This window comes from Bubalus bubalis, chromosome 9, assembly GCF_019923935.1.
Source record: "Bubalus bubalis isolate 160015118507 breed Murrah chromosome 9, NDDB_SH_1, whole genome shotgun sequence".
Lineage (NCBI taxonomy): Eukaryota > Metazoa > Chordata > Mammalia > Artiodactyla > Bovidae > Bubalus > Bubalus bubalis.
In genome coordinates this window covers 5,853,768-5,925,856 of record NC_059165.1, presented here as the reverse complement: position 1 = coordinate 5,925,856, position 72,089 = coordinate 5,853,768, and positions in this window count along the sequence as shown.

Here is a 72,089-nt window from a genome sequence, read left to right as displayed (position 1 = left end):
TTCAGTTATATAACACCTTAGACAAATTTGTCCTTTGGAATATTAAAAAATAAGTAAACTTTATGTTTATAAATTTCAGTAAGGTCTTTATTTTTAGACCACTTGCCATTGATAGGCTTGTCAGGTTATTTTGTGAAAACTTTAAAGAGTACTACATTGAATATTACTGTGGTAAGACTTAAATATTCAAAGATAAATCATCCAGTCTAACTGCTTCATATACACCTCTGTCTTCACGATAGACTCAGAGATGTATCTGAAATTATTTAGTTCATCTATATACAAATATACATGGACAATCTTTCTAGTATATCACAACAAGAAAGCAATTGAAATGATACAAAATGATTTTACTCATTCAAAGCTTTGGTTCAAAGAAATAGGTGTTGATTTTTTATGTAAAAATATTAACACTTTTTGAATCTGAGTAAAATGATTTATAAGCAGGCAGTTTATATAAAATGAATAATGTGTCACTCACTAAATACATTATGTTTTGTCAAGATCCATTGCATAAACTATAAATTAAAATATGCATTATATCTTTAATAATTTTGTCCTTGCTCTGACACTGAAAATCTCACAAAATATTATCAATACAGAAAGAGTAGACAGCTTGTGGTTATAAATATTATATTCTAGCACCGCTGCATTTGGTTCTTTTTAACAGTGAGACTAAGGTAGGAATGAGTGATACTAAATTATTTCAATAATTTTAGGTGGTCAGTCTTGTAGAACTGACAGTAAGTTATTCATGTTCAGTTCAGTCATTCAGTCATGTCCGACTCTTTGTGACCCCATGGACTGCAATGCAGCAGGTTTCCCTGTGCAACACCAACTCCGTGACCTTACTCAAACTCATGTCCATCAAGTCGGTGATGCCATCCAACCATCTCATCCTCTGTCGTCCCCTTCTCCTCCCGCCTTTAATCTTTCCCAGCATCAGGGTCTTTTCCAACGAGTTAGTTCATTGCATCAGGTGGCCAAAGTATTGGAGTTTCAGCTTCAGCATCAGTCCTCCAATGAATCTTCAGTTATTCATGTTACAACATCTATTAATACATAGTTGCTGCTAAAAAGATGCTGTCCATTCAGAGTGTGTTTTCCAGTCCTATCTCATTCCTATGTCCTTTGATGTAGGTAAAACTATGCAAGTAGTTCCCTGGAAAAAGAATGGGATTGGAAGTGACGAGCAGCACTGAAGCCCACCTTCAGGAACACTGAATAGCACTTCCGGTGTCACTAAAGCTACCATCTTGTAGGAAGTCCTAATAAATGGCATACAGCACAAGGATTCTGGATCCCTGACTTAATATACAGAGAAAAACTTCATGCTGAACAAAGAAAACCATATTTAATTACTGTGAGAGTGAAACATAAACCTCTACTGTGTAAATCAACTGAAATGCTAAAGTTTGTTTTATGCAGCACGGATATATTTTTAAAAATCACATACATATTTCTACCACTGCAATATCCATAAAGTTCAATAAAGCACAAAATTAATTTAGAATGTTATGAATAGTTATTGAACAAACTCTTGCATGGGGTACTGATAAACTGAGAAAACAAGTATGACCCTCTTAAATTAACAACTAAATAGTGAAAATTTAGAGGCATCCACATAATCACCAAGCATGATAATTCATATTATCTCAATATTACATAAAATTACTCTGGAAATACAGACAATTTAGTAATATAAAAATGGAATTATAGCATTCAGTCATTACAAGAATACAGACATATCATTCTGTCTTGATGATACGAATTAATAACAATAAAAAAAGAAATGACTAATTACAACCATCATAGGATATATTGAATGCTCTGTATATTGAACAGAAATAGCAAATATTAAAAAGAAAAGAGATTTAATAGACAAGAAACAATAAATAAATAACAAAGTAAAAATAATTGTTTTATGGAATATTAATAACATGTAGACAGGCTATACAAATATAATCATAAAATTATCCTTAATTTTTTGAAAAATATACCAAAAGTCACAAGCTCAATTTGGAGATACAAGATTTGAAATGAATGAAGCTGTTTGCTATATACATAGGATGATATATATTTTTTGCAGTATTGTATTTAATTTATGATTGAATTCATTAATCTAATTTATGACTTAATGATATTCCTTATATGACTATAAAATTCCTTATGTAAATTATATTATAATATATTTTGCATTGCATTTTCTTGTATCTATTGGTAAGTAAGATTTTCTTATAGAATTGTTTTCTGTGACAGAAAACTGTTAGGCTTTAGTATTAGTATTAAATATCCTTCATAAAATAAAAAGTGTACCTCATTATATATTGTTTAAAATAAAAATAAAATGTCACTTAAAGTTTTAAATGATTCACTAGTTCATGTGTGTTCAGAGGGTGTTTGAGATCATTTGTTTCCTTTATTTTTTTCCTTAATTAATTGCTTATTGATGTGAGAATTGGGTAAAATGTTTTATTTACATTTTAAATATATTTCACAATCTCTTTGACTTGCATGAGTTTAATATTCTCGTATAATGTACTAAACTGTATACTTATGGTCATTTTCCTTTATAATGATGATTTATTTTGATAATAGGTCATTTAGGCATGAGTTCAAGACTGTGATGACTGTTATATACTTCTTGATTATTTCAATTATTCAGTTCCCCCAATTCTATTTCATCTGCTCTTAATATACCAAAACCATATACTGCTACATTTGATTTTACATTAAATATTTACATTTTAATGTATAAGTTGTTCTGACTTATATAATCATTTTATTTTCATTAGTAATTTTGTATTAATATAGATATTGTTTTGGAAGTCCTAGCCATGGCAATCAGAGAAGAAAAAAATAATAGGGAATCCATATTGGGAAAGAAGTAAAATTGCTACTGTTTGCAGATGACATGATACTATGCATAAGACATCCTAAACCTGCTACTAGAAAACTACTAGAGCTAATCAATGGATTTGGTAAAGTCGCAGGATATAAAATACTTTAAGTACACAGAAATCTGTTGCATTTCTACACACTAACAATGAAAGGTCAGAAAAAGAAATTAAGGAAACAATCCCATTTACCACCACATCCAAAAGAACAAAATGCATATAAATAAATATACTTAAGGAGGCATAAGATCTGTACTCTGAAAACTCTAAGAAATTGATGAAGGAAATCAAAATTGACACAGATAGATGGAAAGAAATATCATGTTCTTTGACTGAAAGAATTAGTATTGTCAAAATGACTGTACTACTCAAGGCAATCTATGATTTGATGCAATCCAATATAACCAATGGTATTACTCACAGAACTAGAGCCAAAATCTTAAAATTTATAATGAGACACAAAATATCCTGAATAGCCAATGCAATCTTGAGAAAGAAAAATGGAGCTGGAGGAATCAAGCTGACTCCAGACTACATTACAAAGCTATAGTCATACAAGAAGTATGGTATTGACACAAAGACTTACAAATTCTGAAAGAGGCTAGAAAGCCCAGACATAAGCCCATGTGCATATGGTCAATAAAACCACAACAAAGGAGGCAAGAGTATACAGTGGAGAAAAAACTGTCTCTTCAACAAATGGTGCTGGGAAAACTGGACAGTTTTATAAAAACAAAATGAAATTAGAACATTCTTAAAACCATATAAAAAAAATGAACTGAAGATGAATTAAAGACCTAAATTCAAGATCAAGTACTATAAAATTCTTAAAGGAGAATGTAGCCAAACACTCTTCAACATAAATCTCAGCTAGAAATGGGATTAAATACAAAAATATTTGTATTTAATGGAATAAAATTTCTAATGGAAATAAAAATAAAAATTAATAGTTGTGACCTAATTAAACTGAAAATCTTTTGCAAAGCAATCATAAACAAAATGAAAATCATAAACAAAATGAAAAGATACTCTACAGAATGGGAAAAAATATTGGCAAATGAGGCAAATGGCAAGGGATAATTCTCCAAAATTTACAAACAGCTCACACAGCTCAATTAAAAAGAAAGAAAGAAAACAACCCAATCAAAAATGGACAAAAGACCTAAATAGACATTTCTCTAAAGAAGACACACAGATGCCCAAGAAGCAGATGAAAATGTACTTAATATCACTAGTTACTAAGGAAATGCAAATTAAAATTACAATGAGATATCTCTTCACACCTTTCAGAAGGAACATCATCAAAAAGTCTACAAACAAAAATGCTGGAGAGAGTATGGAGAAAGGTAACAATCCTTCTATTTGGTATGGTCCTAACAGAAACAAAAGATATTAAGAAGAGGTGGCAAGAATGCACAAAGAACCATACAAAAAAAGATCTTCAAGACCCAGATAATCACGATGGAGTGATTACTCACCTAGAGCCAGACATCCTGGAATGTGAAGTCAAGTGGGCCTTAGGAAGCATTATTATGAACAAAGCTCGTGGAGGTGATGGAATTCCAGTTACGCTATTTCAAATCCTAAAGGATGATGCTGTGAAAGTGCTGCACTCAATATGCCAGCAAATTTGGAAAACTCAGCAGTGGCCACAGGACTGGAAAAGGTCAGTTTTTGTTCCAATCCCAAAGAAAGGCAATGCAAAAGAATGCTCAGACTACCGCACAATTGCATTCATCTCACTCTAGCAAAGTGATGCTCAAAATTCTCCAAGTCAGGCTTCAACAGTACCTAAACTGTGAACTTCCAGATGTTCAAGCTGGTTTTAGAAAAGGCATAGGAACCAGAGATCAAATTGCCAACATCCACTGGATCATCGAAAAGGCAAGAGTTCCAGAAAAACATCTATTTCTGCTTTATTGACTATGCCAAAGACTTTGAGTGTGTGGATTGAAACAAACTGGAAAATTCTTAAAGAAATGGGAATACCAGACCACCTGACCTGCCTCTTGAAAAATCTGTATGTAGGTCAGGAAGCAACAGTTAGAACTGGACATGGAACAACAGACTGGTTCTAAATCTAGAAAGGAATATGTGAAGGTTGTATATTGTCACCCTGCTTATTTAACTTATATGCAGAGTACATAATGAGAAATGCTCAGCTGGATGAAGCTCAAGCTGGAATCAAGATTGCTGGGAGAAATATCAATAACCTCAGATATGTGGATGACACCACCCTTATAGCAGAAAGCAAAGATGAACTAAAGAGCCTCTTGATGGAAGTGAAAGAGGAGAGTGAAAAAGTTGACTTAAAACTGAACATTCAGAAAACTAAGATCATGGCATCTGATTCCATCACTTCATGGCAAAAAGATGGGGAAACAATGGTAAAAGTGACAGACTTTATTTTGGGGGGGCTCCAAAATCACTGCACATGGTGACTGCAGCCATGAAATTAAAAGATGCTTGCTCCTTGGAAGAAAAATTGTGACCAACCTAGACAGCTTATTGTAAAGCAGATACATTATTTTGCCATCAAAGGTCCATCTAGTTAAAGCTATGGTTTATCCAGTAGTCATGTATGGATATGAGAGTTGGACCATAAAGAAAGCTGAGCACCAAAGAATTAATGCTTTTGAACTGTGGTGTTGGAGAAGACTCTTGAGAGTTCCTTGGACTGCAAGGAGATCCACCAGTCCATCCTAAAGGAGATCAGTCCTGATTGTTCATTGGAAGGACTGATGTTGAAGCAGAAACTCCAATACTTTGGCCACCTGATGCAAAGAGGTGACTCATTTGAAAAGACCTTGATGCTGGGAAAGATTGAGGGCAGGAGGAGAAGGGGATGACAGATGATGAGATGGTTGCATGGCATCACCAACTCAATGGACATGAGTTTGAGTAAACTCCAGGAGTTGCTGTTGGACAGGGAAGCCTGGTGTTCTGCAGTCCTGCTGCTGCTGCTGCTGCTGCCAAGTCGCTTCAGTCATGTCCGACTCTGTGCTACCCCATAGATGGCAGCCCAGAAGGCTCCCCTATCCATGGGATTTTCCAGGCAAGTGTACTTGAGTGGGGTGCCATTGCCTTCTCCAGTTCTGCAGTCCATGGGGTTGCAAATAGCTGGACACAACTGAGCGATTGAATTGAACACTCCTACAGTGTTGGTGGGGATATAAATTGGTACAGTTACTGTAGAGAATTGTATGAGAGTTTCTTGACAACTAAAAATAGAGATATCATTTGATCCAGAAATCTCATACCTAGGCATATATCTGGAGAAAAATATGATTTGAGAGTGTACATGCACAGCAATGTTCACTGAAGCACTTTTTACAACAGCCAAGATATGGAATTAACCTTAATATCCATCAACAGATGAATGGGTTCAGAATATGTGCTACGTACATACAATGGATTATTACTCAATCATTATTCAATGCACAATACTGGATGCTTGGGACTGGTGCACTGGGATGACCCAGAGGAATGGTACGGGGAAGGATGAGGGAGGAGGGTTCAGGATGGGGAACACGTGTATACCTGTGGTGGGTTCATGTTGATATATGGCAAAACCAAAACAATATTGTAAAGTTAAAAATAAAATAAAAATTAAAAAAATAAAAGAACAAAATTATGCCATTTACAGTCAATCTGGAGATTGTCATACTAAGTGAAGTAACTCAGACAGAGAAAGACAAATATCATAGGATATTGTTTGTATGTGGAATCTAAAAAGTATGATACAAATAAACTTATTTATTAAACAGAAATGAACTCAAAAACTTAGAGACTGCCTTTATAGTTACCAAGGGGGAAGGATGTGGGGACAAGATAGAGAGTTTGAGATTAATGCAGTATTTTAAAATATTTATATTTTAATATTTAAATGTTAATATTTAATATTTGTAAAATATTTTAATATTTAACATTTAAATATCAGTATTTTAAATACTGTTGTAGCAAATGAAGCAACTGACAAACAATTAATCTCAAAAATATACAAGCAATTCCTGCAGCTCAATTCCAGAAAAATAAATGGCCCAATCAAAAAATGGGCCAAAGAACTAAATAGACATTTCTCCAAAGAAGACATACAGATGGCTAACAAACACATGAAAAGATGCTCAACATCACTCATTATCAGAGAAATGCAAATCAAAACCACTATGAGGTACCATTTCACGCCAGTCAGAATGGCTATGATCCAAAAGTCTACAAGTAATAAATGCTGGAGAGGGTGTGGAGAAAAGGGAACCCTCTTACACTGTTGGTGGGAATGCAAACTAGTACAGCCACTATGGAGAACAGTGTGGAGATTCTTTAAAAAACTGGAAATAGAACTGCCTTGTGATCCAGCAATCCCACTGCTGGGCATACACACTGAGGAAACCAGAAGGGAAAGAGACACGAGTACCCCAATGGTCATCACAGCACTGTTTATAGTAGCCAGGACATGGAAGCAACCTAGATGTCCATCAGCAGATGAATGGATAAGAAAGCTGTGGTACATATACACAATGGAGTATTACTCAGCCATTAAAAAGAATACATTTGAATCAGTTCTAATGAGGTGGATGAAACTGGAGCCTATTATACAGAATGAAGTAAGCCAGAAAGAAAAACACCAATACAGTATACTAATGCATATATACAGAATTTAGAAAGATGGTAACAATAACCCTGTATACGAGACAGCAAAAGAGACACAGATATATAGAACAGTCTTTTGGACTCTGTGGGAGAGGGAGAGGGTGGGAAGATTTGGGAGAATGGCATTGAAACGTGTATAATATCATATATGAAATGAGTCGCCAGTCCAGGTTCGATGCATGATACTGGATGCTTGGGGCTGGTGCACTGGGACGACCCATAGGGATGGTATGGGGAGGGAGGAGGGAGGAGGGTTCAGGATGGGGAACGCATGTATACCTGTGGCGGATTCATTTTGATATATGGCAAAACCAATAAAATATTGTAAAGTTAAAAAATAAAATAAAAAGTAAAAAAATAAATAAATACTGTTATATTTAAAATAGGTATCCGACTAGGATCTGCCACAAAGAACAGGGAATTCTGCAATAATCTAAATGGGAAAAGAATTTGAAAGAGAATAGATATGTGTGTATGCATGCATATGTATTACTATATCTGAACTACTCTGCTGCACACCTGAAACTAACGCAGCATTGTAAATCAATTATGTTCCAATATAAAACTTAAAAAAGCATAAAACATACAGCTAACCATTGTAAACTGAACAATTCAGCAGCGTACAGTATATTCACAACATTATCTATTTTAAAACTTTTCTTCACCTCAGAAAAACACCCTGTACCTATTAAGTAATCACTTCTCATTTCTCTTTCCACCCATCCCTTAGTAATCTCTAATCTGCTTTCAGTCTTTATGGTGTGTCTATTCTGAATATACTACATAAAAGAATAATGCAACATGTGACATTTATGTCTGATTCTTTCACTTAACCGAGTGCTTTTGTGTTTCCCTCTTGTAGAATATATCAATACTTTGACTTTTGTAATGGCTACATGATATTCCATTGTCTGAACACACAGATGTATACCACAATGCATTTTCCAGCCATAGACTGATGAATATTGTTTCCACTTTTTGGTTATCAACCATAAAACTTTTGTAAAGATTTCAGTACAAGTTTCAGTGTATTTATAGACACATATTTTCACTTCCCTTGGGTATATATCTTGGAATGGTATTGCTGTCTTATGCTATTTCTATGCTTAACTGTTTGAGATGCCTCCAAGTGGATGCTCCATTTTTACTATCCCCATAGCAAAGTATTGTGATTGCTTTACATTCATGCTAATACTTGTTATTTTATTTTTTTCATTAAAGTTATACCAGAGGGTGTAAAGTGATACATAATGATAAAGTCATTATGATTTTAATTTGCATTTCCATAGTGTCCAATTAGCCATCAAGTAGGGATTGAGAGTTTGACTGTGAATTAATCTTATGCATAAAAGACCAATCCAAATCTGTTTGACTATGTAGCATCTTAAAAAGAAAAAAAATTAAACACTCAAATTAAAAGATCTATTGTCATTTTGTCATTTTTGCTATATGGATAGTGGGACTTAATAATTTTGTCTTTATTTTGTCATTGGAAGATTGATTTAAAACTGAGCCCTATTGATGAGAAATAAATATGTTTACACCCCAAGAAAATGTAAACATATTTATTCTTGACAAAACAATACATTGAGAAACAATTGAAACAATGACAGACTTTATTTTCTTGGGCTCCAAAATTACTGCAGATGGTGACTGCAGCCATGAAAATAAAAGATGCTCCTTGGAAGAAAAGCTGTGACAAGCCTCAGTTCAGTTCAGTTGCTAAGTCATGTATGATTCTTTGCGACTCCATGGACTGCAGCACACCAGGCTTCCCTGTCCATCACCACTCCTGAAGCTTGCTCAAACTCATGTCCATTGAGTTGGTGATGCCATCCAACCATCTCATCCTCTGTCATTCCTTTCTTCTCCTGCCTTCAATCTTTCCCAGCATCAGGGTCTTTCCAAGGAGTCAGTTCTTCAGATCACATGGTCAAACTATTGGAGTTTCAGCTTCAACATTAGTCCTTCCAATGAATATTCAGGACTCATTTCCTTTAGGATGGACTGGTTGGATCTCCTTGCAATCCAAGGGACTCTCAAGAGTCTTCTCCAACACGACAGCTCAAAAGCATCAGCTTTCTCTGGCACTTCTTTGGTGCTCAGCTTTCTTTACAGTCTAACTTTCAACTCCATACATGACTACTGGAAAAACCATAGTTTTGACTAGACAGACCTTTGCTGGCAAAGTAACGTCTCTGCTTTTTCATATGCTGTCTAAGTTGGTCATAACTTTTCTTCCAAGGAGCAAGTATCTTTTAATTTCATGGATGCAGTCACCATCTGCAGTGATTTTGGAGCCCAAAAACTAAAGTCTCTCAACCATTTCCATTGTTTCCCCATCTATTTGCCATGAAGTGATGGAACCAGATGTCATGGTCTTAATTTTTTGTATGTTGAATTTTAAATGAACTTTTCACTCTCCACTTTCACTTTCATCATGAGGCTTTTTAGTTCTTTGTTTTCTGCCATAAGGGTGGTGTCATCTGTGTATCTGAGATTATTGATATTTCTCCAGCATAATGTTATTACAGCTTATTCTTCATCTAGTCCAGCATTTCACATGCTATACTCTGCATATAAGTTAAATAAACAGGGTGACAATATACAACCTTGATGCACTCCTTTCCCTGACAAACATATACAGCACATTAAAAAGCAGAGACATTACTTTTCTGACCAAGGTCCGTATCATCAAAGCTATGGTTTTTCCAGTAGTCATGTATAGATGTGAGAGCTGGATAATAAAAAAGGCTGAGCACTGAAGATTTGATGCTTTAGAACTGTGGTGCTGGAGAAGACTCAAGCATCCCTAGGACAATGAGGAGGTCAGTCCAGTCCATCCTAAAGGAAATCAACCCTGAATATTCATTGGAAGGACTGATGCTGAAGCTTCAATATTTTGGCCACCTGATGTGAATAAGCAACTCACTGGAGAAGACCCTGTTCCTGGGAAAGTTTGAAGGCAGGAGGAGAAGGGGATGACAGAGGATGAGATGGCTGGATGGTATCACTGACTCAATGCCCATGAGTTTGAAGCAAACTTCAGGAAATTGTGAAGGACTGGGAACCCTGGCATGCTGTGGGGTCACAAAGAGTTTGACACAACTGAGTGACTGAACAATAACACAACATCCAAAGGACCCACAGTAAATGTTGAATTGACGTAGTTCTCCACTGCACACCCATTGCATGAGGCTGTCGAAGGCCAGCCAGCAGTTTTAAGTGAGTCCCCAGTATCTATTGTGTGTGGACGCGGGTACATAAGAAAGGGGGAGAAGAGACTGAGCTGGGGAGCATGTGCCTTCTGCCATTTTCTGTAGTTGTAAGAGTTGGAGCAAGTCACTCTTTAGGTGGCTTCTAATGCTTCATGTCCTTGAAAGTAGAGTGATTAGGAGGGCCTCAAATAGTGCCTGGGCCTTCCCAGGTATCGCAGCAGTAAAGAACATGTCTATCAATGCAGGAGCCACAGGAAATGCCGGTCCCATTCCTGGATCAGGGAAGATCTCCTGGAGGTTGAAATGGAAATTCACAGTATTCTTGCTGGGATAATCTCATGAGTAGAGAAGCCTGGTGGGCTAGAGTCCATGAGGTTGCAAAGAGTTTGACACAACTGTGCATCTGAGCACACTCACACACTATCCAATGATGTTAAAGACTTGTTCAAGCTCTTTACCATATCTTTACTTCCATATCTTCTTTGAAGAAATATCTGTCCAAGTCCTTTATACATTTTTTAATAGAAGTGTCTTTTTTTTTTTTCTTTTTTGACAATTTGTAAGAGCTCTTTGGGCTTTCCTGGTGGCTCAGCTGATAAAGAACCCACCTGCAATATTGGAGACACCGATTTGATCCCTGGGTTGGGAAGATCCCCTGGAGAAGAGAAAGGCTACCCACTCCAGTATTCTGGCCTGGAGAATTCCATGAACTGTAATAAATGTATCCCTCAAAAAAAAAAAAATTATCCCTTGTTTCTTCTAATAGTTTGTTAAAATTTTAACCTATATTTTGTTGTGATTTATTTTGAGGTGTGTGTGTGTGTGTGTGTGTGTCTGTGTGTGTGTGTGTGTGTGTCTGTGTGTGTCTGTGTGTGTGTGTGTGTGTGTTCGTGTATGGAATGAGATTAAGGTCCATGTTCTTTCCTTTTCAATTATTATTCACTTCTTCCAGCACTACTGGCAATGCATGCTGGTATTCTTGCCTGGGAAACCTCATGCACAGAGGAACCTGGTGAGCTACAGTCTATGGGGTCACAAAGAGCTGCGCACAATTTACTGACTAAATAACAAGAAAATTTTCTTTTGGATGCTGTTATAAATGAATTTTTTAATCTTTATTTCCTTTTCAGCTTTTCATTGACAGTGTATAGGCAACTTTGCTGAATTTGATGATTAGTTCTAATAGTTCAGGTATATGCCTGGGTGTTTGTTGGTAGGTGTAGGGGAAGGGGTTCTATAAGTTTTTCTATGTATAGAATTGTGTCATCTTGAGAATAAAAATGCCTTTATTTTTCTCTTTCCTCTGTGGACCTCCTTTCTCTTAGTTGATTATTTGGTTTTGCTAAAACTTCCAGTACAATGTGTAATAGGTGAAAATGGCCATCCTTTTCTTGTTCATAATGTTAGGGGGAAGAGTACAGTTTTTCCAAATGCGATGTCAGTTATGTGTTCTTGGTAAATGCTCTTTATCATGTTGAGGATAAACTATTCCTGGTTTCTTTAGTGCTTTTTAAAACAAAGGAGTGCTGAATTGTGAAAAATTATTTTTATTCATTTGTTGAGATGATCATGTGATCTTCCCCCCTTATCTATTAATGTGATGTGTTAAATTGACTGAATTTCCTATATTCAATGGGCTTTGTGAACCTTGGGTAAATCATAATTGTTTAGGATGTATCGCCCTTTTAATATACTGTTGAATTTTATTTTTAATTACTTTCTTGAAGACTTGGGTACTTACATTAATAACAAGTATGATTTCAGTTTTATTACTTTGTGTATCAGAGAAATTCTAGCATCATAGAATGTGTTAGGAATGTTTCCTCTTCTTTTATTTTTTGGAAGGAGTTTGAGCAGGATTGGGGTTAAGTCTTCCTTTGATCTTTATTCAATGAGTAGTGAATTCTACTCACTGGAGCCTCTTGGTCTTGGACTTTTCTTTTTAGATTTTTAATTACTTAATCTCTTTACTTAACATAATGTGCTAAGATTTTTTTTTTTTTTGAGTCCGATTTGGTACTTTGCATGTTTCTAAGTACTTTTTCTATCATCTAGATGATCTATTTTTAAAAAAAAATCCTGTAGGGTCATAGTAATGTTTCTGCATTCATTTCTGTTTTTAGTTTTTTATATATTCTCCTTTTTCCAGTTTTACTAGCAGCTTATCAATTTTATTTAAAAATCATTTGGTTTCATGTTTTATTTTTGTTTCTTTTATATTTTTCCTTTTGCCTACTCTGATTTTTATTATCTCCTTCCTTCAACTTGTTTGGGGTTTACTTTGCTATTATTTTTCTAGCTCCTTAAGATAAAAAAAAATAGGTTACTGATTTAGAATGTTTATTTTATAATGCAAGCCTTTATAGCTATACATTTCTGTCTGAATACTGTTTTTGTTGCATCCCATAAATTTTGTTGTATTGTGATTTTATTTTCATGCATATAAAAATATTTTCTAACTTTTCCAGTGATTTCTTCTTTGACCCATTGTTTTTAAAATGGTGTTTCTTAATTATCCCATATTTCCCAGTTTTCCTTCTGCTATTAATTTCTACTTTCATTCCATTGTGGTCATAAAATATACTTTGTAAGATTTCAATCTTTTAAGACACATTGAGAATTGTTTTATTGTCTACCATATGGTCTATCCTGTAAAATGTTGCATGTGCACTTGAGATGAAGATGTATTTTTCAATTGCTATGTGAGTGTTCTGTGCGTCTATTATGTATAGTTGGTTTATAGTGTTGATCAAGCCCCCAATTTCCTTTTGATGTTCTGTGTAAATGTTCTATTCATTATCGGAAGTCTGATATTGAAATCTACAACTGTTGTGTTGAATGGTCTATTTCTCTCTTCAGTTCTGCCACTGATTGCTTCAGTGTCCATAATAAGGTTTTATTGGAACACAGCCATCCTCATTTACCATACTGTCTGTGCCTGCTTTTGTACTGGAACAACTGACTTGAGAAATTGAGACAAGGATTTTATGAGCCTCAGAGTTTAAAATAGTCCCTATCTGGGTCTTTACTGAGCATTTTTACTGAAAGAGAATGGCAGAACAAATAGAAAGACAAGATCAACAAAGGATTTTCCACACAATTTCTCCTTTTGACTACTACATTTTGAGTTGATCATGAAAAAGTCCAGATATTTAATATAAGAAAGTATTATCTATGTTTAGGGGATCATTTCAAATGGAAGAATGTAAAGTCATGTTTCCTGGTCATACTATCAATGATAAAATTATGGTTAAAAAAAAGAAAGACAAGAACTATTAGGAATGAGTAGAATTGATCCCATGATTGCATAAATGACTTAAAATGGTAAATTTGAGTTTGTGAGTAATTTATGTCAACCAATTAAATTAGTTTTAAAAATTTCTAAAAGGTATCATTTTTTAATCCAAAAACTCTTTCATGACAATGTGCATTAATACACTAAAACCACAAGAGAACTTCTTTAAAAGATAAAGGATATTTTCTATAATGTATCCAAGCATCATATTAATAGTAAAACAGATAGTATTCCTTTAAAAAAGGTAACAAAATATGCATTCACATTTGCTTGAACTATTGTATTCAGTATGTGTAAGAATTATGGGTAGTAAAATAAAGCAGGATAAATAAAAGATATTTAAAGGCTGAAAGAAAGAAATTTTCATTTTTCAGTCATCAGATAACTAAACAAACAAACAAACAAAAAAGAATTTGATTCCTACACAGAGTTCAATAGCATTACATATAATAGAAACATAAAGCAGCAAACATAAATTTTAAAATATCATCTAAACTAGCAATATAAATTAAGATACATATGCATGTGTATGCATATATGTATAATATTTATGAAGAAAAAGCTTTGACAAAGTTCAACAGCCAGAAAATGGGTAAAGAAAGAACCTACCTCCACATAGGTCTTCCCTTGAAGCTCATTCGGTAAAGAATCTGCCTGCAATGCAGGAGACCTGGGTTTGATTCCTGGGTTGGGAAGTTCCCCTGGAGAAGGAAATGACAACCCACTCCAGTATTCTTGCCCATCCATCTTCCACATCCATGGGGTTGCAAGAATCAGACACAACCAAACGATGATGACAACGACCTCAACATACCATATATGACAAACCCACAGTAAATATTATTCTCGATGGTGAAAAATGGAAGGCATTTCCTTGGTGAAAAATGGAAAGCATTTGCTCTAAGATCAGGAATAAGACAAGGCTCTCCACTCTCACCAGTAATATTCAATAGTGGTTTTGTTTTTTTTTTAAAGTCCTAGCCATGGCAATCATAGAAGAAAAAGAAATGCAAGGAATTTAGATTGAAAAAGAAGTAAAACTCACTGTTTGCAGATGACATGATATTATACACGTGTGCTGTCCTAAGTCGCTTCAGTTATGTCCAACTCTTTGCAATGCTATGGACTGTAGCCCACCAGATTTCTCTGGCCATGGGATTCTCCAGGCAAGGATACTGGAGTGGGTTGCCATTTTCTATTCCAGGGGATCTTCCCAACCCAGGGATCAAACCCACATCTCTTATGTCTGCTGCTTTGGCAGCAGGGTTCTTTACCACTAGCATCACCTGGGGAGCCTCAATACTACACATAGAAAGCCCTAAAGATGCCACCAGAAAATTACTTGAGTAAATCAGTTAATATAGTAAAGTTGCAAGATACATAATTAATACAAAGAAATCCCTTGCATTCCTATCAGTTCAGTTCAGTCCCTCAGTTGTATCCAGCTCTTTGAGACCCCATGAATTGCAGCACACCAGGCCTCCCTGTTCATCACCAACACCCAGAGTTCACCCAAAATCATGTGCATTCAGTCAGTGATGCCATCAAGCCATCTCATCCTCCGTCATCCTCTTCTCCTCCTGCCCCTAATAACTCCCAGCATCAGGGTCTTCTCCAATGAGTCAAAACTGTGCATGAGGTGGCCAAAGAATTGGAGTTTCAGCCTCAGCATCAGTCCTTCCAATGAACACCCAGGACTGGTTTCCTTTAGAATGGACTGGTTGGATCTCCTTGCAGTCCAAGGGACTCTCAAGAGTCTTCTCCAATACCACAGTTCAAAAGCATCAATTCTTCGGCACTCAGCTTTCTTCACAGACCAACTCTCACATCAATACATTGCTACTGGAAAAACCATGCCTTGACCAGATTGACTTTTGTTGGCAAAGTAATATCTCTGCTTTTTAATATGATATCTAGGTTGCTCATAACTTTCCTTCCAAGTAGTAAGCGTCTTTTCATTTCATGGCTGCAATCACCATCTGCAGTGATTTTGGAGCCCCAGAAAATAAAGTCTGACACTGTTTCCACTGTTTCCCCATCTATTTCTCATGGAGTGATGAGACCAGATGCCATGATCTTCGTTTTCTGAATGTTGAGCTTTAAGCCAACATTTTCAGTCTCCTCTTTCACTTTCATCAAGAGGCTTTTGAGTTCCTCTTCACTTTCTGCCATAAGGGTGGTGTCATTTGCATATCTGAGTTACTGATATTTCTCCTGGCAATCTTGATTCCAGCTTTTGCTTCTTCCAGCCCAGCATTTCTCATGATGTATTCTGCATATAAATTAAATAAGCAGGGTGACAATATACAGCCTTGATGTATTCCTTTTCCTATTTTGAACCAGTCTGTTGTTCCATGTCCAGTTCTAACTGTTGGTTCCTGACCTGGATATAGGTTTCTCAAGAGGTAGGTCAGGTGGTCTGGTATTTCCATCTCTTGAAGAATTTTCCACAGTTTATTGTGATCCACAGAGTCAAAGGCTCTGGCATAGTCAATAAAGCAGAAATAGATGGAACTCTCTTACTTTTTCCATGATCCAGAAGATGTTGGCAATTTGATCTCTGGATCCTCTGCCTTTTCTAAAACCAGCTTGAACATCTGGAAGTTCATGGTTCACATATTGCTGAAGCCTGGTTTGGAGAATTTTGAGCATTACTTTACTAGCATGTGAGATGAGAGCAATTGTGCTGTAGTTTGAGCATTCCTTGGCATTGCCTTTCATTGGGTTTGGAATGAAAACTGACCTTTTCCAGTCCTGTGCCCACTGCAGAGTTTTCCAAATTTGATGGCATATTGAGTGCTGCACTTTCACACCATCATCTTTCAGGATTTGGAATAGCTCAACTGGAATTCCATCACCTCTACTAGCTTTGTTCGTAGTGATGCTTTCTAAGGCCCACTTGACTTCACATTCCAGGATGTCTGGCTCTAGGTGAGTGATCACACCATCGTGATTATCTGGGTCATGAAGATCTTTTTCATACAGTTCTTTTGTGTACTCTTGCCACCTCTTCTTAATATCTTCTGCTTCTGTTGCTGCTGCTAAGTCACTTCAGTTGTGTCCGACTCTGTGTGACCCAATGGACTGCAGCCTACCAGGCTCCTCCGTCTATGGGATTTTCCAGGCAAGAGTACTGGAGTGAGTTGTCATTGCCTTTTCCTATTTCTGTTAGGTCCATAAAATTTCTGTCCTTTATTGAGACCATCTTAGCATCAAATATTCCCTTGGTATCTCTAATTTTCTTGAGGAGATCTCTAGTCTTTCCCATTCTGTGTTTTCCTCTATTTCTTTGCATTGATCTCTGAGGAAGGCTTTCTTTTCTCTCCTTGCAATTCTTTGGAACTCTGCATTCAAAAGGGAATATCTTTCCTTTTCTCCTTTGCTTTTCGCTTCTCTTCTTTTCACAGCTAATTGTAAGGCCTCCTCAGACAGCCATTTTTTTTTTTTTTTTTGCATTTTTTTTCCATGGGGAAGGTCTTGATCCCTGTCTCCTGTACAATGTCATGAACCTCATTCCATAGTTCATCTGATAGGCACTCCGTCTATCAGATCTTGTCCCTTAAATCTATTTCTTACTTCCACTGTATAATCATAAGGGATTTGATTTAGGTCATACCTGAATGGTCTAGTGGTTTTCCCTACTTTCTTCAATTTAAGTCTGAATTTGGCAATAAGAAGTTCATGATCTGAGCCACAGTCAGCTCCCAGTCTTGTTTTTGCTGACTGTATAGAGCTTCTCCATCTTTGGCTACAAAGAATATAATCAATCTGATTTCGGTGTTGACCATCTGGTGATGTCCATGTGTAGAGTCTTCTCTTGTGTTGTTGGAAGAGGGTGTTTGCTATGACCAGTGCGTTCTCTTGGCAAAACTCTATTAGCCTTTTCCCTGCTTCATTCAGTACTCCAAGGCCAAATTTGCCTGTTAGCCCAGGTGTTTCTTGAATTCCTACTTTTGCATTCCAGTCCCCTATAATGAAAGGAAATATTTTGGGGGTATTAGTTCTAACAGGTCTTGTAGATCTTCCTAGAACCATTCAACTTCAGCTTCTTCAGCGTTACTGGTTGAGGCATAGGCTAGGATCACCGTGATATTGAATGGTTTGCCTTGCAAACAAACAGAGATCATTCTGTCATTTTTGAGATTGCATCCAAGTACTGCATTTAGGGGAGAAGACAATGGCACCTGACTCCAGTACTCTTGCCTGGAAAATCCATGGATGGAGGAGCCTAATGGGCTGCTGTCTATGGGGTCGCACAGAGTTTGACATGACTGAAGCGACTTAGCAGCAACAACTGCATTTCGGACTCTTTTGTTGACCATGATGGCTACTCCATTTCTTCTAAGGGATCCCTGCCCACAGTAGTAGATATAATGGTCATCTGGATTAAATTCACCCATTCCAGTCCATTTTAGTTCGCTGATTCCTAGAATGTTGACGTTCATTCTTGCCATCTCCTGTTTGACCACTTCCGATTTGCCTTGATTCATGGACCTGACATTCCAGGTTCCTATGCAATATTGCTCGTTACAGCATCAGACCTTGCTTCTATTACCAGTCACATCCACAACTGGGTACTGTTTTGCTTTGGCTCCATCCCTTCATTTTCTCTGGAGTATTTCTCCACTGATCTCCAGTAGCATGTTGGGCACCTACCAACCTGGGGAGTTCCTCTTTCAGTTTCCTATGATTTTTCCTTTTCGTACTGTTTCTGGGGTTCTCAAGGCAAGAATACTGAAATGGTTTGCCATTCCCTTCTCCAGTGGACCACACTCTGCCAGACCTCTCCACATGACCTGTCAGTCTTGGGTGGCCCCACAGGGCATGGCTTAGTTTCATTGAGTTAGACAAGGCTGTGGTCCATGTGATCAGATTGGCTAGTTTTCTGTGATTATAGTTTCAGTGTTTTTGCCCTCCAGCAAAGCGCAGCCGCTGCTCCTTACCTTGGACGAGGTCGCTCCTCCTGACCTTGAATGTGGAGTTGCTCCTCTTGGCCTTCCTGCACCCGTGCAGCCAGCAGGCTTTCCTCCACATTAATAATAAACATTCAGAAAGAAAAATTAATGAAAAAATCCCATTCACCATTGCAACAAAAATAAAATGCCTAGGAATAAACCCTCCCCCAATGTGGGAGAGTTCTTTAAAGGTATAAGAATCTCATGCCTAGGCTTACTGTTTTTTACTTATGTTCACTCAGAGAATAGGAGCACATGGTATTTGATATTATTTTAAAATAAAATGCTAAAACTTGACATTTCAAATGCAATCACCACAAGGATGAACTAAAATATGTAAATTTTAAATGGAATAAAGCAAATTTGTAATACCTGAATAAACTTAAATAAAATTTAAGAAGAATATTATTAATAATTTGAGCTGTGGAAAAATGAGGTCTTTTAAGTTATAGAATAATCTTATCTAATTGTTTGGATATGACGATTTTGAGTGATAGAATAATCTTATCTGTTTGGATATGATGACCTTATCTTAGATTATACTTCTTATCTTTGTCTATTAAAAAAACAAAAACATAATCCTCCAAACCATCATTTTGTGACTTCTTTAACATATACTTTTAAATCAGATATTTTCCTCTGTAATATATAAGCCAACCCATTTCTTTAGTTTTATCTACTCCCATTTCTGTTTCTAAATATGATAATAATTTGAAATGAAATAAAAGAATAATTTTTTCCCTATAAGAATATACTCAGGATAATGATAGTTCTAAAGCCCAGTGATATCTTTATTTAAAAGAAGAGATTTATAAGTTTAATTTGCAACAGACTAAAATATAATTCAACATGAAAATATTGCTTAGCTCATTGATTATTCTACATAATCATAGTACTTTGAAATTGTCCTACATATACTCAAATCAATAAATTTTAATATTTTATTCAACCACTTCAAGTTTTGAATAATATCTAATAACTAATTTAATAGCAATATTCATGTTTCACATGTTGCTTCCCATCCCCAGGAAACAAAATATTTATGTGCCTTTTATTTAGTATGTTAGCAGCATAAGCATTCATGGTATAACATTCTTAACTTTCCCATGAAAATAACCATAAAATATTTTTTTTAATAAAATGTTATCACCTTCATTCCAATGGAAAAATATCTGGAAATTATAGCCCATGAGTGGAGACTTCTCAGAATTCCATCATTAAGACTGAAGCCCTTTCTAAAGCATTCTCTCATGTTCTTCCTCCCCTAAAGCAAAATTGAATCATCTCAAAGGAAGGAACATTTTATATCATATTCACTGTATGCCAGGGTCCAGTCCCAGTGGATCAAGGGAATTCGAAGTGTGGATGGCGTCGGCGATCAGGATATGATAGAATTAAAGATATAAAGAGTGGTTAAATAAGGATAGCTCAGTAGGAAAATTCAGTGGAGAAAAGAGGCTGAATAACTTGGTTTATGTGGAAAACCAATAAAACCCTAAGACAAGGAGTTTGCATCACCTACATAGGCCGCAGGCGTCCTTCCATTCTCCCGAAGGAGAGGAGACACTAAGCCCTCCCGGTCAGATCTTAGAAGCCCAGGCATAATTAGTAGGCTTGATGAGCCTCCACGTACCAGATGGGAATTCAGCCAGAAGGTGAGAGAAAGAACGACATGGGGAGACAAGTCTTTCCAGGAACTGATCCCATTCTTTATTTTCCAGGGTCCGCTTTTATACACAGAGATGTAATACAAAAGTCACGCAGGGTCAGCAGTCCTGACTTTTATCAAAATCAGGTGCTTCATACAAATTTATACAAAGGCCTTAGGGGTGTTACCTCATCTTCTGGCCAGGGGGCCTGCTAACAATTTATGACCATCTCCTTGTGACAGCGGTCAGTCAACCAGAATACTTATTTCTCCAGGAGTGATTATTCTTAAAACAGACGCCACCTTTCGAAGGCACCAGATAAAGTTACATTCGTATAGGGTGAGGGTGCAGTGGGTTTTAATTAAGGAAAGAATCTGTTTAGCCTAAAGTCTAACATGATTAATATCAAAGGTTAATACTTATTTCTTCTATATATTCATTAATGTGTATAAGGGCAGGGGATGTGGAGACTTAGAGCAAACATTGGCTCAGCAAATGAAAAACCCTTCACCAATACAATTTCTAATCAGCCCACTATACTACACTAATAATTTCCTAACTTCTTAAAAGAATCTGTTTTTAGAAAGTTTAGAGCATCTCGTGCCTCTCACAGTTGGGAGGCTGTGAGCAATCACATGTGGCCGGACAAGCCTGTCAGGCAGGCTAGAGAACCTTCAGAGGAGTTTGTAGGTTGAAACACTCCTGTCACGCCCAGGAATTATTATTAACTGGAGCTCTAAGTTAACTCCTTCTCTGAAAGAGTTGGTGGGGGATAGCCCCCTGTAAAGTCAGAGGTATAGGTGAGAGCACAAGGCAGTACAGTAAGCAGACTTTAGTTATGGGGGTAGATGCTCGAGAATTTCCAGGGGCACTCCTGAGGCTCGATCCCACCTTTGCGTATGCCGAGCCTCCTTCCTCATGACCTTTCCCATGGGCAGAGTTCCTCACACTGGCTCCTTGCAACTGTAAGTATTTAGATAAAAAATCTAAGAGCTTAAAGTTTGTCTCCCAGCTATGAGAGCTATAGCCTTATGTGAGAAACATCATTCCTATCCCTTTCCCCTGCACACTAATCAGTTCCCTGCCCACTCCACCCATTCGGAGGGTACACCGCTAGGAGTCACATGTGACAATGAAGACGCAGGGGAATACGAGGAAGTCCTTTTATACTGACACCTCATGCCGGGTGGAGTGATGATCCTTCCGACAGTATGTTTTCCAGAAAGAACTTCAAACTCCATCAGATTCTCTAGGGAACCATGCATATATTTTTAACTGAATGAAAGATTCTTTAAATTCTATGGTGCTTTAAAATTTTCAAAGGTTTCACACACATGATTTCATATAATCCCATAACAGTCCTGTTTTTTGTTTCTTTTTTTTAATCTCCTATTCCTATACGGTACCTACCCACTTCCCTCTCCAACTGGTTGGATATTGAATATTTAGCAACTGTATGTACAAGCCTAGCTTTAGAAGGAGTATATGAGTATTCACATTTTATATTGGTGATGAACAAAACTGAAGAAATGACAATAGAATATTTGGATGAAAACTCAGTCCCATCCTTACCTGATCCCTATTGCTCACTCTAGACCAGTGACTGTATCAGAAATTGAAAAGTTGATCCTCAAATTTATACAGAACCAAAGGGGTCTGGATAGCCAACCAATATTAAAAAAATGATAAAAAATACTGGAAGATATTCATATCCAATATTAAATCTTACTATTAAGCTTCAGTAATCAAAATGATGTGATATTAGTATAAGATACACATATGAATCAATAGAGTAAAATTCAGAGTCCAGGAAAATATCTAAACATATATGATTAATTGATTTAAGCTTCATTAACTTTCACAAGTGACAAAATATTGTTCCTTTAAACTATTTACAAATGCAAATATCATTCTTAACCTACACATGGTTAAAAAAAAAAAAAAAGTTGTCAAACTGTAGTTTGCCCATTTCAAAAGGTAGTCTTTTTCTTTCAAATTCACTTCATTCTCCAATTTGATAAAAGAAATATTCAGATGATTTTCTCTAGTTCAAATAGTTGATTCATCCTAGTTTTGATGAAAATTATATCCATAAATTACTACTCTTTTGAAAATTACTTATTAATTTGAACAGTATTTCCTTTGTGTTTTCCTAACTACCTGATTACTTCACCAACTCTATCTATCTCTCCATGCTCCATTTCCTATAGATTTTATATTCTTTTACCTATTTAGTGTTCCAGAGAATAGGAATTCCAGAATTCCTTATATAATTGCTTGCAGCAATGTAAAGAGACTAGGAAGATAGGAGTTATAAAAATGATTAATTCATATTATCTTTCCACTAATAGCTTTGTTAAAAAAAAAGAAAAGAAAAAGACTTTATTACCAATGGATTATTTTGTATTATAACAGTTAAAGAAAAGAGAAAGCCATCCAGGACTGAGACAACTAAGATAATTTTAGGTTTGATCATATATGTAACACCTACACATAGATATGACTCAAAATATCAAAATGTTTACTGTGATGACTACTTTGGTGGTGAGTTTGTTTTTGCAATTACAGATCCCAAATTCCAGAATAGGTGAGAAGAGATGTATTAATGAGAGGAAAATTTACTATTGACTTTTTTTTTAATTTTATTTTATTTTTAAACTTTACATAACTGTATTAGTTTTGCCAAATATCAAAATGAATCCGCCACAGGTATACATGTGTTCCCCATCCTGAACCCTCTATTGACTTTTAAAGAAACGTATTTATTAATTTGGGCTTTCCTGGTGGCTTAGTTGTTACAGAATCCACCTGCAGTGCAGGAGGCCCAGGTTCAATCTGTGGATCAGGAAGATTCCCTGGAGAAGGAAATGGCAACCCCCACCAGTATTCTTGTCTGGGAAATCCCATAGACAGAGGAGCCTGGCAGGCTACAGTCCATGGGGTCTCAAGAGTCGGGCATGACTTAGTGACTAAACAACAAAGTTCATTAATTTAAGAGTGAATAAGGAAAAAATACCTGAAGAGTACCCAGCTGTCTCTTATAGGCTCTGGCAGAAAGAGAATTAAAGACTATTAAGGGAAAATATAAAGTGTGATTGGGTTTGACTAGTTTAAGGTTTGTTTGTTCAAGAATAAAAGAAGGATTTTGTACAAAGTAGTCACTCAGCAAACATGAAAGCATATCTAAGAGGCCACTGTAGCCGGCGTAACCTCAGTGCCTAGGAGAGGAGTTACAGCGAGGTGTCTATTACAGGGAGGTAAACACAGCCACAGAGCTGCACACACTGCTTTTCTGCTGGTTGTTGTCTTCTGCTTTTTTCTTACCAGAGACATTCTTTGCAGAAAATGAGGGGTCATTAATTTACTGATCAATTAAAGACATTTATTTTCTCATTTTAGCAGAAACTTCACAGCACTCACAGAGGGACTATTTTTATGATAGCTGTGTTACTTCTTTTAATGAATAAATTGTGAAGTTATCAAAGAAAGTCATGCAGTATAACAGTAAAATAAAATATTTGAATTTTATACACTATTATTACCGATGCTCTATATTTAAGAATAGGGCCTTCGTATACTAACATCAGTGTAGAACATGATAAATTACAATGTTGCATACTCAGCTGCCAAAGTCCTGTCAGACTCTTTGAGACCCCATGTTTCCTTCTCTAGGGGATCTTCCCAACTCATGGATTCAACCCAGATCTCCTGCATTGCAGGCAGATTCTTTACCACTGGCCATGTGGGAAGCTGTGATTAATTATACAATTGTGGTTAAATCACTGATAGGGCAAACCACATATACCTGACCATCTTTAGAAAAACACTTGATTATATGTGCACCAAAGAGTCACATAATGAATAAAATGTTCTCCAGTGATTAGAGTACTGAAATCTTTTTTCATACTTGAATAGAAGACAATGTCCATGAAGGTAAATAACTGAGAGGTGGACAGAGTCTCCAAATAACTCTGATGTTTGACTAAATGTTGCTTATTACTAATTATAAAATAACTTTTATAATAATTATAACTTCAAAACTATAAATAAAATTTATAGCTAAAGGATGACCAGAATAAGTGTACACATCTAACCAGCTACTTGTCAAGTGAATTACATTTGATTTCATACTATTTTTGAATTTTACTTTTATGAAATTTTATAGGTAAGCATTTTACATGAAGTTTGGTAAAAAATGCTATAAAACTCACAGAAGAAAGTGAACACAAGTTAGGCCTATCTAAAAATAATGGAGAATTTTACTACTTTATTAATTTTAAGCATCACAGTAGTAATCAAACACAAATTCTAAAATTAAAAACAGCTATTATCAATTTGATATGCCTATAAATATATTAAGAAAATAAATATATGCACTATTGTTTTAAGAGAGTGACAAAGAGGAAATGCAAGTGTACAAATAATTCAGGCTATCTGTATACTGATGTGGTTTACCTGAAGACTAGAGAAGAATAGAGAACGATCAGGAAAAGAACAAGACTTATGAAACATGTAAATCAGCTGTGTTATATCCTTGAAACAAGGATATAACACTATACGATTGGGCAAGGTAAGAATACAGTTTTTTTAAACCACCCAATTCACTCTATCTTGTGAAGGAAGAAATACACAAGTCAATAAAACAACAGCATACATTTTCTAAATATGTCATCAGTTAGAGACCAAGGATGTATTGTCTTTAAGAAATAATGAAGAAAATGTATCAATAAAATAGATGAATAGTGATAGGAAGCATAACAAATTGGAGAGAGAACACATAAAGAAGACTGTCTAGCCTGTAAATAGGAGATAAATTATTAAAATTCCAGGTTACAATTGATATGTTAGTGAAACATGTTTTTCTTAAAAAGAAAAAAAAAGGCATTTTGAAGAGACTGGTTTATTAAAAGAAAAGGCACAATGTTAAATCAACAGTAGAGAATGTATAATCTTTCAGAATTGGTCCAGAAAGCCAATATAGGACAGATAAAAGATGAAACTAACTTAGCAATTTCTGACTTTGCTCAGTAATGAGAAAGATTCATTGATTACTAGGAAAATAGGTGAGTATTCGGAGAAGGCAATGGAACCCCACTCCAGTACTCTTGCCTGGAAAATCCCATGGATGGAGGAGCCTGGTGGACTGCAGTCCATGGAGTCGCTAAGAGTGGTACACGACTGAGTGACTTCACTTTCACTTTTTCACTTTCATGCATTGGAGAAGGAAATTGCAACCCACTCCAGTGTTCTTGCCTGGAGAATCCCAGGGACGGGGGAGCCTGGTGGGCTGACCTCTATGGGGTCGCACAGAGTCAAACACGACTGAAGTGACTTAGCAGCAAGCAGCAGGTGAGTATTGAGATGAAACTAAAAAGTGAAGTGAAAGTGAAGTCCCTTATTCGTGTCCAACTCTTTGGAATCCCATAGACTATAGCCTACCTAGCTTCCCTTGTGGCTCAGACGGTAAAGCATCTGCCTACAATGAGGGAGGCCCAGGTTCAATCCCTGGGTCGGGAAGTTCCCCTAGGAAAGGAAATGGCAACCCACTCCAGTATTCTTGCCTGGAAAATCCCATGGATGGAGAAGCCTGGTAGGCTACAGTCCACGGGGTTGCAAAGAGTTGGACACAACTGAGCAACTTCACTTCACTTCACTTCACTTCATTTCACTTCACTGTAGACTATAGCCTACAGGCTTCTCCCTCCATGGGATTTTCCAAGCAAGAGTACCAGAGTGGGTTGCCATTTCTTCCTCCAGGGGATCTTCCCAACCCAGGAATCAAACCCAGGTCTCCTGCATTGCAAGCAGACACTTTACCCTCTGAGCCACCAGGGAAACTAAAAAGTGAAAGGCAATTGGGAAGAATGTAGAAAATCAAAATGCTCTTCCCTTATTTGTCTATAAAGCTGAGAGCATCCTGACAGATCTGAGAGGGTGGGAAAATTACTGCCTTGATCGTTTTAATTATTCTGTTTCATATGTAAGTGGGGGAGATTGTCCAGAGAAAAAATGTAGGGGATAGTTCCTCAGTTTTGCTAGGAGGACATCCAAAAAACTGACAAATCAGTGCCAAGCATAGGAATCAGGTGCCAGTATTTGAACATGTGTTAGCAATGGCATCTTAATTCCCACCTCGGCTTACTCTTGTGTAGTGATCCAGAATAATAGTTTTCTGCTTATATTCTTATTTACTGCAATTACTCTATGTCATATTAACTAAAGACGCTATTCTGTCAACTCTCTGAAAGATAGATGTGCATGCGTGCTAAATCTCTTCAGTCACGTCTGACTCTTTGAAGACACTATGGATTGCAGCCTGCCAGGCTCCTCTGTCCATGGGATTCTTCAGGCAAGAATACTGGAGTGGGTTGCCATACCCTTCTCCAGGGAATCTTCTGGATCCAAGGATTGAATCCACCTCTCTTATGTCTCCTGCAATGGCAGGTGAGTTCTTTACCACTAGTACAACCTGGGAAGCCAGAAAAATAGACAGGCTCACCATGTAAAGAGCCATCCAATTAAGGAAAATATCTGATAATCAATGAAACAAGAACAATGGCAGATTGAGATATAGGGGGAATAAAGATCTAGGTGACAGGATTCTATTTTCCATTTCCCTTTCTTCCAGTTCTTCCAAAACTGGAGGAAAAAAAAAAAGAAGAAGAAGAGAAGAAAAACAGAGTCCCTACATTATCCCATTTATCCATATAACATGTTAATTAGATCAATGCCATGATGTGTATTTTATGCACACAGAAACTGGGACTAATAGAAACTAAAGGAACGTACCCAGTGTTTGCTAGTAAATGATAGGATTGGGCTTGAAATCCAGGATATTCTGCAAGTACTTGAGTAGATTAGGATGTTATTAAACCCAGAAGGACAACACCAAAGACTAATGATTAACAGCAATGTCTTTGAAGCCGTATTGCGTGGCTGTAACCCTGACCAGTGACAGCTGCAGGCAGTTCAGTCACTCACATGTGTCCCACTCTGTGTGCCGCCAAGGACTGCAGCACACCAAGCTTCCCTGCCCATCACCAACTCCCGGAGCTTGCTCAAACTCACGTCCTTGGAGTTGGTGATGCCATCCAACCATCTCATCCTCTGTCCACCCCTTCTCCCCCCACCCTCAATATTTCCCAGGATCAGGGGCTTTTCAAATGAGTCAATTCTTTACATCGGGTGGCCAAAGTATTGGAGTTCCGGCTTCAGCATCAGTCCTTCCAATGAATATTCACGACTGATTTCCTTTAGGATGGACTCGTTGGATCTCCTTGCAGTCCAAGGGACTCTCAAGAGTCTTCTCCAACACCACAGTTCAAAAGCATCAATTCTTTGACAGTCAGCTTTCTTTATAGTCCAACTCTCACATCCACACATGACTACTTGAAAAACCATAGCTTTGACTAGACAGAACTTTGTTGGCAAAGTAATATCTCTGCTTTTTAATGTGCTGTCTATGTTGCTCATAACTTTTCTTCCAAGGAGCAAGTGTCTTTTAATTTCATGGCTGCAAATCACCATCTGCAGTGATTTTGGAGCCCAGAAAAATAAAGTCTGTCACTGTTTCCGTTGTTTCCCCATCTATTTGCCATGAAGTGATGGGACCAGATGCCATGATCTTTGTTTTTGAATGTTCAGTTTCAATTCAACATTTTCATTCTTCTCTTTCACATTCATCAGGAGACTCTTCAGTTCCTCCTCACTTTCTGCTATAAGGGTGGTGTCATCTGCATATCTGAGAATATTGACATTTCTCCCAGCAATCTTGATTCCAGCTTGTGCTTCATCTAGCCTGACATTTTGCCTGATGAGCTCTGCATATGTTAAATAGACAGGGTGATAATATATAGCCCTGACATACTCCTTTCCCAATTTGGAACCAGTCCATTGTTCCATGTCTGGTTCCAACTGTTGCCTCTTGACCTGCATACAGGTTTCTCAGGAGGCAATTAAGGTGATCTGTCTGGTATTCCCACCTCTTTCAGAATTTTCCACAGTTTATTGTGATCCACACAGTCAAAGGCTTTGACATAGTCAATAAAGCAAACGTAATTTTTTTTTTTCTTGAACTCTTGCTTTTTCTATGATCCAACAGATATTGGCAATTTTATCTCTGGTTCCTCTGCCTACCAGCTTAAATTATACATAATGGCTCACCTCTGGGAACACTGCCTTCCAGGTAATGGGTATTAAGCTGAAATATGTTTGCTTAGATAAATCACCTTTGTTTTTGATGGTAACTGCAGCCATGACTCGTTGGAAAAGACTCTGATGCTGGGAGGGATTGGGAGCAGGAGGAGAAGGGGACAACAGAGGATGAGATGGCTGGATGGCATCACTGACTCGATGGACATGAGTCTCAGTGAACTCCGGGAGTTGGCGATGGACAGGGAGGCCTGGCATGCTGCGATTCATGGGGTCGCAAAGAGTCGGACACGACTGAGCGATTGATCTGATCTGATCTTCAGCCATGAAATTAAAAGATGCTTGCTCCTTGGAAGAAAAGCTATGATCAACCTAGGCAGCATATTAAAAAGCAGAAGCATTACTTTGCCAACAAAGATCCGTCTTAATCAAGGCCATGGTTTTTCCAGTGATCATGTATAGATGTGAGAGTTGGACGGTGAAGAAAGCTGAGCATAGAAGAATTGATGCTTTTAAAAATTCCAACATATGGAGGCTGAACAACACGCTGCTGAATAACCAACAAATCACAGAAGAAATGAAAAAAGAAATCAAAATTTGCATAGAAACGAATGAAAATGAAAACACAACAACCCAAAACCTGTGGGAAAAAGCAGTCCTCAGGGGAAAGTTCATAGCAATACAGGCATACCTCAAGAAACAAGAAAAAAGTCAAATAAATAACCTAACCCTACACCTAAAGCAACTAGAAAAGGAAGAAATGAAGAACCCCAGGGTTAGTAGAAGGAAAGAAATCTTAAACGTTAGGGAAGAAATAAATGCAAAAGAAACAAAAGATACCATAGCAAAAATCAACAAATCCAAAAGCTGGTTCTTTGAAAGGATAAATAAAGTTGCCAACCATTAGCCAGACTCATCAAGAAACAAAGGGAGAAAAATCAAACCAATAAAATTAGAAATGAAAACGGAGAGATCACAACAGACAACACAGAAATACAAAGGATCAAAAGAGACTACTATCAGCAATTATATGCCAATAAAATGGACAACGTGGAAGAAATGGACAAATTCTTAGAAAAGTACAACTTTCCAAAACTGAACGAGGAAGAAATAGAAAATCTTAACAGACCCATCACAAGCACGGAAATTGAAACTGTAATCAAAAATATTCCAGCAAACTAAAGCCCAGGTCCAGATGGCTTCACAGCTGAATTCTACCAAAAATTTAGAGAAGAGCTAACACCTATCCTGCTCAAACTCTTCCAGAAAATTGCAGAGGAAGGTAAACTTCCAAACTCATTCTATGAGGCCACCATCACGCTAAAAACAAAACCTGACAAAGATGTCACAAAAAAGAAAACTACAGGCCAATATCACTGATGAACACAGATGCAAAAATCCTTAACAAAATTCTAGCAATCAGAATCCAACAACACATTAAAAAGATCATACACCATGACCAAGTGGGCTTTATCCCAGGGATGCAAGGATTCTTCAGTATCTGCAAATCAATCAATGTAATACACCACATTAACAAATTGAAAAATAAAAACCATATGATTATCTCAATAGATGCAGAGAAAGCCTTTGACAAAATTCAACATCCATTTATGATAAAAACTCTCCAGAAAGCAGGAATAGAAGGAACATACCTCAACATAATAAAAGCTATATATGACAAACCCACAGCAAACATTATCCTCAATGGTGAAAAATTGAAAGCATTTCCTCTAAAGTCAGGAACAAGACAAGGGTGCCCACTTTCACCATTACTATTCAACATAGTTTTGGAAGTTTTGGCCACAACAATCAGAGGAGAAAAAGAAATAAAAGGAATCCAAATTGGAAAAGAAGAAATAAAACTCTTACTGTTTGAAGATGACATGATCCTCTACATAGAAAACCCTAAAGACTCCACCAGAAAATTACTAGAACTAATCAATGATTATAGTAAAGTTGCAGGATATAAAATCAACACCCAGAAATCCCTTGCATTCCTATACACTAATAATGAGAAAACAGAAAGAGAAATTAAGGAAACAATTCCATTTACCATTGCAATGGAAAAAATAAAATACTTAGGAATATATCTACCTGAAGAAACTAAAGACCTATGTATAGAAAACTATAAAACACTGGTGAAAGAAATCAAAGAGGACACTAATAGATGGAGAAATATACCATATTCATGGATTGGAAGAATCAAGATAGTGAAAATGAGTATACTACCCAAAGCAATTTATAGATTCAATGCAATCCCTATCAAGCTACCAATGGTATTCTTCACAGAGCTAGAACAAATAATTTCACAATTTGTATGGAAATACATAAAACCTCGAATAGCCAAAGCTATCTTGAGAAAGAAGAATGGAACTGGAGGAATCAACCTGCCTGACTTCAGGCTCTACTACAAAGCCACAATCATCAAGACAGTATGGTACTGGCACAAAGACAGAAATATAGATCAATGGAACAAAATAGAAAGCCCGGAGATTAATCCACGCACATATGAACACCTTATCTTTGACAAAGGAGGCAAGAATATACAATGGATTAAAGATAATCTCTTTAAAAAGTGGTGCTGGGAAAACTGGTCAACCACTTGTAAAAGAATGAAACTAGAGCACTTTCTAACACCATACACAAAAATAAACTCAAAATGGATTAAAGATCTAAATGTAAGACCAGAAACTATAAAACTTCTAGAGGAGAACATAGGCAAAACACTCTCTGACATACATCACAGCAGGATCCTCTATGACCCACCTCCCAGAATATTGGAAATAAAAGCAAAAATAAACAAATGGGACCTAATTAAACTTAAAAGCTTCTGCACAACAAAGGAAACTATAAGCAAGGCCTTCAGAATGGGAGAAAATAATAGCAAATGAAGCAACTGACAAACAACTAATCTCAAAAATATACAAGCAACTCCTGCAGCTCAATTCCAGAAAAATAAATGACCCAATCAAAAAATGGGCCAAAGAACTAAATAGACATTTCTCCAAAGAAGACATACAGATGGCTAACAAACACATGAAAAGATGCTCAAAACCATTCATTATCAGAGAAATGCAAATCAAAACCACTATGAGGTACCATTTCACGCCAGTCAGAATGGATGTGATTCAAAAGTCTACAAGCAATAGATGCTGGAGAGGGTGTGGAGAAAACGGAACCCTCTTACACTGTTGGTGGGCATGCAAACTAGTACAGCCACTATGGAGAACAGTGTGGAGATTCCTTAAAAAACTGGAAAGAGAACTGCCTTATGACCCAGCAATCCCACTGCTGGGCATACACACTGAGGAAACCAGAAGGGAAAGAGACACGTGTACCCCAATGTTCATCACAGCACTGTTTATAATAGCCAGGACATGGAAGCAACCTAGATGTCCATCAGCAGATGAATGGATAAGAAAGCTGGGGTACATATACACAATGGAGTATTACTCAGCCATTAAAAGGAATGCATTTGAATCAGTTCTAATGAGGTGGATGAAACTGGAGCCTATTATACAGGGTGAAGTAAGCCAGAAAGAAAAACACCAATACTGTATACTAACACATATATACGGAATTTAGAAAGATGGTAATGACAACCCTGTATGTGAGACAGCAAAAGAGACACGGATATATAGAACAGTCTTTTGGACTCTGTGGGAGAGGGAGAGGGTGGGATGATTTGAGAGAATGGCATTGAAATGTGTATAATATCATATATGAAACGAGTCGCCAGTCCAGGTTTGATGCACGATATTGGATGCTTGGGGCTGGTGCCCTGGGACAACCCAGAGGGATGGTATGGGAAGGGAGGAGGGAGGAGGGTTCAGGATGGGGAACACATGTATGCCCATGGAGGATTCATTTCGATATATGTCAGAACAAATACAATATTTTAAAGTTTAAAAATAAAATAAAATTAAAAAAAATAAAAATTAAAAAAAAAGCTTAAAAGCGTAAAAATAACTTAAAATAAAAATAAACTGTGGTGCTGGAAAGGGCTCTTGAGAGTCTCTTGGATCGCAAGGAGATCCAACCAGTCCATCCTAAAGGAAATCAGTCCTGAATATTTATTGGAAGGACTGATGCTGAAGCTGAAACTCCAATATTTTGGCCACTTGATGCAAAGAACTGGCTCACTGGAAAAGACTTTGATGCTGGGAAAGATTGAAGGCGGGAGGAGAGGGGACTACAGAGGATGAGATGATTAGATGGCATCACCGACTCAATGGACATCAGTTTGAGTATACTCCGGGAATTGGTAATGGACCGCAAAGCCTGGCATGTTGCAGTCCATGGGATTGCAAAGAGTCAGACAGGACTGAGCCACTGAACTGAATCCTGATCACTTCAGTTCATTTCATTTCAGTCGCTCAAGTGTGTCTGACCCTTTGCGACCCCATGAATCACAGCACGCCAGGCCTCCCTGTCCATCACCATCTCCCAGAGTTCACTCAAACTCAAGTCCATCGAGTGGGTGATGCCATCCAGCCATCTCATCCTCTGGTGTCCCCTTCTCCTCCTGCCCACAATCCCTCCCAGCATCAGAGTCTTCTCCAATGAGTCAACTCTTCTCATGAGGTGGCCAAAGTACTGGAGTTTCAGCTTTAGCATCATTCCTTCCAAAGAACACCCAGGACTGATCTCCTTTAGAATGGACTGGTTGGATCTCCTTGCAGTCCAAGGGACTCTCAAGAGTCTTCTCCAACACCACAGTTAAAAAGCATCATGCTTCGTTGCTCAGCTTTCTTCATTGTCCAACTCTTGGATCCATACATGACCATTGGAAAAAACATAGCCTTAACTAGATGGACCTTTGTTGGCAAAGTAATGTCTCTGCTTTTCCATATGTTATCTAGGTTGGTCATAACTTTCCTTCCAAGGAGTAAGCGTCTTTTAATTTCATGGCTGCAGTCACCATCTGCAGTGATTTTGGAGCCCAGAAAAATAAAGTCAGCCACTGTTTCTACTGTTTCTCCATCTATTTCCCATGAAGTGATGGGACCAGATACCATGATCTTTGTTTTTGAATGTTGAGTTTCAATTCAACATTTTCATTCTTCTCTTTCACATTCATCAGGAGATTCTTCAGTTCCTCTTCACTTTCTGCCATAAGGGTGGTGTCATCTGCATATCTGAGGTTATTTATATTTCTCCTGGCAATCTTGATTCCAGCTTGTGCTTCTTTCAGCCCAGCATTTCTCATGATGTATTCTGCATACACGTTAAATAAGCAGGCTGACAATATACAGCCTTGATGAACTGCTTTTCATATTTGGAACCAGTCTGTTGTTCCATGACCAGTTCTAACTGTTGCTTCCTGACCTGCATATAGGTTTCTCAAGAGGCAGGTCAGGTGGTCTGGCATTCACATCTCTTTCAGAATTTTACACAGTTCATTGTGATGCAAAGTCAAAGGCTTTGCAATAGTCAATAAAGCAGAAATAGATGTTTTTCTGGAACTATCTTCATTTTTCAATGATCCAGTGGATGTTGGCAATTTGATCTCTGGTTCCTCTGCCCTTTCTAAAACCAGCTTGAACATCTGGATGTTCACGGTTCGCATATTGCTGAAGCTTGGCTTGGAGAATTTTGAGCATTACTTTAATAACGTGTGAGATGAGTGCAATTGTGTTGGTAGTTTGAGCATTCTTTGGCATTGCCTTTCATTGGGTTTGGAATGAAAACTGACCTTTTCCAGTCCTGTGGTCACTGCTGAGTTTTCCAGATTTGCTGGCATATTGAGTGCAGCATTTTCACAGCATCACGTTTCCAGATTTGAAATAGCTCAACTGGAATTCCATCACCTCCACTAGCTTTGTTCATAGCAATGCTACCTAAGGCCCACTTGACTTCACATTCCAGGATGTCTGGCTCTAGGTGAGTGTTCGTACCATTGTGATTATCTTGGCCATGAAGATCTTTTTTTGTACAGTTCTTCTGTGTATTCCTGCCACCTCTTCTTAATATCTTCTGCTTCTATTAGGTCCATACCATTTCTGTCCTTTATCAAGCCCATCTTTGCATGAATGTTCTCTTGGTATTTCTAATTTTCTTGAAGAGATCTCTAGTCTTTGCATTCTATTGTTTCCTTCTATTTCTTTGCATTGATTGCTGAGGAAGACCTTCTTATATCTTCTTGCTATTCTTTTTTTTTTAATTTTATTTTGTTAAATATAAATTTATTTATTTTAATTGGAGGTTAATTACTTTACAGTATTGTATTGGTTTTGCCATACATCAACATGAATCCGCCACGGGTATACATGTGATCCCCATCCTGAACCCCCCTCCCTCCTCCCTCCCCATACTATCCCTCTGGGTCATCCCAGTGCACCAGTATCCAGTCATCCCAAGCATCCAGTATCAAGTATCGAACCTGGACTGGCGACTCATTTTATATATGCTATTATACATGTTTCAATACCATTCTCCCAAATCTTCCCACCCTCTCCCTCTCCCCCAGAGTCCAAAAGACTGTTCTATACATCTGTGTCTCTTCTGCTGTCTCACACACAGGGTTATCGTTACCATCTTTCTAAATTCTATATATATGCATTAGTATACTGTATTGGTCACTCTGCATTCAGATGCTTATATCTTTCCTTTTCTCCTTTGCTTTTCACTTCTCTTCTTTTCACAGCTATTTGTAAGGCCTCCCCAGACAGCCATTTTCCTTTTTTGCATTTCTTTTCCACGGGGATGGTCTTGACCCCTGTCTCCTGTACAACGTCATGAACCTCAGTCCATAGTTCATCAGATACTCTATCTATCAGATCTAGTCCCTTAAATCTATTTCTCACTTCCACTGTATAATCATAAGGGATTTGATTTAGGTCATACCTGAATGGTCTAGTGGTTTTCCCTACTTTCTTCAATTTAAATCTGAATTTGGCAATAAGGAGCTCATGATCTGAGCCACAGTCAGCTCCCGGCCTGATCAGCCACTTCCAACTCTATAATGGCAAATTTATCAATCTCTGTTGGTATTATATTTTCTCATCTTTAAAATAGGCACCACAATTGAGAAATTCTTAATGAGATTTTTTTGAGGATTACATGATTTATTGTTTATAAAATTTAAGAAGAATGCCAAGCACACAAGTTCTGTATTTGTTAGGTAATTTTTTATTCTTTCAGCTGAGAAAGAATATTTGCATATGCTGAAAAATAATACAGAATTTGTTGTTCTAAACGCTTCACTGTGCTGCAGTATATGCACTAAATCCTCTGATTTTTTTTCTTTTTTGACCAGCTGCCTTATGATGTCAAATGCAAATATATAGGAGGTCTTTTGGAATTTGACACAAGGGTTTTAGCAGCAGTTTAAAGCAGGACAATTTTCTGAAACCTTGGATAATATAAGTAAACAATAATAAATCAATAAAAGTTTTATTAATAGCATTTCTTATCTTTTGGCTATTCCGGTAGTAGAAATATTATGCATGGATAATAAAACACAATATTGACAAAAGGGACATTCCTTGTCCAGGTTTCTGTAATATTGAAATACCCCTTGTGAGTGCTAAGAAAATGTGTGAATCATGTTTAAATTTCAAATAGTGTCACATTCATCAGATGTCCTGATATCCCTTCCACTTCCATATTTCTCAGAAACTTTATCTTTTGGGATTATTCTACAATTCTACTTTCTCCTTTATATAGAAGAGCATGCCATATAATATTACCATCATTTATATAGAGTCAAATTACATAAATACTATTGTCAAGCTGCATTCCTAATTTTAATAATGATCCCCCAAATGACAAAGAAATCTCATGTTTCTAAAACTAGGTACTCTCTAGTGGTCTGCTAGTTATATTTCATTAATACCCTCCATCCACGAGCTTTCAAACACCTTTAAGAAAAAAGAAGAAAAAGATGAGTGACTTCAGGGAAGGTTCCACCATGATCATTATTTAACATATGATAGCTGTCATCCAGGCCCATGTCTATTTCAGAGGAGTGGATACTTTACAATATTGAGTCTGCAAAACATCCTAGTTCATTAGTTCTGACCAAGAGAAGGACTTGGTTCATTAGTCAGAGGAATTAACTCATCCACCATATACAGTAACACAGAAACTGGACCTCTACTGCCATTCTTCCTTTTATAAATGATAATTTCTCCCTCTGATGTTCACTATCCCATAGCAATTATTTTTTACGCCATCTTGCTGTTGATTCATGAAGAGCTTTTTTCTTGTTATAACAAAATTAACTTTTAAAAAAGAAATGATTTGTATGGAAATATGAAAAACCCAGTGCCTGTTGAATATTTTACATATAAGTGTACTTTATATTTTCATTATATACCAATACTTTGCATTGAAACTTCAACCAGCTTTCTAAAAGCACAAATATCATTCCATGTAAATCTTATCTTCGTTACCTTACTTTACGCAGCTATAAAATGTGATGTGTGTGCTGAGTTGCTTCAGTTGTGTCTGAATCTTTGTGACTCTGTGGACCATAGCCAGCCAGGCTCCTTTGTCCATGGGATTTTCCAAGCAAGAATACTGGAAAGGGTTGCCATGCCCTCCTCCAGGGAATCGTCCTCACCCAGGGATCAAATCTGTGTCTCTTATGTCTCCTGCATTGGCAGGCAGCTTCTATACCAGTAGTGCCATTTGGAAAGCCCTAAAATGTGATGAAAAATTGCTTATATTTCACAGTTGTGAAAATATGCATATACAAACCATAGCATAATGCCTGTTTAGAGTAAATATTTATAATATTACATGCTGCCTAAATATAATAAATAATTATAATTTTGTACTTAAAAATTATGCCAGTATATACATAGTGTAGAAAAAATGATACAGAAAACTGTGGTAAATGATTTACACCTATGACTTCTTTAGAGATAAACACAATTAACATTTTTTATGTTTCCATCTTGAATTTATTTTATGGGCAGATATGTTTGCGTTTCAGTTCTGTTCAGTCACTCAGTCACATCCAACTCTTTGTGACCCCATGAAGAGCAGCATGCCAGGCCTCCCTCTCCATCACCTATTCCTGGTGTCCATCCAAACCCATGTCAATCGATTCAATGATACCATCCAGCCATCTCATCCTGTCTCATCCCCTTCTTCTCCTGCCTCAATCTTTCCCAGCATCAGGGTCTGTGCTTTTGAATATGCTTACTAGGTTGGTCATAACTTTCCTTCCAAGGAGTAAGTGTCTTTTAATTTCATGGCTGCAGTCACCATCTGGAGTGATTTTGGAGCCCAGAACAATAAAGTCAGCCACTGTTTCCACTGTTTCTCCATCTATTTCCCATGAAGTGATGGGACAGGGTACCATGTTCTTTGTTTTCTGAATATTGAGCTTTAAGCCAATATTTGCACTCTCCTCTTTCATTTTCATTGAGTCTCTTTAGTTCTTCCATTTCTGCCATAAGGATGGTGTCATCTGCATATCTGAGGTTATTGATATTTCTCCTGGCAATCTTGATTCCAGCTTGTGCTTCATCCAGCCTAGTTTTTCTCATGAGCTACTCTGCATATAAGTTAAATAAGCAGGGTGACAATATACAGACTTGATGTACTCCTTTTCCTATTTGGAACCAGTCTGTTGTTCCATATCCAGTTTTAACTGTTGCTTCCTGACCGAATTGGAGAAGGAAACGGCAACTCACTCCAGTATTCTTGCCTGGAGAATCCCATGGACAGAGGAGCTTGGTGGGCTACAGTCGCAAAGAGTCGGACACGACTGAGCAACTTCACTTTCCTGACCTGCATACAGGTTTCCAAGAGGCTGGTCAGTTGGTCTGGTATTCCCATCTCTTTCAGAATTTTCCACAGTTGATTGTGATCCATACAGTCAAAGGCTTTGGCATAGTCAATAAAGCAGAAGTAGATGTTTTCTTGGAATTATCTTGCTTTTTTGATGATCCAGAAGATGCTGGCAATTTGATCTCTGGTTCCTCTGCCTTTTCTAAAACCAGCTTGAACATCTGGAAGTTCACGGTTCACGTATCGCTGAAGCCTGGCTTGGAGAATTTTGAGCATTACTTTACCAGCATGTGAGATGAGTGCAATTGTAAGGCAGTTTCAACATTCTTTGGCATTGCCTTTCTTTGGGATTGGAATGAAAACTGACCTTTTCCAGTCCTGTGGCCACTGCTGAGTTTTCCAAATTTGCTGGCATATTGAGTGCAGCACTTTCACAGCATCATCTTTCAGGATTTGAAATAGCTCAACTGGAATTCCATCACCTCCACTAGCTTTGTTCATAGTGATGCTTCACCACTTGACTCCACTTTCCAGGATGTCTGGCTCTAGGTGAGTGATCACACCATTGTGATTATCTGGGTCATGAAGACCTTTTTTGTATAGTTATTCTGTGTATTCTTGTCACCTCATCTTAATATCTTCTGCTTCTGTTAGGTCCATACCATTTCTGTCCTTTATTAAGCCCATCTTTGCATGAAATGTTCCCCTGGCATCTTTAATTTTCCTGAAGAGATCTCTAGTCTTTCCCATTCTGTTGTTTTCCTCTATTTCTTTGCATTGATCGCTGAGGAAGGAATTCGTATCTCTCCTTGCTATTCTTTGGAACTCTGCATTCAAATAGGTATATCTTTCCTTTCTCCTTTGCTTTTCACTTCCCTCCTTTTCACAGCTATTTGTAAGGCCTCCTCAGACAGCCATTTTCCTTTTTCGCACTTCTTTTTCTTAGGGATGGTCTTGATTCCTGTCTCCTGTACAATTTCACGAATCTCCATCCATAGTTCATTAGGCACTCTGTCTATCAGATCTAGTCCCTTAAATCTATTTCTCACTTCTACTGTGTAGTCATAAGGGATTTGTTTAGGTCATACCCAAATGGTCTAGTTGTTTTCTCCACTTTCTTCAATTTCAGTCTGAATTTGGCAATAAGGAGTTAAAGATCTGAGCCACATCAACTCCTGGTCTTGTTTAAGTTAAGTGATCACCATATATCTAAGAGGCTTGCCCATTTACACTGGTAGAGAGTGCATGAGTCACATATAGGTCTATTCTGCTGACTCTCAGGACATTACCTGATCTTCCCTCTGAATATCCTCCAAGAAAAGTCCAATGCTATTTAAGTAAATCCATATGTCCCTTATATTTTTCTGTATTTGACCATAGATGATATCATCTTTTTTTTAACTTTTAGTTCAGAGAGATATACATATTTTTGCTTCTGCAGGCACATGTAATATCGCTATTTCTTATTTCAGATGGGATTAACTTAGAGGTCTACTTTCCAATCCCCTCAGAGGATTTCGATCCAGGAGACTTAATTTCTGGCTATGGGCATTTCCTCCCACCAGACAGGTGTCATCGCCTACTGGCTGTCCAATCATCACTGTTGACTGTGCCCGCGGAAACAGACTAATGTTCTACTGATTGTATCATCTCATAACTACTATTTTACCTTTCTAATGAGCCTCTAGATAATATTCAGTGGTCACATCTGACTTATTTTTGCCCCAGCATTAGCAGTGTGGCTTAAACACAGAAGAAAAGCAACAGATATTTGTTAAAATATATGGAATTAATTTTTGAGGAGGAGTTTATTACCATATTGAAAGTCAAATTGAAACCCAAATCAAATGTTTTCACTTTATAACTAATTTTCTAGATCAGAATAAAATGAATAAGGTGACAATGGAATTAAAAAGAAAATAATGTATGGTGCTAATGTTTGTGATTCAATTCATTTAATTTATTTATTCACCCCTCAATTTATTTATAAAATATCCTTCCACACGTGCATAAAACCAAAAGTTAAACAAGGGTATGTATATTGTTCATGCACATGAAGACAGACTTGCATTTTAATGTTTAATAAGATGACATATTTGATGATTCAAGGTTGGTCAAAAAGAAAATGACTCAAACAAATCTTGGACCAACTTTCTAAAAAGTATATTTATTAATTAATATAAAAATTTGTATTGGTAATTTAGCATATCATATCCTTGGTTCTTTTTTTTTTTCCACATTCCCACCATCTCCTTGACATTGCCTCCTCTAACTTTTGATGTAAAGGAATTGTTTTCATGTCAATTTTAATAATTTCATTGAGGGAATCAATGAAATAAAATTTGAATATACTTCTCAATCTAATCTGTTCTGTGAAATAGTATTTTTATATTCAATTGCAGTCAACATAGCTGTCCCTTTTCTCTTTCCTTTTGGATTATTAAATCATTTGTTTTCTGGACTGAAATTTTAGAGGTCATAGGATTAAAGATATATCATAAAACTATGAATAGGCTCTGAGGAGACAGCAGTCATAACATCCCCTAATATATCACAAAAAATGTGGACTGTATTCTGCTATAGCTACTGGACAGAGTTAAATAAACTTAATATTAAATCAATTTATTTTTCAGTTATTTAGTTAGGCTTTTTAAAATAGAATAACTTTCTTTCCACTTTTATTTTTCTTAGGTGCTAAATACATCCAGAATTTAAAATATAGAAGATATTATTTATCTCATATTTAAGGATAACAAAATTCACTCTGAGTTGAAAAAAACAAATATGTTTTATTTATTTAGTGTGGGCAAAAATGACAGGTGCATTTATAGAAAGATGATAGAAATATCAGACATATTTATAAAACTGGTACAGGAAATATAATCATTAAGGCTTAAAATAAGTTGTGCTAATCAAAAATGGCCTTTCTCTTAAAGCATTTACAATTTTCTTCTTGAAATTGATCGAGTGTCATCTAAGGAAATCTAATTTCCTTGAGAATTTAAAATTCTGGATGTGGTATTTGTTAAGAAGATCAGAGTGTCTAGAGTTTTCTCTCTATCAAATCAGAAGTGCATTACTGATACTCTTTGTTTGAGGAGAGCATACCTTCCTGGATTTTTATTGTTTTCAAGGCTATATTGTTGATTCTGTTGTCATAAAGTACTCTGACACACGGGCACTGCAATGCATAAATTAATAAATCATAATGCTTGGCTAACCACAGGCACCAGAGTTTCTCTGCAGCATTTGTCTCCTACTGTATGTTTTCTGCACCCTCCTTTCATTACTTGAGATGTTGTTTTAATTAAGTGGCAAATACTAAGAGGCAGGTGATTTTCCAGGGTGATGGTAAGGCCCTCTATCTATCAGTATTTTATTCCAGAATTTCAAAGTGATGACCATGTGAACTTGTATAGTAAGAAACAAAGGACTGATGTGATTACCAAGAAGCAGATGCTGAGTGCTCTCAGCATTGCAGCTGTGCCAGTAATAAGACAGACTAAATGTATTTCCTTTCACAATCCTTAACTTGATGCACAAACTTTTGAATCGTATTCCATAAACAAAATAAGAAGATACCAGGCTCATGTTTAAGTATAAAATGTTACTATCAATCCACTGGTTGCATTATTAATGAAACAGTCATGCTAAACTTCTTCTACAATAGGCAGAATATGATAAGTTCTCACGTATATGCACTAAATTAATGGTGGCAAAAATACACTGAAAATTACTGGGCATATTTCCAATCAAAATAAATCCCAAATAGAACACCCAATATATTGTTTAAAAATAAATGTAAAAATTAAGTGAAGTGAAGTCACTCAGTTGTGTCCGACTCTTTGCGACCCCATGAACTGTAGCCTACCAGGCTCCTCTGTCCATGTGATTTTCCAGGCAAGAACACTGGAGTGGGTTGCCATTTCCTTCTCCAGGAGATCTTCCCCACCCTGGGATCAAACCTGGGTCTCCCACATTGTAGGCAGTTGGTTTACCGTCTGAGCCACCAGGGAAGTCATTATAAAAATTAATTCCACTTAAAAAAATTTAAAAAATAAAATAATTAGTAATAAACTTAACTAAGGAGGTAAACATTCTCTACTCTTAAAACTATAACACATTAATGAGAAAAATCTAAGAAGATGCAAATAAATGAAAAAGTATCCTGTGTTCACAGATTTCAAGAATATTAGTTAAAATATCTATTACCAGAAGCTATCTATAGATTCAGTGCCATGTTATCACTTTCCAAATGACATGTTTTAAAGTAGAAAAATATTTCAAAAATTTATATGAAACCACAAAGGATTCTGAAGAGCCAAAGAAATTCTGAGAAAGAAGAACAAAGCAGTGGCTATCAACCTTTGAGATTTCAAGCTATACATACTCATCAAAACAGTATGACGCTGGCATAAAAACAGATGAATAGACCAATGTAACAGAATCAAGAACCCATAATGATTCAGAGTATATATGGTTAACTGGCATTTGAGAAGGGAGCCAAAAACACTCAGTCAAGAAAAGGCAGTCTCTTTAAAAAATAGTGGTGGTTTACTCACTAAATTGTGACCAACTCTAGTGATCCCGTGGACTGTAGCCTGCTGGACTCCTCTGTCCATGGGATTCTCCAGGCAAGAATACTGGAGTGTGTTGCCATTTCCTTGGTGATGGGATAACTGGATCAGATCAGATCAGATCAGTCGCTCAGTGTCCGACTCTGCGACCCCATGAATCGCAGCACGCCAGGCCTTCCTATCCATCACCAACTCCCAGAGTTCACTCAGACTCACATCCATCGAATCAGTGATGCCATCCAGCCATCTCATCCTCTGTTGTCCCCTTCTCCCCCTGCCCCTAATCCCTCCCAGCATCAGAGTCTTTTCCAATGAGTCAACTCTTCGCATGAGGTGGCCAAAGTACTGGAGTTTCAGCTTTAGCATCATTCCTTCCAAAGAAATCCCAGGCTTATCTCCTTCAGAATGGACTGGTTGGATCTCCTTGCAGTCCAAGGGACTCTCAAGAGTCTTCTCCAACACCATAGTTCAAAAGCATCAATTCTTCGGCGCTCAGCCTTCTTCACAGTCCAACTCTCACATACATACATGACCACTGGAAAAACCATAGCCTTGACTAGATGAACCTTTGTTGGCAAAGTAATGTCTCTGCATTTGAATATGCTATCTAGGTTGGTCATAACTTTCCTTCCAAGGAGGAAGCGTCTTTTAATTTCATGGCTGCAGTCACCATCTGCAGTGATTTTGGAGCCCAGAAAAATAAAGTCTGACACTGTTTCCATTGTTTCCCCATCTATTTCACATGAAGTGGTGGGACCGGATGCCATGATCTTCGTTTTCTGAATGTTGAGCTTTAAGCCAATTTTTTCACTCTTCACTTTCACTTTCATCAAGAGGCTTTTGAGTTCCTCTTCACTTTCTGCCATAAGGGTGGTGTCATCTGCATATCTGAGGTTATTGATATTTCTCCCGGCAATCTTGATTCCCGCTTGTGTTTCTTCCAGTCCAGCGTTTCTCATGATGTACTCTGCATATAAGTTAAGTAAACAGGGTGACAATATATGGCCTTGATGAACTCCTTTTCCTATTTGGAACCAGTCTGTTGTTCCATGTCCAGTTCTAACTGTTGCTTCCTGACCTGCATACAAATTTCTCAAGAGGCAGATCAGGTGGTCTGGCATTCCCATCTCCTTCAGATTTTTCCACAGTTTATTGTGGTCCACACAGTCAAAGGCTTTGGCATAGTCAATAAAGCAGAAATAGATTTTTTTATGGAATTCTCTTGCTTTTTCCATGATCCAGCGGATGTTGGCAATTTGATCTCTGGTTTCTCTGCCCTTTCTAAAACCAGCTTGAACATCAGGAAGTTCATGGTTCAAATATTGCTGAAGCCTGGCTTGGAGAATTTTGACCATTACTTTACTAGCGTGTGAGATGAGTGCAATTATGCGGTAGTTTGAGCATTCTTTGGCATTTCCTTTCTTTGGGATTGGAATGAAAACTGACCTTTTCCAGTCCTATGCCCACTGCTGAGTTTTCCAGATTTGCTGGCATATTGAGTGCAGCACTTTCACAGCATCATCTTTCAGGATTTGAAATAGCTCAACTGGAATTCCATCACCTCCACTAGCTTTGTTTTTAGTGATGCTTTCTAAGTCCCACTTGACTTCACATTCCAGGATGTCTGGCTCTAGGTCAGTTATCACACCATCATGATTATCTGGGTCGTGAAGGTCTTTTTTGTATAGTTCTTCTGTGTATTCTTGCCATCTCTTCTTAATATCTTCTGTTTCTGTTAGGTCCATACCATTTCTGTCCTTTATTGAGCCCATCTTTTCATGAAATGTTTCTTTGGTATCTCTGATTTTCTTGAAGAGATCTCTAGTCTTTCCTATTCTGTTGTTTTCCTCTCTTTCTTTGCATTGATTGCTGAAGAAGGCTTTCTTATCTCTTCTTGCTATTCTTTGGAACTCTGCATTCAGATGTTTGTATCTTTCCTTTTCTCCTTTGCTTTTCACTTCTCTTCTTTTCACAGCTATTTGTAAGGCCTCCTCAGACAGCCATTTTGCTTTTTTGCATTTCTTTTCTATGGGAATGGTCTTGATCCCTGTCTTCTGTACTGGATACTCACATGTAAAGGAATGAAAATGGAACCAGATCTTATACCACTCACAAAAATTAACACAGAATGGATTAAAGACTTAAATGTAGAATGTGGCATCAAGAGATTTCTAGAAAGAAATATAGCAATAAATCTTCTTGACATGAGTTTTGGCAATTTTTTTTTTTAGGATATGACACCTAACCATCAGCAACAAAATAAACACACATAAGTGGGACTACCTCAAACTAAAAAGCTTCTGTACAAAAAAGAAAGCATTAACAAAGTGAAAAAGCAAACTACAAATGGGAAAAATATTTACAAACCATGTATCTCCAACTGAACTGCAAAACAAAAACAAACAACACATAATCTAACTGAGCATTGGACAGATGAAGTGGATAGAAGACAAATGGCGAAGAGGCACTAATAATCAGGGAAATGCAAATAAAACCCACAAGAGGTAAAAAACCTCATTCCTGTTATAGTGGCCATCATGCAAAACACAAGAAATAACAAATCCCAGAATGGATGTGGAGAAACACAAACCCTGTGCAATGTTAGTGGGATTACAATCTGGTACAGTCAGTATAAGATGGGAAAGACAATAGAATGGGGAAGACCAGAGATCTCTTCAAGAAAATTAGAGATACCAAGGGAACACTTCATGCAAAGATGGGCTCGATAAAGGACAGAAATGGTATGGAGCCAACAGAAGAAGAAGAGGAGGTAGCAAGAATACACAGAAAAACTATACAGAAAAGATCTTAATGACCCAGATAACCACGATGGTGTGATCACTCACCTAGAGCCAGACATCCTGGAATGTGAAGTCCAGTGGGCCTCAGGAAGGAAGCATCACTATGAACAAAGCTAGTGGAGGTGATGGAATTCCAGTTAGCTATTTCAAATCCTGAAAGATGATGCTGTGAAAGTGCTGCACCCAATATGCTCAGCAGTGGCCACAGGACTGGAAAAGTTCAGTTTTCATTCCAAACCCAATGAAAGGCAATGTCAAAGAATGCTTAAACTACCGCACAATTGCACTCATCTCACAAGCTAGCAAAGTAATGCTCAAAATTCTCCAAGCCAGACTTCAGCAATATGTGAACCGAGAGCTTTCAGAAGTTCCAGCTGGATTTAGAAGAGGCAGAGGAGCCAGAGATCAAATTGTCACCATCTGTTGAATCATAGAAAAAAAAAAAAAAAAACAAGAGTATCCCAGTAAAACATCTAATTCTGCGTTATCTACTCTAAAGCCTTTGACTGTGTGGATCACAAACTGTGGAAAATTCTTAAAGAGAATTTACACCGTTTTACCTGCCTCCTGAGGAACCTGTATGCAGGTCAAGAAGAAAATGGATTTTAGCTGGGTATTTTGGTAATCAATTCATAATGTATATAAGTAAAATCATCATGCTGTATTCTTAAAATTATACAGTGATGTATGCCAATTATTTCTCAATAAAACTGAAAAGATACTATAGATTTTAGCTGAGGTGAGTTATAACATTTGAGAGTTTGAGCCTCATTAAAAAAGAGGTTATATATTTAAATGACATAAGGAGATGATAAAACACCACTCTTGTATTACAGAAAAAACTTGAATTGGAAGGATAGAAGGAATTTTTATCATTTTATTACCACCTAAAACTTTACCAATTTTACCAATTTTAAGTGGTAATAGCAGTCTAATGGCAGGAACACCAAAAAAAAAAAAAGTAAAAATCTAGTATTTCTGTCTTTCAGTTAGGCCAATAATACATGCTTTGTAAGAGATGTGATTAATCTATTCAAAATCAAATGGCAATCATAGCACAAGAAAATATTTATCTTACATGAGAATGCCAAATGAAAAAGTAGCTGTATTTCATTAAAATAAGTGATGAGATGAAGACTAAGTCTTTCTAAAATCCAGTAGGGCTTATCTTCAAAATTTAGGTAAAAATTAGAGGAGCTACCTTACTGAACCAAAGGAGTGGCTTACCATTCACTGAAAAAAGTCTCCATAATCATTTTATGTCTAGGGAATGACTTAGTTAATACAGAATTGCTCAAATTGATCATTTTCCCACCTGCTTGTAGAATAGATTGCCTCTCAGATCATTGCTAAATTTTATTATTCCTTAATTTTAATATTATGCGTGTTAAAACTAGAAAATCTGAAGCATTGTAGCTACATAATACTTATTTTGTATATGATAAATATTTTATAGAAACTGTGCCCTATTGATGGAATTAAAGGAAATGATAAAAACAATAGAATATTGTTTTCAATATTCTATTATTATAAATCTGCAACAAATTGTATTTAATGTTACTTTGTAAGCTGGTAAATACACAGGGAAAATAAATTCCCCAAAGTGAGATTGTTGTATCAAGTAGGTAAACAAATGTCTTTTTTTCCAAAACATGTTGCATGGGCATTATAGCATTTTATACTCACCTTCAAAATTAGTGAAAAAGACTGTATCTCCACAATCTTGCCATCAAGTATGTCATCAAAGTTAGTATTTCTTTCAATCCATTAGACGAAAATGGCATCTCAATAGAGTTTAATTTGCACTTTTCTGATTATCAATGTAAGCATATCTTATGTGTTTAGAACCATTTAGCTGTTTGTGTAATGTCCATGTATGTCCGTTCCTCCTTTTTTAAAATGGATTTTGAGTTTTTGTTATTCATTTCTGGAGTCTTGTGTATATTAAGGCATGAGCCCTTTTGCCTGTGATGAACTGCCAATATTTTTTACCAATATATCATTAAATTTTTCATTTGTTTATAGTATTTTATTTCTAGATTTTTAATGTAATAAATTTCATCATTCTTTAACTTATGACTTCCAGGTTTTGTGTTGTGTTTTTATTTTTAATTTTTTATTATTTTATTTTATATTTTAAATTTACAATATTGTACTGGTTTTGCCATATATCAAAATGAATCCATCACAGGTATACATATGTTCCCCATCTTGAACCCTCCTCCCTCCTCCCTCCCTGTACCATCCCTCTGGGTCGTCCCAGCACACCAGCCCCAAGCATCCAGTTATTGTGCATCAAACCTGGGCTGGCGACTCATTTCATATATGATATTATACATGTTTCAATGCCATTCTCCCAAATCATCCCACCCTCTCCCTCTCCCACAGAGTCCAAAAGACTGTTCACTACATCTGTGTCTCTTTTGCTGTCTCGTACACAGGGTTATTGTTACCATCTTTCTAAATTCCGTATGTATGTGTTAGTATACTGTATTGGTGTTTTTCTTTCTGGCTTACTTCACTCTGTATAATAGGCTCTAGTTTCATCCACCTCATTAGAACTGATTCAAATGCATTCCTTTTAATGGCTGAGTAATACTCCATTGTGTATATGTACTACAGCTTTCTTATCCATTCATCTGCTGATGGACATCTAGGTTGCTTCCATGTCCTGGCTATTATAAACAGTGCTGTGATGAACATTGGGGTACACGTGTCTCTTTCCCTTCTGGTTTCCTCAGTGTGTATGCCCAGCAGTGGGATTGCTGGGTCATAAACAGTTCTCTTTCCAGTTTTTTAAGGAATCTCCACACTGTTCTCCATAGTGGCTGTACTAGTTTGCATTCCCACCAACAGTGTAAGAGGGTTCCCTTTTCTCCACACCCTCTCCAGCATTTATTGCTTGTAGACTTTTGGATCATAGCCGTTCTGACTGGCGTGAAATGTTACCTCATAGTGGTTTTGATTTGCATTTCTCTGATAATAAGTGATGTTGAGCATCTTCTCATGTGTTTGTTAGCCATCTGTATGTCTTCTTTGGAGAAATGTCTGTTTAGTTCTTTGGCCCATTTTTTGATTGGGTCATTTATTTTTCTGGAATTGAGCTGTAGGAGTTGCTTGTATATTTTTGAGATTAGTTGTTTGTCAGTTGCTTCATTTGCTATTATCTTCTCCCATTGTGAAGGCTGTCTTTTCACCTTGCTTATAGTTTCCTTTGTTGTGCAGAAGCTTTTAAGTTTAATTAGGTCCCATTTGTTTATTTTTACTTTTATTTCCAATATTCTGGGAGGTGGGTCATAGAGGATCCTGCTGTGATATATGTTGGAGAGTGTTTTGCCTATGTTCCCCTCTAGGAACCTAACTCTACACCTAAAGCAACTAGAAAAGGAAGAAATGAAGAACCCCAGGGTTAGTAGAAGGAAAGAAATCTTAAAAATTAGGGCAGAAATAAATGCAAAAGAAACAAAAGATACCATAGCAAAAATCAACAAAGCCAAAAGCTGGTTCTTTGAAAGGATAAATAAAATTGACAAACCATTAGCCAGACTCATCAAGAAACAAAGGGAGAAAAATCAAACCAATAAAATTAGAAATGAAAATGGAGAGATCACAACAGACAACACAGAAATACAAAAGATCAAAAGAGACTACTATCAGCAATTATATGCCAATAAAATGGACAACGTGGAAAAAATGGACAAATTATTAGAAAAGTACAACTTTCCAAAACTGGACCAGGAAGAAATAGAAAATCTTAACAGACCCATCACAAGTACAGAAATTGAAACTGTAATCAGAAATCTTCCAGCAAACAAAAGCCCAGGCCCAGATGGCTTCACAGCTGAATTCTACCAAAAATTTAGAGAAGAGCTAACACCTATCCTACTCAAACTCTTCTAGAAAATTGCAGAGGAAGGTAGACTTCCAACCTCATTCTGTGAGGCCACCATCACCCTAATACCAAAACCTGACCAAGATGCCACAAAAAAAGAAAACTACAGGCCAATATCACTGATGAACATAGATGCAAAAATCCTTAACAAAATTCTAGCAATCAGAATCCAACAACACATTAAAAAGATCATACACCATGACCAAGTGGGCTTTATCCCAGGGATGCAAGGATTCTTCAATATCCACAAAACAATCAATGTAATACACCACATTAACAAATTGTGTTGTGTTTTTAAAATGCTTATAGTGTTCCAATTTTGGGGGGTCTTTTCTCCCCCCATACATACACATATTTGCTTCTGGTACTTTTATTATTTTATATTTTTAATTTAAGTTTTAATCCACTTGGAATTTATCCTGATGTACAATTTGGTGAAGTAGGAAACAAAATTTATCTTTTCCATATGACTAACCAGATGTCTAAATATCATTTATTCAAAAAGTCTAATTTTATGCTGTAGATTTGAGACAGACCTTTACTGCATTCTAAAACAGCATGTATAATTGGGTCTGTTTCTGGATCTTCTATTCTGTTCCTTTTTTTTCCCTCTGTTCATGTGCCAAATTCAAATTTCAATTATTGAAGATTTATAACATTCTGAGGAAAACCTATTTTACTCTCTTTACTCATTTTTTTCAAAGCCTTTTTGAATTTTCTTATTTTGTAATTTATATATTAGGAGCTGTCTGCTTCAAAAAAATTAAACAGGTTTTATTTCATTTTAGTAACAGACTTAACATATTGTAGTTAAGAGCAAACTATAGCTTAAACCCCATTTCAATCTCATCATTTATACTGTCCAGCAAATTATGTAACTTCTCTGAGCCTCAGTGTCCATATCTATAAACAGTGATGGCAAGAATACTATCTATATTTTGGAGTTATTTGAATGATTACACAAATTAATATATATTAAGATCATAGAATTATGCCTAAAATATTAAAAGTATATACATTTAGTTATTATAGGTATTATTATTAATTACACTAATATTAAAATTATGAGTTATATTGGTAAACACACACACATACTTACACACTTGCATTTGTACTTTACCTGGTTTTTTTTTTTTAAGTAGCTTTACTGTACCCAGAACTTGATATCGCTATGCTCTGCTTTTTATAGCATTCAAATATAATAATATACCTAAGATAAGCAGAAATCAGATCACTGGCCACATGTTTGCCATGTTTTAGGAAACAAGTCCAACTTCAGTCTCTGAAGAACATGCTCTGAAAAGATTTTTTTGAAGGTTCCCTTGCTGGATTATGCAATGGTAGAGGTCTTGGTTACCAAGTCTTATATGAATTGTCGGTGTTCTTTACCCAACCTCCTCAATAAACCAGAAGATGTGAGCCTGCTGATCACAGTCACCGAGAGGTCAAAGGTAAAACTACACCAGCGCTATTCAGTTCAGTCAGTTCAGTCGCTCAGTCGCGTCTGACTCTTTGTGACCCCAGGAATCGCAGCACACCAGGCCTCCCTGTCCATCACCAACTCCCTCCCGGGGTTCACCCAAACTCATGTCCATTGAGCCGGTGATGCCATCCAGCCATCTCATCCTCTGGCGTCCCCTTCTCCTCCTGCCCCCAATCCCTCCCAGCATCAGGGTCTTTTCCAATGAGTCAACTCTTCGCATGAGGTGGCCAAAGCACTGGAGTTTCAGCTTTAGCATCATTCCTTCCAAAGAAATCCCAGGGCTGATCTCCTTCAGAATGGACTGGTTGGATTTCCTTGCAGTCCAAGGGACTCTCAAGAGTCTTCTCCAACACCACAGTTCAAAAGCTTCAATTCTTCAGTGCTCAGCTTTCTTCACAGTCCAACTCTCACATCCATACATGACCACAGGAAAAACCATAGCCTTGACTAGACGAACCTTTGTTGGCAAAGTAATGTCTCTGCTTTTCAATATGTTATCTAGGTTGGTCATAACTTTCCTTCCAAGGAGTCCGCGTCTTTTAATTTCATGGCTGCAGTCACCATCTGCAGTGATTTTGGAGCCCATAAAAATAAAGTCAGCCACTGTTTCTACTGTTTCTCCATCTATTTCCCATGAAGTGATGGGACCAGATGCCATGATCTTCGTTTTCTGAATGTTGAACTTTAAGCCAACTTTTTCACTCTCCTCTTTCACTTTCATCAAGAGGCTTTTGAGTTCCTCTTCACTTTCTGCCATAAGGGTGGTGTCATCTGCACATCTGAGGTTATTGATATTTCTCCCGGCTATCTTGATTCTAGCTTGTGCTTCTTCCAGCTCAGCATTTCTCACGATGTACTCTGCATATAAGTTAAACAAGCAGGGTGACAATATACAGCCTCGAGGTACTCCTTTTCCTATTTGGAACCAGTCTGTTGTTTCATGTCCAGTTCTAACTGTTGCTTCCTGACCTGCATATAGGTTTCTCAAGAGAGTGCAAGCAAAATCCAGTTGCCTTCTGTTTTAGAGTAACAAATATTCTATTCAACAATACCTAAAATGATATGATACCATTTCTGCCAGGCTCGTAACTACAGACAGAGCTGTACCTGTGCAATTCCACATAAATATTTCAGAAATCTCTTCTCCATTTGGTTAAGATGGCCTCCATGCACCACACTCTTGAGACCCAGGTCACTGGCGTATACTCATTCTACAATGAGATACATGTGTCTTTGAGGTCTCTACCATCCAACATATGATGAAAATCCATGAAAAATTGCTCGTACATACAGCCTCTTTATCTTTCCCAAGATGTTAGATTTTGCTTAAGTGAGATCTTCACCTCTTTAGAGTTTCGAACTAAATGTCTGATGCATACAAGTAACTAAAACAGCTGCTAGCCTATAGCCAATTATTCTATAAATGTACCATTTGCCAGTCTGAAAATGCTGCTTCACTGGCATTTAATGCCTAAGGGTACATGTCCAGTTTCTAACAGGAGAAACAAAGAGCGCAAACATATAAGCCTGTCTCATAAGTACAAGCTGCTTCTAAACGTTTATAATATAAAGGACAAAATCATGTACTGTTCACTCCAAAAGAGTCTATAATTCACACTTCTAGATAGATTTCTTTTATAATACAGTTTGGATTTCAATTTCTCTCTCAAATCTTCAGTAGAGTCTACCCCTATAATGTATGAAAGAAGGAACCGAATGTAGCCTACCTACTGGCTGGCTTATTTGAAAAAAAGAGGAAACAGACAAAAGCTACTTTGATAGACCCATTACTTCCCCTCAAAATTTAACAATTAAATATGTCACTCTAGATGTCCTGTACTAGAAATTTGTGGGTTCTTATTGGTTTTGAAGCTACCCTAATTTCATAAAAAATATTTTTATATATTCTCTGGAAAAGTTTTTGGAAGAATCTAATTTGTTCTTTTTTTGAATGGCTGTCATTGTAAAATGACTTGCAATTAGTAATTTTGTACATTTATATAAAATGCATAAGTGTTTCCTACATTTAGGCACAGTGTTCTTTTTGTTAATGTATTCATATTCTCTTGCTTCAGTGAGTTTTTTTCCCTTAATGTGTTATTTACTAAGAAAGAAGCTAAAACCTTGTACTATGATTATGATTTACTGAATTTTTATTATAAATATCAAATTCTTGATTTACATATTTTGACATTATGCAATTTTATATCTTTATATTTGAGGATTTTGCATTTTCTTTTAAGCATGCATCATTATATTGTGACTATCTTTAATTGTTTTTGTTGTTCAGTTGCCCAGGCATGTCCAACTCTGTGACCTCACGGACTGCAGCACACCAAGCCTCCCTGTCCCTCACCATCTCCCAAAGTCTGCCCAAGTTCATGTCCATTGCATCCGTGATGCCGCTCAACCATCTCATGCTCTGATGCCCTCTTCTCCTTCTGCCCTCAATCTTATCCAGCATCAGGGTCTTTTCCAATGAGTTGGCTGTTTGCATCAGATAACCAAAATACGGGAGCTTCAGCTTCAGCATCAGCCCTTCCAGTGAATATTCAGGGCTGATCTCCCTTAAGATTGACTGGCTTGATCTCCTTGTAGTCCAAGGGACTTCCAAAGTCTTCTCCAGCACCACAGTTCAAAGGCATCAATTCTTTGGCATTCTATCTTCTTTACGGTGCAGCTCTCACAACTGTACATGACCACTGGGAAGACCATAGCCGTGACTATGGACTTTTGTTGGCAGAGTAATGTCTCTGCTTTTCAACACACTGTCTAGGTTTGTCATTTCTTTCCTGCCAAGAAACAATCCTCTTTAATTCCATTGCTGCAGTCACTGTCTGCAGTGTTTTTGGAGCCCAAGAAGAACAAATCTGTCACTGTTCCACCTTTTCCCCCTCTTCTGTTTGCCATGCAGTAATGAGGCCAGATAACATGATCTTAGGTGTTTGTTTTTTTTTTTTTTAATATTTAGTTTTAAACCAGCTCTTTCACTCTCCTCCTTTACCCTCAACCAGAGGCTCTTCAGTTCCTCTTCACTTTCTGCCATTAGAGTGGTATCATCCATGCATCTGAGGTAGCTGATGTTTCTCCCACCTAGCTTGATTCCAGCTTGTAAGTCATCCATCCCAGCATTTCTCATGATGTGCTCAGCTTATAGGTTAAAGAGGGTGAAAGCTGACAGCCCTGTCATACTCCTTTCTCAATCTTGAACGAATCCATATGGGTTCCATATGGGTTTCTAACTGTTGCTTCTTGACCCGCATACAGGTTTCTCAGGAGACAGGTAAGATAGTCTGGTATTCCCAACTCTTTCACAATTTCCCAGTTTGTTATATGGTCCAGACAGTCAAAAGATTTAATGTAGTTGATGAAACAAAGGTAGATGTTTTTCTGGGATTCCATTGCTTCCTCTATGTTCCAGCAAATGTTGACAATTTGATCTTTATCTCTAGGAAATTATCTTTGCTTTAATATCTATCTTCTCATAAATTGTAATAGATCTACAACTTTCATTTTGATAGTATTACCCAATTATCTCTCTTTCTTTCCCTTTAATAGCAAAGTTTCAGTGTTCTTAGATGTTAAATGTGTCTCTTGCAAATAACAAAAGACTATATTTTTAAAACTCAATTTCAAGAGTTTAAAAAATTGTGTCTCATTTTAAACTGTCTACTGTATTTTGAATTGGCTTTTTTATTTCATAGTTTTCTACCAGTTTGCATGTGATATATTCTACTTCTTTTCTTATCATGAGTACTTTAAATGTTAGCATTTATATTTATACTAATAAATCCAAAATAAATCAATACTTGCTCTGAACAAGTGATTCTTGGGGAAAGCAAAATTCCTGATTAAAGATCTGGTAAAGAAAAGGTAAAAGATGATCCTGAATTTTTTTGTAATGCCAGAAAGTTAGAAAACACTTCAGTTCAGTTCAGTTCAGTTGCTGAGTCATGTTGGACTCTGAGATGTCAAGGACCGCAGCACGTCAGGCCTCCCTGTCCATCACCAACTCCCAGAGTTTACTCAAACTCATGTCCATTGAGTCGGTGATGAACTTAAAGAGTATTAAATTATATCAGAAGGACTCAAGAATCACAGTGAAGTGAACCTACGGTTTGAGCAAAGATAATACAGTTTGATCATCAATAAGAGTAACAATTGCAATAAATCTAAGAGATTCGAATTCGTGTCAATGCATTAGTTTATAGTGATGCTAAAAGAAAAAAAACATCACCATAGGAGGATACTAATTTTTAACTCTGTTTTAAAAAACTGATATAATTTGTTCTGCCTTCCTTTAAAATAGCACCTTAGAAGATCCAAATAGTTAATGACACCAAATAATCTCTCATGATGAAGTAATTTTGTGTATAACAAAAATGAACTTCAGAAATAAAATAGCATAATTTTGCACCCCCAAGCTAAAAAAATAGATCTAAACAATAATACTCATTGTTTGCTAATATCACAAAAATGAGACCATCTCTTGAAATCAGAACAAAACTTTGAACGAAATTTGTCAAATATTGGTCTAAAGGTCTATCTACCAAAATACAGAAACTACACAACTTCAGTTCAGTTCAGTTCAGTCACTCAGTCGTGTCCAACTCTTTCCGACCCCATGAATCACAGCACACCAGGCCTCCCTGTCCATCACCAACTCCCGGAGTTCACTCAAACTCATGTCCATCGAGTCAGTGATGCCATCCAGCCATCTCATCCTCTGTCGTCTCCTCTTCCTCCTGCCCCTAATCCCTCCCAGCATCAGAGTCTTTTCCAATGAGTCAACTCTTTGCATAAGGTGGCCAAAGTACTGGAGTTTCAGCTTTGGCATCATTCCTTCCAAAGAACACCCAGGACTGATCTCCTTCAGAATGGACTGGTTGTATCTCCTTGCAGGCCAAGGGACTCTCAAGAGTCTTCTCCAACACCACAGTTCAAAAGCATCAATTCTTCAGCACTCAGCTTTCTTCACAGTCCAACTCTCACATCCATACATGACCACTGGAAAAACCATAACCTTGACTAGACGGACCTTTGTTGGCAAAGTAATGTCTCTGCTTTTGAATATGCTATCTAGGTATATTAAATGGCAGCATGAGAATTTAATTAGCAAATGAAAATATCAGAAATCCTGTGAAACATATGCTCTCATTTATTCAACAAATAAATTGTAACACAGAAAGAGAAACTATAGCTTAAAACTGTAGTTTAAAAGATGTGTAATAGGCATGACAACTGGTTGCAATGCATAAGACTTCTTTGAACATTTATTCATGCAAATAAAATGTCAAAAGTATATCTTAATTAAGGGAATTTGGACACATATTGACTATTTCCTGATTATTATTATTATTAAAATAATAGCTGATGGTTTATTTTAAATAATCCTTATATCTTAAAGTATTGTGGCTTAAATGACAGATGCTAGGATTCATTTCAAATTACTCTAAAAGGGGACTTATTTTGGGAGAGAGAATAAGTCAAACCAGATCAGCCATGCTTTCTTAGATCCTTGCTGAAACAATGGTAAATATATGAGTTTGTTATGACACTTTTTTCCCATTTTAGAATAGTGTGAGGTTGTTCATAATAAAATATTTTATATATTTTTTCAAGATTAATCCTATGTTAAACCATTTTTTAATTTGTTCATACACTGAAATTTTCTTCAGAGTTTATTAATAGTAAATTTTCTAGGTTTTTATATGTTGAAAACTTTTTTACCCTCATTCTAAAGACAGTTTTCTTCTTTTTTGTAATAATGCATCAAAAGAGGAAATGAGAAAACTATTATCTGCCTGTTCCTTTAGCATCTTCAATTTATCCTGTGTAAAATTCATTCCTCAGAGGGTTAACTCCTCCCACCCACCTGGGTGGCATTACCTTGCTGCCACTCAGGAAGTGAGATTCCACCACTAAATTGCGGCATTTTGTTCAAGGAAGAAGCAAGGCAAAAACAGACTTTATTGTGTACTGTTTATCTACTCCTAGAATGTAAGTTCTACATGAAAAAAAGGGTTTTTTTGTTTATTTGTTTTTTACCTTTTTCTAAAACATCTCCCTACCAATGAGAACAGAACTTGCAATATTATGAACAACTTAACAACAACAAAATTGAAGATGAGAATGAATAATTTATGAATTAGCTTTGTTATATGGGAAAATTTTACTTAAACCATTTATATAAACCTCTTTAGTGATAGTAGCATAAAAATTATGTTTTTATTATTTCCTTATAAATGAATAAATGCCAAAACATCTACCAAAGGCTATTTATAATTAAATATTATCATTATGAGATAAATGATGCAGTTAATATTACCTTTCAAGATTTCCTAGTACTTGGGTTATTTTCTTTTGAAGAAATAAGACACTGCACAGTTATTTTTAAAACTTTAAAATTAGAAAGAGTAATATGATCTATGCCAGACATTCTGCATGAAATACCGTTGCAAATTCATGCCTGATTTAGTGAGTGAAGAATGCCATTTTCTCCAGCATTACTATGATTCGTGAACCATGGAAAAATAACAAAAATAGCTTTGGAGAAGAACACAAAGGAATTTTATCTTTATCATAAGTTTGATAGGGATATTTAAGTCCCAGACATGTGGTAGTGTTTAGGGGGAGAAAAAAAAAACTCATTTAAGTTTTTATGATTTCCATAAGCAGAAATGCTTGGAATATTTTAAGGAAAATGAATTTCTGCCAATATGTCAGAGTTTTAAACTCTGGTAACTGAGATTGGTTTCCTTTACATTACTTTGAAATACATTTCTTTAAAATTATTAAAATTTGATAATTCCTTTTGATACCATTGAAAAAGGGAGCAGGGCAAAAATGTTTCAGTCAAGAAAACTGGAACAAAGAAACCCAGGACAAGACATTTGTGAAATAATACTTCATTGTTTGCAAGAATAGAAATGTAAAGCTTAAGACCGTATCTATAAAATTATCTGCTATAATCAATTTTGATAATTTTGAAACTAATTACTGAATAAGTGATGGATGTACCATAATTTGTAAACAACGTAAAAATCCCATCAACCATGCCGCAGTCAATTAAACTGTTGTGCATAAACGCAGCAAGAAAGACTTTCCAAAGCTTCATTCTCAGACTATTCATGAGCGTAATAGACCGTGCTATTTCAATGCAAAATGCAGTCAGCTCTTTATTATCCTCACTAATGGTGCAGATAATCCAAAGTGTTAGATAATCCCCAAACCATTTATTGTGGCATAGAAATAGACCTTTTAAGGTTAAAAAAATCCTTTTTAAAATTGGGGTTGATTTATCCACTGAGAGTTAGATACATTTGAGACCTTTCTGCCCTTGCAGCTAGTGGACAGGAATAAAGTTTCCCCAGCTCTCTATTAATACTCCAACTTTAAGCCCATATTTTTATTCAGTGAGGCATTATTTTCCAACACTTTCATAGCTAGCTTGTTTAATTCTTTTATTCCTTCCTTCCTTAGCTTTCTTCTTTAAATTTCTTTCTTTCTAACAAGCTGCCAGGTAAGAGTCAGGTATGTGTTTTCATAAAAAAAGTAATGGATTCAAATTTTTTATATTTCATCCTACATTTGCACTAAATAATGCAAATTTTTGAATTGTGGTTTGAGGAAAAAAAAAAGTTACATTTGTTCTTTCATTATCATGTTTCCAAAATACTCTTCTTTATATGTTAACATTTCTCTTTAGTGGATTCAGTTCAGTTCAGTTGTTCAATCGTGTCAGACTCTTTGTGAACCCATGGACTGCAGCACACCATGCCTCCCTGTCTGTCACCAACTCCCGGAGTTTACTCAAACTCATGTCCATTGAGTAGGTGATGCCATCCAACCATCTCATCCTCTGTCGTCCCCTTCTCCTCCCACCTTCAATCTTTCCCAGCATCAGTGTCTTTTCCAATGAGTCAGCTCTTTGTATCAGGTGGCCAAAGTATTACAGTTTCAGCTTCCGCATCAGTCCTTACGATGAATCTTCAGGACTGATTTCCTAGCGGATTGTAACTTAATAAAGCTGCATTCCATTATTTAAAAATATAACAGTAGAATATGTATTCTTTGTGCAAATCTCCTGTTTATAGAAGCATGAAGATTGAGAGGGGCACTACAAATTCTTTCATAAGAAAAAGGGTTCCAAGAGAAAGCAACTAGTTGAGGGGCAAGAAACGAGCAGAAGCAGCAGTTGCTAAGGGTTTATTTTCTTCTTTTATATAAAAGAAATATATATATGTTGTCTTATTCTTAAAAGATGAATCCTAGAATTTTCTTCATGTTAGATAATACTATAGTATGTCTACTTGAGTTTGAATTTAATTCGAGGGTGTTCCTTCTCCTATTTCTCTCATTCCAAGAACAGTACATTCAGGCTGAAAAGTTGCTTGGCATTTTTAAATATTAGTTTGTTTCCTGAACATAAATTCATGGACTGTAGGAAAAAACAGCTTAAGAAGTGTACTTGTAAAAAAAAAAAAAAGAAGTGTACTTGTTTACTGAGGTATGTCAGCTGGGGATTTCAAATTAATTATTGGAAATCATATTAAAAATTTTGTTAAATAGAGGACACGTTTCTTATTTTGCTTCCTTGTGACCACAGAGAATTATGTATTGAAAATTACATTTTCCATTAAATTATACCTAAAATGTTAAGCCCTTTTGTGTGCTTTCTTATTATTCCTTCCTTATTTCTTATAGTCAGAGAGAACAAGTAGAAATTTGTGTCTACAACCACTGAATTTAGTATTTATTGAAAGTCAGTGCTTAAAAAAATAGTTCCATTGGGGCACTATTAAAAAAGGCTTAGTATAACTAAAATGACCAAATGCTTGAGAAAAGTTGCACTGATCTTTAGAAAATTCATTAACATGAACTAATAATGGTGTTTAAATCATAACAGATATGTACAAGAAGTAAAGCTTAATATATACTAAGAATTTTACTAATGCTTAATTTTACAACAAATTCAAACCCAAATAACATAAAAAAACACAATTTTTTAATTGTAAAGAAATTGTATTTTTAAACATTCATTGAAAAAAACTTTTAAAAATTTGCTGCTACCCTCATCACACTCCAGTACTCATGCCTGGAAAATCCCATGGATGGAGAAGCTTGGTAGGCTGCAGTCCATGGGGTCGCAAAGAGTCGGATACGACTGAGCGACTTGACTTTCATTTTTCACTTTCATGCATTGGAGTTGGAAATGGTAACCCACTCCAGTGTTCTTGCCTGGAGAATCCCGGGGATGGGGGAGCCTGGTGGGCTGCCCTATATGGGGTTGCACAGAGTTGGACACGACTGAAGCAACTTAGCAGCAGCAGCTCATCACACTAGCAAATTTCTTTTTCTGTCTTTCTTTTATGAAAGAAGTTCTCTTGCCCTCTTAGTAGGAAAATGGGAACAAGCACTTCAAAACACCTCCCACTGCCACCTCATAGTCAAACATGTAGCATCATTACTTTTTAGACAACATTACATTGAGCAATATGAAATCATTGACAGCTGACAATTATTGACCTTAAGAAGCTTGCAAACAGTTTAGGTGAAAATGTAATAAAGTTCCTTTGGATGGGGAACACATGTATACCTGTGGCAGATTCATTTCAATATTTGGCAAAACCAATACAATATTGTAAAGTTTAAAAATAAAATAAAATAAAATAATAAATAAAATTAAAAAAATAATTATAAGATTAGAAAGTAACACTATTAGTTTCCAAAAGTAAAAGGCACTAATAATAATTCATTGCATTTATTGAAAGTCTATCACATACCAGGAATTCCTTCCATTATCTTTCTTCATTCTCACTTCTGTCCTTGTGGGTAAACATCATGGTTGTCCCTACTTTACTCGTCAAGATAATTGATTATCAGAGATCCTAAGTAGTGTGGCTTCAGTTACAAAGTTATAAGTGATAGCATAAAGTCTTTTACCTCATGCTCTTATTTCTATTATGATATAGACATATTTTCTGTATTTCTCCTCTAAATGAGAACACGTTTCATATGACGTTAACCTGTACTTTATTTCACCTAAGGAATAGAGAAAACACATTCTACCTAGGACATGAAAGTCCCCAGCATGTTACCACTCCCATGGAAGAGCCAAAACTTAATATTTGCCTGGAAAGCCATTTGCCTTATTATGTAAGTCCTTTTACCCTTTTATTTAAGGTGCCAAAGAAACCAATGGGAGGGCAGCAGGTACCAAGCACTCGGGTGTTATAAGACAGAAGGGACTGAGAAAAGGGAATGTCATAATTCTGTAGAGAGAGTCTGGGCACCTCCAGAAGGGATGGCTGGCTGGGACCATCAGGGGAGGACACTTGTTTAAAGAAGAGGGACCCAAGAAGAGTAGGTTCAGTTCACATTTCTGAGGCTGCTCCTTCTTTCTGTTCTTCTTAGCTTCTTTTTTACCACCCCTTTCTTTTCTCTTTTGATTTAGACTCTCTTTGGCAAATTTCATCTAAGTCCTTGATTGGTATATTTTGCCTATACATTTGCTGCTAAACATTTAAACACTTTCATTTGGATGCCCCAAGATCACCTTAAACTTATTTGATCAAAAAGAAAACTCATTATCGTCTCCAAAAATATCTGCTCCTCCTAATGTGTTTCATAAGCAGAATGATGGTAACATCCACTTTAGCAAATGAAAAGTGCACACATTTCTGGTAGCCATGTTTGACTTACATTTCTCCTATACCTTCATTAACCAAGTTATGTAAATTTCTTTTGCTCAGTAGTTCTCAATTTTCAACAAGTTTACTAATTTAGATAACTGATATCCTTGACTTGAATTGCTTCAATAGTTTTCCTCTCATAAAATCTTTCTCCCTCCAATTTAGTCTCCATACTATGTACAGAGTGATGCCTCCAGAGATACATTTGATTGAATTGCCCTTTATCTAAAAAGCTGTTCACTGGCTCCCCATCGCTCATCTGCTGACATCCAAATATGGTATGATCTGGCTCCTATTTACCTTACCACTCTTAGCTTCATCCCGTCTTCCATATTTAAATAACATTTATCAGTTATTTTAAAATGCCACTCTTTCATCCTGGTTTGAAGTACATGCTGTTTCTTCTGTCTAGAATATTTGTCTTCTTTCTCCGAACCCATCCACTTACTGCTTGAAATACAGGTCTCCTCTTAGGTGTCATTTATTCTAGGACAGCATCCAAAATCCACTCTAGTTTAGACCAAATCTAGCTTAGTCAGAGTCTCCTTCAATGTTATCCCATATTATCTACTTCTTTTAAACTCATCACATGATATTTTAGCTATCTCTTTATTGTGTTGTTGTTTTGGTTTGGTTTTTTTCCTTCTTTTAGGTACTAATGAAACATCATAGGAAATGGAGCTTTTATTATTTATCATTGTTTTATCTGATCTTAGAAATATACCAAAACACTGTGAGTGTTCAGTAAATATGTGCCAAATTTTAACTGACTGATAGTATTATGGTTTCCATAATATCATTCCATTAGTGACTATGTTGTTGTTTAGTCACTAAGTTGTGTCCAATTATTTTGCAAACCCATGGGCTGTACCCCACCAGGCTCCTCTGTCTGTGGGATTTCCTAGGCAAGAACACTGGAGTGAGTTGTGATTTCCTTCTCCAGGGGATCTTCCAGACAGGGATAGAACCCACATCTCCTGCATTGGCAAGTGGGTTCCTTACCACTGAGCCATCAGGGAAGCCCCATCAGTGAATATAGATTGAGTCAAATAAATGATTGTAAAAAAAAAAAATCAGTGCAGGAATCTTAAAAGCTATGTAAATAAAATTAATGAAATGTGTCATTTCCTTTGGATGTCTAAAAATACCCCATTAGGGCTAGTATATTATAAAATTGGCAATCGGCTTCACTGAATGATTTCCAGGGAACTGAATGAAGGATACACCAATTATTACTAGATAAACTTGAGAATGAAACTTCAAAAGGCAAAGCAGGAAAAAAGACATAAGATTTATGGCTAAGATAATATTTCATATTGGAATCTTTGAACTCTAATTAAGTCTATAAAAACACGTATGGCGGGGGTGAGGGAAGGCTAGTCTATACAAAGTGATTTTTCCACTGAATGTGTAGGCAGAAATACAGATGAGTTTTAAAAAGGATAGCAATGAATTTTTAGTTAGATCAACCACAGTTAAAAGCACTTAAAGACTTATGTGTATATTCATTACACATGCAGCCTCCAAATCTACATGTAACTGGTAGTTAAGTTATAATTCACAGCAGCCAGAGTCAAGAAATTGAACTGCAAATAAAAAACATAATTTTCATCATTGAGTTTTCACTTCCTTTCCCTAGCTCCATCTAAAATTCCTCCTGAGGATCTTAAGTCAAAGCTCTATAGGGAAGCATGTAGCCTGAGGAAACCTAAGATCCTTTATCATCTTTCAAGCAGAGGAGAATCCACAAGACCACAAAAGTATACACTAATTCTCCACAGTAACATAATGTACAGTGCCATGTACTCAGATAGAAAAAAAAATTATATAAAATTGTATTATGCAACTATAGAAATTATATCTACTCAGAATTGAAGATAGCTTTGTTGTGGCTTGCTCACAGTAGACATTATTTCTTTAGCAATAATATTTCAAAATAGATTTGTGGTTATTAAAACTATGTAAAAATATGCATACAACCATTACACTAAAATCACTGGAAAATTTTTAAAGAAAAGAACAAAACTCAACTGAGTAAATTAAAATATTTTACTGGCTTTATTCAACAATTCATGAATCATATAGCATTCTATCTAGCAGACAGCAAAAGGTTCCAAAAAGCTGTACAAAATGAAAGACTTTTAGAGACAGAGGAAGTGGGAACAAGGAAGTTATGCTAGCAAAAGGTGGATTGGTTGTGGCAAAGCTCACTTCCTTTTAGGGGATGGCAAGTTGTCCACTGGGCCGATGACCTTACTCGGGCTGACCACATGATTCCTGATTAACTAGTTCAAGATTTAATTTCTGGAAGAGACTAAACCTGTAAGTCTTGATTTGCTGACTTGTGGTTTATAATAAGTGACTTCATTTCGGGTCTCTTGTTTTGTTTTTTAAACAAACTTTCCTTTAGAGTAGAAGTCACTATGGTTTTATTTTTTTTTAATGTTCTATTCTAGTAAGAGAAAGGTTTAAAAAAATTATAGATGTCTTTTTCCTCACACTTAATCATATTAGCAGTCTAAGTAAAACCTTCTACATGCTTTCTGAAGTTATTGATTTACCTTGTAAAAAATCTATCTGCACTGTATCATAAAGTCATTAGCAGGTAAGGTTATGCCTCACAAATTATGTACTGGCAGAATTTACTAGTGACGTAAGAGAATCAGAACCCATTGCCTATTCTCTCACTAATTGTTGCTACTGTGTGCATTTTAGTGCATGCAGTTTCTGCAAAACAGTTTTTAATGAGGCCATTAGTCTTTCTCTTATATTATTTCCCTAATTCCCTTCTATATTCTTTAAAACCCTAATCAGCAAAATCATTTACAAAATCACTTTATAAAGTAAAACAAGTTAACTGCTATGTGGTATCAATGGACTTAAGCATTATACCTTTAATAAGTGTATATTGTACTATTCAAAGGGAGTCAACTCCATATATTTGTTCAGTAAATAATAATAATGGTCTTAATAAGGTACTATGCATATTTGATGAGTTTTTAATGTAAAGCATATTTCCTAATATAGAAAATATACCAAAAACCATCTTTCAGTACTAGTAATTATCTTCCCTAAAATCTTTTAAGAACAGGAGCTTCCAAGTGAATCCTAATGAATTATACATCAATGAATTCTTTAAAGAGAATTCCACACATCCAAAAGAGTTAATATGGAATATGAAATAGACATGCAAATTAACTGTGGTGAGGTATTAAGAGTATATAAATGTTGACCAAAATGGTTAAGCATCCCCAATAAAAGGGGATAACTGCAATTCAACAGATTTAAATTCTAGGCCCAGGGGTAACAAAAATGTAAATCAAAATAGGATGAGTCTAGCTAAAATTTTCAGAGCAATCATTGTTTCTGTAGAATGACACTATACATATAGTACTACTAGGACCTGATGCTATTATCAACAAAGTAATACAAGTCTAGAGACAATGTAAAACAAAAATCTTCATATTATTTTTTAAATAACACAAATTACCTGTAATCTTAGGTACTGCACTTTCATTTCAATAATATTATAACTTCAATTTGGCTTAAAATATTTCAGTGGGAAATTTTCTATGATTATTTAAGCATTCATGATATATGTTGACTCTAAATTCCTCCTCTACACCCTGAAATTCTAAATGAGTCAAGCTGAAAATGTGTAAACCCACATACTGCATGTGAATATTTGTGTATACGTGGATCTCATTGTATTGGGTTAGACAAAATGTTCATTTGGGTTCCCACTATGCCAAAGCCTTTGACTGTGTGGATCACAATAAACTGTGGGAAATTCTTCAAGAGATGGGAATACCAGACCACCTGACCTGCCTCTTGAGAAACCTATATGCACGTCAGGAAGAGACAGTTAGAACTGGACATGGAACAACAAACTGGTTCCAAATAGGAAAAGGAGTACGTCAAGGCTGTATATTGTCAGCCTGCTTATTTAACTTATATGCAGAGTACATCATGAGAAATGCTGGGCTGGATGAAGCACAAGCTGGAATCAAGATTGCCAGGAGAAATATCAATAACCTCAGATATGCAGATGACACCACCCTTATGGTAGAAAGTGAAGAGGAACTAAAAAGCCTCTTGAAGAAAGTGAAAAAGGAGAGTGAAAAAGTTGGCTTAAAGCTCAACATTCAGAAAACGAAGATCATGGCATCTGGTCCCATCACTTCATCGGAAGTAGATGGAGATATAGTGGAAACAGTGGCTGACTTTATTTTTGGGGGCTCCAAAATCACTGCAGATGGTGATTGCAGCCACGAAATTAAAAGACACTTACTCCTTGAAAGCATATTCAAAAGCAGAGACATTACTTTGCCATTAAAGGTCCATTTAGTCAAGACTATGATTTTTCCAGTGGTCATGTATGGATGAGAGTTTGACTGTGAAGAAAGCTGAGCACCAAAGAATTGATGCTTTTGAACTGTGGTGTTGGAGAAGACTCTTGATAGTCCCTTGGACTGCAAGGAGATCCAACACGTCCATTCTAAAGGAGATCAGTCCTGGGTGTTCATTGGAAGGACTGATGCTGAAGCTGAAAGTCCAGTATGTTGGCCACCTCATGTGAAGAGTTGACTTATTGGAAAAGACCCTGATGCTGGGAGGGATTGTGGGCAGGAGGAGAAGGGGACGACAGAGGATGAGATGGCTGGATGGCATCACTGACTCAATGGACATGAGTTTGAGTGAACTCCGGGAGTTGGTGATGGACAGGGAGGCCTGGACTGCTGTGATTCATGGTGTCACAGAGTTGGACACGACTGAGTGACTGAACTGAACTGAAGATGGTATGTAAAAACCCAAATAAACTTTTGGGCCAACCCAATACAAAATAATTCAATTGCATTCTGCTATGATTGCTCCAATAATCAAGAAATAATGACTGAATCCTAAATCTGTGTCTAGAGTCTTGACCTTTTCTCTGAACATTAGTGTTTTATGCTCTCCATCTGGTCTTCCAAAATGGTGCTAGTGGTAAAGAACCTTCCTGTCAATTCAGGAGCCAAAAGAGATGCGGTTCGATCCCTGGATAAGGAATATTCCTTGGAGGAGGGCATGGCAACCAACTCCCATATTCTTGCCTGAAAAACCCCATGGATGATAATGCATAGTGGGCTAAAGTCCATGGGGGTTGCACAGAGCTGGGCATGACTGAAGGACTTAGTATGCATGTACACTCTATCTAGATGCCTCAGCCATCTTTAAGTTAACATGTAAATGGCCTCCTAAGTGAATTCGTCTCTTCCACCTTTCTTCTCTTCCATACACAACTTTTCACAGTGTGTACAATGAAACCTACATTCCCTTAGTTCAGACCATATTGGATTTGTTAGTGGACACTGTCCAGTATCATGTCCCACGGTTCAGCTTCAAACTATATTATGCCTCACCTTCTTTGTATGTATTTTTCCTCCTTGCATGGAATGGCAGCCTCTTTCCTGCTTGTCCTTTGATAAATAATTATGCATTGTCGAGTTAAATTAAGGTTTCCTGATACACCACTCTCAGAGAGAGTACTATTTCTCATACACTATTGAATTAAATATTTATATATCTCACTTTCATATTATACTGTCAGCTCTCATGATTTAATACTTTCAAAAATAATCTTTGAGTTATATATATCTTGTTAGTAATATATTTTATATATGTCTTGTTAGTAATATATCAACATTTTAGGAATCAGTGAAATAAATGGACTGGAATGGGCAAATTTAATTGAGATGACCATTATATCTACTACTGTGAGCAAGAATCCCTTAGAAGAAATGGAGTAGCCCTCATAGTCAACAAAAAAGTCCAGTATGCACTACTTGGGTGCAGTCTTAAAAATGACAGAATGTTCTCTGTTCATTTCCAAGGCAAACCATTCAATAGCACAGTAATCCAAGTCTATGCCTCAACCTTTGATGCTGAAGAAGCTGAAGATGAATGGTTCTATGAAGACCAACAAGACCTTCTAGATCTAACACCCGAGATAGATATCCTTTTCATCATAGGGTACTGGAATGCAAAGGTAGGAAGTCAAGAGACACCTGAAGTAACAGGAAAATTTGGCCTTGGAGTACAAAATGAAGCAGGGCAAAGGCTAACAGAATTTTGGCAAGAGAATGCACTGGTCATAGCAAACATCCTCTTCAAACAACAGGAAAGACAACTCTACACATGGACAAAACCAGATGGTCAATATTGAAATCAGATTGCTTATATTTTTTGAAGCCAAAGAAGGAGACGCTCAATACAATCAGCAAAAACAAGACCGGATATTGACTTTGAGTAAGATCATGTACTCCTTACTGTCAAATTCAGACTTAAAGAAAGTAAGGAAAACCACTAGACCATTCAATATTTGAGTGAAAATGCTCAGTTGTGTTCAACTCTTTGCTACCCCATGGGGACTAGATAGTCCGTGGAATTAAGGCATGACCTAAATCATATACCTTATGATTATACAGTGGAAGTGACAAATAGATTCAAGGGATTGGATCCGACAGAGTGCCTGATGAACTGTGGAAAGAGGTTCACGATATTGTATGGGAAGCAGCGATCAAGACAATCCCCAAGAAAAAAGAAATGGAAAAAGGCAAAATGGTTGACTGAGGATGCCTTACGAGTAGTTGAGAAAAGAAGAGAAACAAAAGGCAAAGGAGAAAAGCAAAGATACATCCATCTGAATGCAGAATTCCAAAGAATAGCAAGGAAAGATAAGAAAGCCTTCCTCAGGGATCAGTTCAAAGAAATAGAGAAAAGAAACACAATGGGGAAGACCAGAGATACCTTCAAGAAAATTAGAGATACCAAGCGAACATTTCACACAAAGATGGGCACAATAAAGGACAGAAATGCTACCGGTCTCACAGAAGCAGAAGATATTAAGAAGAGGTGGCAAGAATACACAGAAAGGAACTGAATTTTCTCAGTTGTGTCTGACTCTTTGCAACCCCATGGACTATAGCCTGCCAGGCTCCTCCATCCATGGGATTTTCCAGGCAAGAATACTGGAGTGGGTTGCATTTCCTTCTCCAGAGGATCTTCCCGACCCAGGGATTGAACCTGGGTCTCCTGCATTGTAGGCAGATACTTGACTGTCTGAGCCACCAGGTAGGTCTTGAATGCCAGAAGAACTATACAAAAAAGATCTTCATGGCCCAGATAATCACCATGGTGTGATCACTCACCTAGAGCCAGACATCCTGGAATGCAAAGTCAAGCATCACTACAAACAAAGCTAGTGGAGGTGATGAAATTCCAATTGAGCTGAAAGAGACACTGATGTGTAGAACAGTCTTATGGACTCTGTGGGAGAGGGTGGGAAGATTTGGGAGAATGGCATTGAAACATGTATAATATCATGTATGAAACGAGGTGCCAGTCCAGGTTCGATGCACAATACTGGATGCTTGGGGCTGGTGCACTGGGACGACCCAGAGGGGTGGTATGGGGAGGGAGGAGGGAGGAGGGTTCAGGATGGGGAACACATGTATACCTGTGGCGGATTCATTTTGATATTTGGCAAAACTAATACAATTATGTAAAGTTTAAAAATAAAATAAAATTAAAAAAAATAAAAGATGATGCTGTGAATGTGCTGCACTCAATATGTCAGCAAATTTGGAAAACTTAGCAATGGCTACAGGACTGGAAAAGTTCAGTTTTCATTCCAATTCCAAAGAAAGGCAATGCCAAAGAATGATCAAACTACCGCAGAATTGCACTCATTTCACACCCTAGCAAAGTAGTGCTCAAAATTCTCCAACCCAGGCTTCAACAGTATGTGAACCGTGAACTTCCACTTTCAAACTCGATTTAGAAAAGGCAGAGGAACAAGACATCAAATGAGCAACACACGTTGGACCATCAAAAATGCAAGAGAGTTCCAGAAAATCATCTACTTCTGCTTTGTTGACTATACCAAAGCCTTTGACTGTGTGGATTGCAACAAACTGTGGAAAATTCTTAAAGAGATGGGACTATAAGACCACCTTACATCCCTCCTGAGATATCTGTATGCAGGTCAAGAAGCAACAGCTAGAACCAGACATGGAATAGACTGGTTCAAAATGGGGAAGGAGTACGTTAAGGTTGTATTTTATCATCCTACTTATGTAACTTACATGCAGAGTACATCATGCAAAATGCCAGGCAGGATGCAGCACAAGATGGAATCAAGATTTCTGGGAGAAATGTCATTAACCTCAGATACGCAAATGACACCACTCATGGCAGAAAGTGAAGAAGAACTGAAGAGCCTCTTGATGAAAGTGAAAGAGAAGAGTTAAAAAGTTGCCTTAAAACTCAACATTCAAAAACAATATCATAGCATCCAGTCCCATCAGTTCATGGAAAATAGTTGGGAAAACAATGGAAACAGTGACAGACTTTATTTTTTTGCCCTCCAAAATCACTGCAGATGGTGACTGCAGCCATGAAATTAAAAAGCTCTTACTCCTTGGAAGGAAAGCTATGACAAACAGTATATTAAAAAGCAGAGACATTACTTCACCAACAAAGGTCCATCTAGTCAAAGGTATGGTTTTTCCAGTAGTCATGTGTGGATGTGAGAGTTGGAGTATAAAGAAAGCTGACCACATAGATTGTCGGCCACTAGGCTCCTCCATCCATGGAATTTTCTAGGCAAGAGTACTAGAGTGGGTTGCCATTTCCTTCTCCAGGGGATCTTCTTGACCCAGGGATTGAACCTGGGTCTCCCACATTACAGGCAGATGCTTTACCCTCTGAGCCACCAGGTTAGCAAGGTGAAAAGACAGCCTACGGAATGGGAGAAAATAATAGCAAATGAAGCAACTGACAAACAACTAATCTCAAAAATATACAAGCAACTCCTACAGCTCAACTCCAGAAAAATAAATGACACAATCAAAAAGTGGGCCAAAGAACTAAATAGACATTTCTCAAAGAAGACATACAGATGGTAACAAACACATGAAAAGATGCTCAACATCACTCATTATCAGAGAAATGCAAATCAAAACCACTATGAGGTACCATTTCACGCCAGTCAGAATGGCTGCGATCCAAAAGTCTACAAGCAATAAATGCTGGAGAGGGTGTGGAGAAAAGGGAACCCTCTTTCACTGTTGGTGGGAATGCAAACTAGTACAGCCACTATGGAGAACAGTGTGGAGATTCCTTAAAAAACTGGAAAGAGAACTGTTTACGACCCAGCAATCCCACTGCTGGGCATACACACTGAGCAAACCAGAAGGGAAAGAGACACGTGTACCCCAATGTTCATCGCAGCACTGTTTATAATAGCCAGGACAAGGAAGCAACTGAGATGCCCAACAGCAGATGAATGGATAAGAAAGCTGTGGTACATATACACAATGGAGTATTACTCAGCCATTAAAAGAATACATTTGAATCAGTTCTAATGAGGTGGATGAAACTGGAGCCTATTATACAGAGTGAAGTAAGCCAGAAAGAAAAACACCAATACAGTATACTAACACATATATATGGAATTTAGAAAGATGGTAATAATAACCCTGTGTACAAGACAGCAAAAGAGACACTGATGTATAGATCAGTCTTATGGACTCTGTGGGAGAGGGGGAGGGTGGGGAGATTTGGGAGAATGGCCTTGAAACATGTAAAATATCATGTATGAAACGAGTCGCCAGTCCAGGTTCGATGCACGATACTGGATACTTGGGGCTGGTGCACTGGGACGACCCAGAGGGATGTTATGGGGAGGGAGGAGGGAGGAGGGTTCAGGATGGGGAACACAGGTATACCTGTGGTGGATTCATTTTGGTAATTGGCAAAACTAATACAATATTGTAAAGTTTAAAAATAAAATAAAATTAAAAAAAAAAAAAGCTGAGCACCAAAGAATTGTTGCTTTTGAATTGTGGTGTTGGAGAAGACTCTTGAGAGTCCCTTGGACTGCAAGGAGATCCAACCAGTCCATCCTAAAGGAGATCAGTCCTGAGTATTCATTGGAAGGACAATTGCTGAAGCTGAAACTCCAATGCTTAGGCCATCTGATGCAAAGAACAGACTCATTGGTAAAGACCCTGTTGCTGGGAAAGATTGAAGACAGCAGGA